The sequence below is a fragment of the Engystomops pustulosus genome, chromosome 2 (genome assembly GCF_040894005.1).
Source record: "Engystomops pustulosus chromosome 2, aEngPut4.maternal, whole genome shotgun sequence".
In the NCBI taxonomy this organism is placed as follows: Eukaryota; Metazoa; Chordata; class Amphibia; order Anura; family Leptodactylidae; genus Engystomops; species Engystomops pustulosus.
In genome coordinates, this window is record NC_092412.1 from 107,030,848 (window position 1) to 107,102,936 (window position 72,089).

The window sequence follows — 72,089 nt, forward strand, 5'->3', positions numbered from 1 at the left end:
AGCATGGAGAAATTCCATTCAGTTTTTCATGATATACAAGCAGTCTGAACAGTACCAGGACTATCACAAAGGGCAAAGAGCGTTGTCAGAAGTCACTATGTGGATGGTCGCGGATATTGGGGGTGAATAGCAATTTAGTGGGGCGAGTTTACTCAGAACTTTGCACGTTCTTTTAGGTGTAAACGGCTTGCACAGGTATTTAAGAAGTGTCTGCGCCGCTATTGTGTCACGCAAGACCATTTTGTGGCGCAGCTGCACTAGCCACCATGCAACATAGATAAGGGGGCATTCTGGTGTGCAGTCGGACCGTGCGCCGGATTTAACATGCAAAGTATGTCGCCAGGCCTATGTTAAAGGAGCACCACAAAAAAAGTTGGTGAACTCTGTCGGGCCAGCGCAGGGAAGCGACAGATTCATGATTCTTAATGAGTCTGGCGCACCGAGCAATATTCACAGGCAGAGCACTTTTAGTGGTTTTCCACATTCTTAGTAAATGAGGCCAATGTCACACTGAGGAACATGTACCATGTTTGACCCTCAGTTTTTTGGCACCAAGGCATGTAAAAAGACAACCTTCCATCCCTCTCCCCGGGTCTATTTTCTATAGCCTCCTCTGGAGTCTATACCTGGAATCTCCACCGGGTCTGACTTGAAGATTGCTTTCCAGCGCTCGTACTCCGTGCAAGAAATACTGAGAGGCCCCCATGTGCAGTGTATATGAATATATTCTACCCCCCTTGCTCCCCAATTTTTTTTTTTTTTTTTAAAGTAAACCTAAAACACAGGTTTCATGGATGAAAGGATCTAAAGTAACAAACGCAACACAGAAACTCTACTACTCAGCACGCCGCACCCTAGATTCTGAAAGGTTGTGATATTGATGATTGCCAGTTGTGAGTGACCTTTTAACCCCTTAATGACATTCGCATCAGCTTTTAATAGTGGTTGTTAAAAGTACTTCATTTGATGAAGTATCGCAAAAAGATTGCCGGAACTGACGTCCTGCCGCAGCGGCTGGGCTGTGTTGTCACCTTGAATCGAAAAAGCTCAAATCCCAGGGGTTTAACCCCATAGAGTGAGCTCCCTTAGCCACCCATCAGCACCCTGTGGCTGCAATCACTGGATGCTGATGGTGTCGCAAGGCAGCAGTAAACGCCCACATTTTGTTGTGCCACACCTGTACCAACCCAACAAAACTGTAATAGTAATTATCCCTTATAGCAAAAACCAACACCCTAACTGACTTTTTTATTCACTCATCACACAAGAAATTGTATTAACCCCTTAAGGACCTCGCTCTTTTTTGTTTTTTCACTCCCCACAAATGAAAAATCTATTACTTTTTTTTTGCATGTAAAAAGCTCTGTAACGGCTTGTTCTCTGCATAACAAATTGCACTTCATAGTGATGGTATTTAATATTCCATGGCGTGTACTGGGATGCTGGAAAAAAAAAATCCAAATGCAGTGAAATTGGTGAAAAAAAAAAAACCTATTTACTGCGTTTTCTTGTGGGGTTGGAATTTACAGCTTTCACTGTGCGCCACAAATGACATGTCTACTTTGGGTATTCTTTGGGTCGCTGCAATCATGCGGATACCAAATTTGTATAGGTTTTATATAGCTGTGGGTGGTATCTTTTTTTGCGACTTTTGATGAAGTTTTCAATGCTATCATTTTCAGGACTGTATGACCTTTTGATCACTTTATTTTTTTTATTTTTTCAAACTGAAAAAAGTGCCACTTTCGCCTTTGGGGGCTATTTTCCATTACAGGGTTAAAAACAGCGAAAAACGTTATTATAATTTGATAGATCATGTATTTTCAGATGTGGCGCTACCTACTGTGTTTGTGATTTTTACTGTTTATATTTATATCAGTTCTAGGGAAAGGCGGGTGATTTGAATTTTTTAGGGGGGGGGGGGGTGTTTATAATTTTTTTTTTAACTTTTTTTTAAACTTTTACTATTTTTTAGACTCCCTAGGGTACTTTAACCCTAGGTTGCCTGCTTGATCCTATCATGTATGGCAGTATATGGGGATTTACTGTTAGCACATAGCACAATTAGCACATAGTAATGAATGGGTGAAATTACCGCTCCCCGATGACGTCACGGGGAGAGACGCCGAAGACCCATTTGCGGGTGTTACCTGCAAGTCTTTGCTGCAATATGCAGCAGACTTACCAGCTATGGAGAGGCCGTGACGTGATATTACGTTACAGGTCAGGAAAGGGTTAATCAAAAAAAAAAAAAAAAAAAAAAAAAAAAAAAAAAAAAAAAAAAGAGACAGACAAACTTAAAGGAAATCTACCACCAGGATGAAAGATTGTAAACCAAGTACTCTTACATACTGGTGTTTGCCCTCTCTGGAAGGATTTTCTTCTTTTAACTTCTTAGGACCTTGTTTTTAAGAAAAAAAGGTTTTAACTATTATGCAAATTAACCTGACAGACTCCAGGCTCCATAGATGTCAATGCAGCCTGGAGCCCATCAGGTTGATTTGCATAATTTTAAAAGCCAGGGCATAAGAAGCTAAAAGAAGATCAGATCCTGTCAGAGGGGACACAGACCAGCATGTAAGTGTGCTTGGTTTATAATCCTTCAATCTGGTGTAAATGTCCTTTAAAGGGGATTTCCCAACAAACACAAGTTAGACAGAAATTGCTGAGCGCCTCGCTCACTGTCCCAGTAAATATTACATTTTGTCCCCGAAAAAAAGCAAGACCTCATAGAGCTGTAAAAGAACGCATTGATGAAATAAACTGGAAAAAGGCCACTAACGCAGAGGAAAGGTTTTAAGGGGTTAAAAGTAAATTTAAATTTTTCAATCATCAGCCGCCACACAAGCGCCAGCGTAGGATAGATTCCCCACAACTGACCTGACCTGTTATATTGGGGGCTCCCCAGATTAATCTCAATAAATCTCAGCGTTTTAGTAAACTGCATCCTGTATGGTAATTAAAAGGTTAAAACGATAAGAAATACGGTAGTTCACAACAACCTCTGACCACAAAGAAGTGACCCTGACTACATGTGACCTCACCATACAAATGACGTCATCACTTTCCTGCAGTACATTATAAGTTACGTCATATGACTCCTCAGCTGACCTCAGACACAGCACTGTACCTTGGTAATGGCGAATCTATCTCCGCACGGACAAGGGTAAAAATAGGTCTCCGTGTCCTCATCGTACTCAAAGTCCTCGATTTCCACCTCGTCATGATACACTGCCATGGCTCCGCTCACTGCCTGTCACCCGTCCACCAGCAGCGTGCTCTCCAGAGCGTACGTCACTGCCCGGCACCAGTGCGCTGCGTCACTTCCGATTAGCGTTCGGCCATGTTTGTTTCTGGCAACAGCTGCTTATACACTGAATACACCGGGGCGGAGGAGCTCAGCCTTCTCACTGCCATAGGTCAGGCTCGTCATCTACTCTAATTTATTGTCACTGCCCTGGGAGATGAGGGGTATGGAATTGTGGAAAGTTGTGAAATGTGCATGAGGGCCTCTGTGACACCCTGCGATTTCAATAGGGGTAGTGATAGGTGCACTTAAACTCCTTTTTATTTTTGTTTTTATATTTTTGCTCCCATCCTTCCAAAAGTCATACATTTTTTGATTTTCCTCTATACGGAGCTGTATGAGGGCATAACAAATTGTACTTCCTATTAGCGACATTTAATATTCCACGCCATGTACTGCGAAACGGAAAAAAATCCAAATGCGATGATATGACACAACCGCCCCCCCCCTCATTTAAGCCATTTTTTTTCTGCGGGTTTTGCTTTTACGCACTTTGAGCACCACATGACCCTTCTTTATTCTTTTAGTTGGTACGATCACAGGGATACCACAAAAAAAAAAAAGTTTTCTTTTTTTTTTAAAATGTTTTTGTTTTTCCATTATCCTGTGGCAAAACAATGGCATGGGGGCAAGTTGTGGCACTCGGAGCCCTTTCAATTTGCCAGATGGGTTTTATTCTGATGATTTTAACTTTTACATACTTACTGTACTGAGCTGCCTAAGGTGCCATTCTTTGCGGGGTGAGCTAACGTTTCACTTGCTACCATTTTGAAGCCTATACAACCTTTTGATCACTTTTTAGTAACATTTTTTTGGAAAATGGTGAAAATTTTTTAATGCAATGATAAATAAGTAGCGGCATTCTGGTGCTGTTTTCCGTAACAGGGTTCGCCGCTGTAAATAACCGCTCTTATATTTTGATAGGTATCTCCTCATCACAAAATACCCCATATCTAACACGTTTATGATTTAGATTTTTTTTTTACTAGATTTGAAGACCCTCTAGGGTTAGAGTACCCTGGGGGGTCTTCAAGTACATTAAAAAATAAAAACACCTAAAAATACAAATCACCACCATTTCCCTAGAACAGACCTAAAAATTAACATGAAAAAATCCTAAACATGTTAGGCATCACCTTGTCCCAAAATTCCTGGTCTATTAAAATGATCATTCCTACCATATACAGGCGGTCCCCTACTTAAGGACACCCGACTTACAGACGACCCTTAGTTACAGACTGACCTCTCTGGCCACTGTCACCTCTGGTGAAGCTCTCTGGATGTTACTATAGGCCCAGGCTGCAATGATCAGCTGTAATGTGTCTGTAATGAAGCTTTATTGATAATCATTGGTCCCATTACAGCAAAAAATGTTTAAACTTCAATTGTCACTGGGGCCAAAAATTTTTTTGCCTGGATCTACAATTATAAAATATACAGTTTTGATTTACATACAAATTCAACTTAAGAACAAACCTATGGAATCTATCTTGTATGCAACCCAGGGACTACAATACAATACCATAGTGCAGTACAGCATAATGCACTACATCTGTTGCCGGCACACTGAAAGATTTACAGCAGAAACCTTAGCTAAACCTATGATTATAGTTATGTATGGCTCAGCAGGTCCAATCCATATATCCAAGAAAATGTGATTTTTGTTTTGTGTTCACATCATGCATCACGTTCTATTATTCCCTCATAGTTTGATTTATCTACTTAGGCTAAGTTGACATGAGCTTTCAACCCCCCCCCCCCCCAAAAAAAAAAAATTGCTACATTGGGCGTCACTTTTCACAGTTATAAATAATAGAATCTTATATACATGGAAGCCTATGGAGAACAGAAGGTGAACATAAGACCTTCCATTATCTTTGTTATGTAATTTCCCTTATGCTCTTGTATACCAGTAGCCGAAAGCATATAGTGCAAATGTGAACTGAGGCTTAGTTTCCAAAATAATAATACAATGGGAAACTATTTAAAAAAGGCACACAGCATCAATAATTTTACTTTAAAGTTGTTAAAATAAAATGTAACAACATTTATTTTTCTAAAAAAAACAATAAAAATGAGAAAACAAACTTTTAGGATTTTCTTTTGTGTAACTGTTATTATGAAGGTTACCAAGGAGACAAGAAATAATGTGTTCATACATACCTCATAAAAACCCCTTAATGATACGTTCGAATGTTTTACATTTCTGAGTGAAATTGTTAAATTCATATACAAAGATCCAAATATGACCTAAAACAAGAAAACCTGTAGGGACACTAGAGATGTATGGAAGACAGAGGATTTGTCTTTACATATGTCTATCTTCGCAACTTCAGTTTGGACCATGTGTGAATAACACTTTTATTTTTGCAGTTTTAGGCTAAGGACACATTGTGGAATTTTGTGTGTTTTTGGCAGCCGCTCACAGTTTTTCAGCAGTCCTTTCCTGCAGCAACTATGAAATCTATGAGCACGACCAGCATCCATAATTTACCTGCTATAAAGCCTAGGGTGCAACTCAGAATGCACTGCACTTTTTTTAAACACACTGGGGCACATATACTAAAGCCCCAGCGCCAGTTTTCTGTGATACTTTGCAGGTTCCTTTATATGCAAACTGTTTGCACATGTATTTAAGAAGTGTCTGCGCTCTATTCTTCATGCGACAAAAATTCTGTCGTTTAAATGGGAGCATAGTCAGATCGTGCCCCACATTTATTGTGCAAAGGGCTACAGAATTGTGCCACAAGGTAAATGTTAAAAGGTGCGGAGGATGCCAGACATATGAAGAATATGCGCCACAATTCAAAAATCTGGCGCACCCTGCACACTTCAGAGGCAAACTGCAGTTTGCACTGTTTTTAGTAAATGTGCCCCAATATGTGGATGGACTCATTCTAATACAATCCACTTTGTCTCAACTGTAAATAATCACAGGCTTCCCTTTTGTCCAGAACAGTAATACCAATGATCTGTCCTTAGGATCTGATGGTTTTGGTCCACCATCACCCTCAACTCTTTGCCAGAGATGCAGTGTACACTGTGTAGGCACCACCCAAGCAACTGTAAGCTTAGTCCAATTCACTTTAAAGGGGTTTTCCCACGAACTAAAGTTAGGCCTATACATGACAGGGCCTAACTTTAGTTTGTGGGAAAACCCCTTTAATGTTACTGAGCTTAAGGTATCTTTCCTATACAAAGTATCCATTAGTATGTGGATTAGCACAAAAAACTTCAACCCAAAATATTTACCATATTTTACGGACTATAAGGTGCACTAAAAATCCTTTGATTTTCTCAGAAATCAAAGGTGTGCCTTATAGTCCAGTGCGCCTTATATATGAACCGTACTCACAGACAGCAGCTGCTTTGAACTGGGCACAGGTCTGCCACCTGCTGGTCATTCATCCTTATAATCAGGTGCGCCTTATAATCCGGTGTGCCTTATATATGAACCTAGATGTTTTAGCAGGCATTTATTGATGGTACGCCTTATAGTCCAAAAAATACTGTACACTCTCAACAGAATAGCCCAGAGGCTTTGTAGCTTGCACATCCTAACCTTGCATATTATCAAGCACATACCCTTTTATTAAATACAATTGTGCTCTCTAAACACATTCAAAGTACAAACAGTCTTGTATCAGAGCTGAAAGCCAACAGTCTTTTATTTTCCTTTGGTACAAATGAGCTGCAGAAGTCCAAAGAATCTGTTTTTCATGGCAGGATCACCAGAGATTGTCCCTTTCTTGCTAGCAGTATTTATTATTTATTGCTTCCCGTTTTTTTCTTAGTCTGGATATCAGAAACACATTTTGTTTTGTAAAAAAAAAATTGGAAAAATAAAAAGCACTCCTACTTCTGTAGTATCATAGCGGTGCTGGCCGATCACATGAAACTGAAAAACAAAGAAACCAGAAAGAGAATGTGAACAGGTATGTAATATTACTGTACAGTATATACTATATGATAGTAATTTATTAATCCCCTGGGGGGAATATAGTGGATCCAAACTGCTATACTTCTTTATTCTGTCATTTTGCTGCTTCAGAAGAGTTGTTTGGGCTACTAGCCATTCTGAAAACATGCGTGTCAGGCCCAACATTCAGATAAATGAAGATGAGCTGCAGTAAAGTCTTTCATCCAGTCTCAGTGGTTTCTCTTTGTCTTTTTTCCCTCCGTTGTAAGGATATGGTGGGAGGATTCCAGATGTATCCTGGCAACAGGGGGCAGCAGCATATCCCACTGTATGCTCATACAGCAGGATATGTCCTCCAGTTTGGCTCCACCCACCAGAAACCAGGAGGAGGAGCCAGTGTCTCCTTATTTAGACATGAGAGGGGAAACACCGACAGCATAATGCACTGTGTGTACCGGTCTTTCCAGCAGGAAGCAGTATGAAAGAGCACAGCCTTTTTTAATCATTGTTTCCTGCTGGGCATGACATATAATCATAGTTTATACGGTTGAAAAAAGACACCTGTCCATCAAGTTCAACCAAAGAAGGGAAGGGATTCGATGAGGAAGGGATTTAGGGGAAACAATTCTATATAACATAACCATCAATGTTATAAAGAGCAGAAGGAGGTGAAACTTATGCCTCTGTCTGCGCAGTATAAGTCTATGGACACATTCCACATTTACAATGGAATCTTTTATGGCATATATGCTAAATGTTTCCAAAAACGAGGTGCAAATGTAGTCTCACCAACATGTCCAACTTAAGATTCACCATTCTCTGGCTTGGTAACACAATTTCCTGGTGGAGATAAAAACCCACCAGGAAAGCCCAGGCAGCTGTATCTCATGTAACCATCAGTATGAAGACGGTATCTCCAGAGGAGACTTATCGGCTGTCCAACAAAGGTGTTGCTAATGTTAGGTTGGTCTGTCTAACAAATAGTCATATTTTTCTCTCAGTTGTACAGACAAGTTACAGAAGATGGAACCTACGTTTTGCGGTCCTTTTTCAAACTGGTATTGGCCACGCTTCCAAATGCTTGTCCTTGTAGAAGGTCTGCTGCTGCCTTCCGTTTGTTAAATTCATTAATTTCGTCCTGTAACTGTTTCCTTTTCTCCTCTAGGTTTGTCCTTTCATCGTGATGAAGCCTCTTCATCTGTTCGAATCTGTTCTGAAGCTGAATAAAACAAATGGGTTACCAATGAGGATAGAATATTTTATATAATAAAGATCTATATTAGAAACATAAAAGTATTACTGATATTGATGGTATACTTTGCCATTATTGGTTTTAACTCATTTCTGAAGTAACTATGCATCCCCATACCGCAGTATATTTGGTTTGCACAGCACTCACTGCTACCTGGCCTCCTGCACCAATTAAAGCTTCCATTCCAGTTATGTTACTTCAGTTATGGAAGTGCCCATTGGACTCTGACTGGACTCTGTCAGCAGGGTGCCCATTGGACTCTGTCAGCAGGGTGCGGACCACAACTCACGGCTGCATGTGGCCTGTCTGTGTGGCTTGTGCACCCCTGATGCCCCTTTTAGTTGAGATGAATGTGTGCTGCACTTTATGTACATGCTCAGGAGCAAAAGCTCCTCTGCTAATAAGGCACTGGGAAAGTAATGCCCACATTTATCTCAGAATGACCAGGACCCTAGGGACCGCTGATCCATTTTGGTGGAGCTGGAGTCTGAACGAAGTGGGAGTCAGATTTGGCTTACCAATATAGCAGCCATGTTTCTAGCAAAAAGTAAGTAATTTTTTTTTTGGAACAAATGAAAATGAATAGAAATAGATAAAGTACCTCTCTCTCTGCTTCTTTCAACACAGTCTCCTTTTCTCTTACTCTCTGCACAAATGTTTGTCTCATCTCTTCCTCCTTTCTCTGCAGTTCCTCAAAGAACTCTTGCCGCTTTGCTTCATATGTTTCTTGTAAACTGTATAAGACACAAATCAATGTGATACTATTAGGACAATTATTATAAATCACCAAATAATTCATACTAAGCAATATTTCTTTGTGTTAACACAGTTCTGCTGGTGTGAATTACTAAATATCATCATTCAAAAGACCTAATAAATACAAATGTTAACTGCTTAACCCATTTCCACCGTTTCCATTTTTCCCATTCTATGTTTCCATTTTTCACTCCCAAACTTCAATCCCAAATCCATAACTTTTCTTCGGGTCCCTACGTGATAGTGGCAGAGCACAAACAATAAGGTGTGTGTCAGCCCCGCCCCGGGTGGACCTGTAGAGGAGCAGGAGGACCCGAAGATGGAGCTGTAGCACCCAAAGCAAAAAGAGAACCTTATTATTTTTCATTATATTTCTTCCTTACATATGAAAAAGATAGCTAATAGAGTAAAAACAACATGACTTTTTCATTTATCTTTGTCTACAACTATTAAGCAGTAAAGCATTCATGTTTTCTAGCACTAGATGGCAGCAAACATGCAGAGGTAAAATTATAGCTTCCTTACATGCTCTACAACTTTTGTCCAAAATTTCCCTTTCAAAAAATAAGCTTTTTGAGTGCTATCAATTCTATCTCTGATACAATATGCAACTTTGCTTAGTTTTCAATACTAAATAACAAATGAAGGCAATTACAAACGAAAGTCATTTAGCATTCTCAACTGCCACATTAGCTGTTCCCTACTAAAACAAGTATGTGACACATTATTGTACTGCTATTATACAGCTAAAAAGCCATAGTGAATCTGGGTTTTTTAAGGTAAGCCAATAGCTGGAGCCTGCATCTGTTGTCGAACTAGTATCTAACTACTGCTAAGTCACATTCAGGTAACTGTTGTTCGCTAATAATGGTGTGGTGCTCAGTGTTCTCTGTTCATATTTTCTGTGTGCTATATATCTCCATATCCTCTAAAAGGTAATATTCACCATTTTTCATCCCCTACATTGTATTTATGGAGTACAATTTCTTTACAAGTGAATTACATTCTTAAGAAGAAGTTTTAGACTATAGACAGCAAATTAGTTTGCCTCAAGATATTTGGCATCAGGGCACTTCAAATTATAGATGCTTACAGTATACTGCTTTAGGTAGGAATTAGGGAAGTTGTTCCCCTGGGTGCTTTCTGTTAATTTAAAGCATAACACACAGACACATTAAGCTTTATTATTATTGATTTTATATATTTAAAATAAAAACTATTTTATTGGATCGGAGAGGCACCGTGAACATAGTCCTTTCATCTACCACCGTGAGGACGGAATTGAACCCCTGCCTTTCGGATACTTTATGCTTTCAACCCGGTGTTTCCCAACCGGCAAGGACTAGGCTGCATCCGATGTGTGATTCTACAGTGTTGTGCCTGTTTGCACAACGCGCAAAGGTGAGCGCGATAAAACACAATTTTTAACAGTGATCTGTTTTAGAATTTATTACACCAGGGAATGCTTCTTTATCTTTCTTTTTAGCACACAGACACAATCACATCTTTGAACTCATACACATGGCTGTGGTTTAATGGTCCATTGTGTCAGCTGTCATTCTCATCCATAAAACTCAGAGCAGGTCCTATTCCTATGGCTTAGACAGTCTTTATTACTGCAGAATCAGACTTCTTCCACTGATGACACACAAATGGTCAGGTTTGTGTTTATGTAGCCAAAGAGGCATCTACCAGTCTCTTGCTCCCTTTAGTTTTTAATATTCTTTCTTCTTGAGCGTCAGCATGGACACCTCTAATGCTCAAAGGGTACGGCTACAGCTTCTCCTAGAATTTTAATTTCAGCGCTGTTCACCAATACATGTGAAGGCAGTGGATATGACAGGGTTTTATTAATACACAATAGACAATCCCCTGCTAATGAACTCTTCTGCACAGTGATGCTATACAATAAACAGGATGCCAGGATAGCCTCAAAATAAAATACATATATAAACAATATTTCCAAATCAGAGGGGACCATTTGTCATGATGCATAATTAGAATGTCTGTTATACAGAAATACTGCTTAAAATGGTCTAAATCCCCTTGTAACTGTAAATGTTGTTACAACCAAGCCAGAATTAACTCATTAATTAACTCATGTGCCGTGTTCTGCAAACTATTCCTGAACAATTGCCACTGTTTGGCAGGTTACAATACTGTGCCGAGAGGCCACTACCATTAGGAAAGAATGCTTCCATAAAGTTGTGCACTTGTCTGTAAAATTACAGTAGATAACATTTACATGCATGTGAGGATCCAAGTTTATCTGGCAGAACATTGCTCAGAACATCACAGTGCCTCTGCCATAATATATCCTGGTGCCATCTCTTTCCCAGGCGATACCATGTATGCTCACCCAGCTGACTACATAATGTTCAAGATAAGGCCTGGCCATTAGGGTCTCTGCAATGGAAAGGGTTTTGCAACTAATCTGCAGCAAAATGCATGTATGTCCAAATCTGTAGTGAATTGACATACACTTTGTCCTCACTATTTTTGGTGCAGTTTTAGTGGAGTTCTTCCAATCCAGTCCAATCCAGAAGTGGATTTAAAATAATGGGAATTCTAAAGTGAAGGAAATATACTTTTTACTCTTGGCCAATGCAATTATGACTTACAAAACTGCATCAAATACAGTGAAACTGAAAATCTCTGGTTTTACCCTGATTAAGTACAAAGCCTATTCAGTAACAATATGAAAGCAGACCACACTAAATAACCATCAGCTGGATCCTTTTTTTCAGAGATGGCTACAGTATAAGAGTATTATTAAATGAAATAGCACCTAATCGTTTTTCTATAAGGACCTGAATAGGGGCACATCCATCCACTGTGTTATGTCCAGATAAATCTCAGGTTGGATTCCATAAAGGATACTGGCATAGACAATTATCATAATTTTATACAGAGTTAAAAACTAAACAGCAGCGTAGAGTGCAGCTGTTAGCTGGATAGCTATGTCAGGAATGCTGAGAGAGTCCAGTGGGATCGTAGGTCACAACCATAAATCACTTTAGTCAATGGATAATGCTATCAGGACTATGGCAGATATTGAGTATATCCCAGTTATGATCAATTTCAATTTCATTACAGGTTGTGTTTTGCTCAATTTCAACTTTAAAATAAAGTTATTTTTTTCTTAGTTGTTTTATTCGTGATTAGTAAAATTTCAAACTGATTTATTGAACTCTCCCACGTGTCATTATTGCTGTCTAGACAAGTGAATTATATCCAGGGTAGAAAGTTTTTTCATGAATGATGGATTGATGAGTTATAAATATTACAAAGTAGCCTGAGGTCCGAAGTTTGTGTAACGGTAACCAGCTGTTCCCTCTTGTTAAAAAGATGTTAAAATGGAAGTAGGAAACTATCTGAGAGATACACATCAAAGAACAATAAACAACCCTAAGCATAAAGCTAATAATGGGAGAAAAACTACAAGAAACTCTGGTTAATGCTGACAGCATGTACCACAGGACCTTGCCCGGGCACAGTACAATGCTCGGCACTGTATGAGACTGCAGTGTTAATTCAGGCAAGCACAGAGTAAACAGGATATAGGACCCATAAACTCATCCTGTGAATTTCATTTCACTGCCCTGTGAAAATGCTTGGGAAGCAGATCACTTGCAAAATAAACTAAAACCTACTTCCGAAAGCCCTGCACTGCAGATTAAATCATTTCCTGCAAGAAAAAAAAATTACTGTAATTTTCTTAACTCCATCAACACACAGCAACAAATATAGAGGAAATATATATGATACGAAGAAAATGGCAGCACTCTGAATGTTGTGAAATATGGTACTTGTTTGTTCCAACATGTGTCAAACAGCTACGTTTCGGCTCCTATGGCCTGGAGCTTTCCTCAAGCAAGGTGTAAACACAAATGTGAAACATTCAAAATTCATAAAATTCTGTTCCATTAATAATTCATATTGTGATATCATACATATAACATCGATATAAGATAATCAAGTGCTTTTATATACATAACTCGATCAATATAAAGTGCTGAAGTGCATAAACACTAGACATATGGATCAAATGCTCACCATAGGATCAGCTGAAACCGGATATGTGTACCAAGGCGTACTGCATAGTCTACTGCGCATGTACCAAATCCCTTGACTGTACTCCGGTCTGGGTATAAGGGAGAATTGGGTGTCTCGGAGTCGGCGACAAGCCTTACCTGTGACCACCTTTCATGGGAGGCCACTTCATATGTACCTGTGGTCCTGCGAGAACTATGCACTTTTATTACTATGATAGTCCCGTGTTTAAAATACTTTGTATAGCAACATAGAATCCGCTAGTCTTCCCTTACTCAATATGGCACCATTGGCATCAATGTCCTGTGTGCGCAGGCGCAACTATTGCCACAATCATGTGATCTCCCTTATACCCAGACCGGAGTACAGTCAGGTGATTTGGTACAGTAACCTATGCAGTACGCCGAGGTACACATATCCGGTTTCAGCTTTGGTGAGCGTTTGATCCATATGTCTAGTGTTTATGTACTTCAGCACTTTATATTGATTTAGTTATGAATAAAGGCTGGAAGGCTCCAGGCCATAAGAGCCGAAACGTAGCTGTTTGGCACATGTTGGAATAAAAAAGTACCTTATTTCACAACTTTTGGATTGCTGCCATTTCTTTCGTATCCTGTAATTTGGAGGGACCTATTGTCTGTGTTCTGGGAAGTGCACCCGATGACCATCATAAATGGTTGTATGAGTGCCGCCACTATTTTTTGCTATATATATATAAAATATTTAATCGGAAGTGCTGCCTCATTTTTTGGAATATACAGGAAGTCCCCGGGAACATACAAGATGTGTCAGGATGCGTTTTTTATCGGCTTGGTGCGGGCAGACGCCCGAAGCAGGGACTGACGAGTCTGTTCCCAAATAGCTTTAAGGTCTGTTACCAACTCTTCCACAGCAGGGACATCAGCAGACACGGAGAGAGGTAGGGGTGGACGTGGATGTCTTCCATATAGAACAAAGAAAGGTGAGGCACCAGCAGACTCCGAATCCAGGGAGTTATATGAGAACTCTGCCCAAGGTAGCAAAGTGGACCAGTTATCCTGACGGGCAGAGACAAAGTGACGCAGGTAACAGCCCAAAGTCTGGTTAACTCTTTCAACCTGTCCATTAGACTGAGGATGGTACGCAGAAGAGAAGTCCAGTTTTATCTGCAGTTGATTACACAGGGCTCGCCAGAAGTGGGAGACAAACTGGACCCCTCGGTCCGAGACAATGTGCAACGGAAGTCCATGTAGGTGAAAGATGTGGGTGAAGAACTGGCTGGCAAGGTGTGGAGCAGACGGCAGGACTGGCAGAGGAACAAAATGAGACATTTTCGAAAAACGGTCGGTTACCACCCAGATAACGGTATTGCCAGATGATGGTGGCAGATCTGTAATAAAGTACATAGCCACGTGAGAACAAGGGCAGGTAGGCACGGGTAACGGCAACAGAAGACCAGCTGGTTTTTGTTGTGAGGGCTTATTACGAGCACAAGAGGTACCGCACAAAATCCCGAACGTCCTTGACCAAATCAGGCCACCAATAGAATCGGGAAATTAGGGCCACAGAGTGTTGCACCCCAGGGTGCCCAGCCACACGAGAAGAATGTCCCCAGGTTAGGATCCTCTTTCGAAGTCCAGGTCGCACATAAGTCTTGCCAGGAGGTAATTGCCGGAGGTCCACCGGCGCTGCCAGCACAAGTCTCTCAGGAGGAACAATGTGTCTCGGGACATAGTCCTCCCCCATAACATCCGAAGCACGGGACAAGGCGTAAGCCTTGATGTTTTTCTCGGCACGACGACTGTCGAGCCGACTGTAGGTACTGGAGGTTCTTGTGGTCTGTGTAAATGCTGACTGGAAATCTGGCTCCCTCCAACAGATGACGCCATTCCTCCAAGGCAACCTTGATGGCCAGAAGCTCACGATCTCCAATAGAATAATTCCTCTCTGCGGGAGAGAAAGTTTTGGAGAAGAAGCAGGATAGGGTTCAGCCCCTAGGCCCCTTCTGAGTAAGGACCGCTCCAGCTCCTACGGAGGAGGCATCAACCTCCACATAAAATGGCTTCTCGGTATCAGGCCTGGTAAGGACAGATGCAGACTTTAGTCTCGTGAAGGCCTCCTCAGCCGCTGGGGGCCAGACACGAGAATTGACACCTTTCTTCGTTAGCGCCACCGTAGGAGCTACCAGAGTCGAGAAGTGAGGAATTTATTGTCTATAATAATTTTCGAAGCCCAGGAATCTTTGAATAGCCCGCAGTCCCACTGGGCGTGGCCACTGAAGAACCGCAGATAACTTGTCAGGATCCATCTGCAAGCCTTTATCGGAAATAATGTAGCCGAGTAATGGAAGGCTTTTTTGATGAAACAGGCACTTCTCGAGTTTGGCGTAGAGATGGTTGGCCCTGAGGAGGCTGAGCACTTGCCGTACATGGGAATGGTGGGACTCGAGGTCAGCAGAATACACGAGGATGTCATCCAGGTAAACCACAACACAGCTGTACAATAAGTCCCTGAAGATATCGTTGACAAACTCTTGGAAAACGGCTGGCGCATTACAGAGTCCGAAAGGCATAACTAAATATTCAAAATGCCCATCACGGATGTTAAAGGCAGTCTTCCACTAGTCGCCCTTCCTGATGCGGATAAGATTGTAGGCCCCACGAAGATCCAACTTGGTAAAGACTCTCGCACCCCATAGACGATCAAACAGCTCCGTGATCAGTGGCAGAGGATATCGATTCTTAACGGTGACTTTGTTAAAGAGAACCCGTCATGCAAAATAACCCCCCTAAACTAAATATATTTTCATAAACTGCCATTAGAGAGCATTGCCTCTATCCCTTCATTGTCCCTCTACATGCCTGTAAGCCTAAGCAATGAGGTCCTAAAGCTGTATGCAAATGACCTGTGAAGTGTCCAATGAAGCATTAGCATATTCAAGCTGTCCACTCTATTCATGAGTGGGAGGCACAGCCACGCCCCCAGTGCATGACTGACAGCCTGTATAATGGTGTGAGGCTGTATAATGATGTGCTTCCTGATGCTGGTGGCCACGCCCCCTGCAGCCTGTGTGTGCATGTGTGTGTATAGGAGAGATACAGCAGCTCCAGGCAGCCATGTTACAGCAGAACATGTCAGAATCATGTGTAGCTGATGTCTGTGTCTCTCACCTGTATATTAGGAGGATGCAGCATGTCAGCAGATGACATACACACACTAGCCATGCTTTACTATACATTACACACAGACATGAGCAGGGGGAGGAGAGGGGAGGGGGAACAGGGGTGACATCACTGCCTCTGACCATGTGACCAGCCTCATTTATGTGATAAAAAATAGATGATTTTACAATGATTAATGCATGAAATAACTAGATAAAGGCTGGGATGGGATCCTTGTGAGCAGCTCCAACAGGTAGTAGTGACAGGACAAGTGACACAGACCTGATGACAGGTGTCCTTTAAGACCACGATAGTCAATACGGGGGCGGAGAGAGCCATCTTTCTTGGTGACAAAAAAGAAGCCTGCGCCTGCCGGAGAGGAGGATTTGCGAATGAAGCCTCTTTGCAGATTTTCCTGGATATACTCAGACATGGCTGCTGTTTCAGGTACTGAGAGTGGGTACACCCGACCCCAAGGAGGAGAAGATCCAGGCAGCAGGTCGATGGGGCAATCGTAGGGACGATTTGGAGGAAGAGTCTAAGCTTGTTTCTTGGAGAACACATCTGCGAAGTCCTGGTACGGAGCGGGAAGCCCCCCCAAAGGCTTAGGAGACAAGGTAAAAGTCCCGACAGGGAGCGAATGTAGAACCTTCATACAGTGTGATGAACAATCCGGACCCCAACGGAGAATCTCCCCAGAAGACCAGTCCAGAACAGGGGCATGATGTTGCAACCAGGGGAGGCCCAGCAGGAGATCGGAAGAGCACTGGGGCAGCACAAAAAAGTACAGTCTTTCTCTATGTAATGCTTCAACTTGCAGGAGCAGGGGTTCCGTGCGGAACCGGATGGGCACGGAGAGAATCTGGCCACTGACCGAGGCAATGGACACCTAGGGACGCTTCTCCCGAGAAGCCTAGGTGCTGACGTACAGGACAAGTCCTGACGAAGTGCTCTGGGCTGGCACAATACATGCACAGGTTCTCCTGACATCACCTGGAACGCTCTTGTAGAGAAAGCCGGACTCGGTCCACCTGCATAGGTTCTTCAGCAGAAGATTCAGCCGGGGGCTGAAGCGGCTTTTGGAATACAGGTGCCAGGCGAAGAAGACGCCTAACACGGCCTTGGGGGTACTCGGAGCGTAGTTCCTCAGCACGCTCCTTAAACCGCACGTCAATTCGAGTCGCCAGGGTGATAAGACCACTCAGAGTTGACGGCAGGTCCCGCGCTGCCAGCGCGTCCTTGACATGCGCAGAGAGTCCTTTCTTGAAGGTAGCGATGAGGGCCTCATCGTTCCAGGCAAGTTAGGAAGCCAGGGTGCGGAACTGAACTGCGTACTCTCCCACAGATGAGTTGCCCTGGCGCAGGTTCAATAATGCAGACTCCGCAGAGGAAGCTCGTGCCGGTTCCTCGAAGACTGACCGGAACTCTGCCAGAAATTCCGAGAGGGTAGCGATAACCGTGTCATCCCTGTCCCAAAGAGGAGTAGCCCAGGCCAGGGCCTTCCCGGAAAGGAGGCTGAGGACAAATGCCACCTTGGACTGCTCTGTGGAAAATTGCGACGGCATCAGTTCTATGTGCAGGGAGCACTGGGTGATGAAGCCCCTGCACATCTTGGCATCCCCATCATACTTGCCGGGCAAAGAGAGACATAGCCTGGGTTCAGCAGCAGGAAGATAAGCCGGGGTAGTAGGAGTCGCAGCGGCCACCTCAGGAGACTATTGCTGGGTAGCTAGAAGCTGTTGCAGCATGGAGGTGACTTGCTCTAGTTGATTCCGCTGTGCGGCAATCTGCCGGGACTGGTGGATCACTATGGTAGCGAGGTCTGGCCGAGTGGGAGGCGGAACCTCGGCGGGATCCATGGCCGGATCTTACTGTCAGGATCAGTGGATCCTCTGGACCACTGCGGGAGATGGAACTAGCCGACACCTGGGACCGGAGCCCAAGCGGCACCTGGTTTTCACCAGAGCCCACCGCAAAGCAGGTTGGACTTGCTGCGGCAGGATACCACCAGGTCGTTCCACAGGTGCGACCAGCCCGCGGTGGCAGCCGAGGTACCTTAGCGGATGACAATCTTGTAGTCAGGTCCAGGCAAAGGGTCAGGGCAGGCGGCAGAGATGCAATGTCAAGTCCAAGTCCGGGGTCAGCAACGGGAGGTCCAGGCAGGTGGGAACGGGAGCACAGGCACACGGAACACAGCAACACAGAGGAACTAGGGTAACACGGCAATACAGGACTCAGGAGCGGGAACACACAGGAATACACGGGAACGCAGGAACACACATGAACGCAGGAATAATCGCTTGGAAGCTTTCTTTTAGGCTTTGAGGCACAAAGATCCGGCAAGGCTTACAGGAAGAGACAGGCTTATGTAGAATTGGGCCATATGGCCAGCACCAGTTAATGGTGCGCTGGCCCTTTAAATTTGGAGAAGGTGCTGCGCACGCCCTAACAGTCGGGGACGTGCGCGCACAGCAGAGGGGAGCGAGCCAGGAGCCGGGACAGGTGAGATGCGCTGGCGCCGCGCTGGAGGGGGCAGGGCAGCACGGGTGAGCCTGCGACCCGCGATGTGGGTCGCGGGACCACCCGTGACAAGATGGTTCTGTAGGTTTGTTCTTAAATTGAATTTGTATGTAAGCCGGAACTGTATATTTTATAATTGTAACTCCAGACAATTTTTTTTTGGTCTCTGTGACAATTGGATTTTAAAAATGTTGGGTTGTCATCAGAACCAGGATTAACAATAAAGCTTCATTGCAGACACCTGTGATAACTGTTATAGCTGTTACGTGTAGCCACAGACTCATTTCAATGTCATCATGCAGAGCAAGTACAGTAAATGAGGTAAGATCTTTGGTTTGGGGGACAGATGTGCCTTACAGGTTTCCTTTAATATGATTTTAATAAACCCAGGCACATTTCATAGATCAAAAGATATACAAGGCTGAATATGATAGTATATGGGGCACATTTTCTATTTTTGGCTTTTCTATTTTTGGTCAAGTGCATCTTTGTGGTTTTCCTTTATTAATTTATCTGTTATTTGAGGTGTTAAAGTCTTTCGGGAATTATCAAGCATTTAAAAAAAATAAAGTGCAGTACGACTAGAGCTTGACAGTATCACTTCGGTTTTCTTTCTTGTTTCTTATACACGTATGTGTATAAAAAAAAAGAAAGAAAACTGAAGAAATACTGTCAAGCTCTAGTCGTACTGCACTTTATTTTGAATAATTTTGTGTGGTTGTTGGATCCATCCAGGACCGTACGTATAGCTCGTACATCGGGAATGTGCTACATTTTTATCATTTTTCTGCTATTTTTAAAATAAAAAGTTGCACATGGGAATGGGTACCAGTCACCAGGAGACCCATTTTTAGCACCACCCAGTTCCCACACAGCATAGTAAATACACTGGTATAAAAATAGGTTTTACAGAAAAAAATCTATGTTATATAGTACCTTTCAATGCCATTTGCTCTGTGACTAGGCACTTGTCCCCCAGGAGTGGCTACAGAGGAGCAGTCCCGATCCCCCCCCCCCCCCAACCTTGGGAAACGCACCTCCGTGTGTCCTTTTCAAATATATGAAAATGCCCATCACTCAGCTTGGCGACACCCACTGCTGCTCTACCAGGGTTCAGGTGCGCCCCGCATCGGTCATGATTCCGTGTTGTGTGGGACATACCCGGACCTGAACTTAAAAAGAGATCCCGCTCACCCTTGCTCTTAGCCATTTCCTACAACAAGTAAGGGGGCAGGTGTGGATTTGTCCCAAATTGTGTGACTTTTTAAATGAAACTTTCAACTTTTACATTTGGAATTTGGCAAAAATACTGGACCATAGCACTGTGATGAAGTGCACAAGCGCAATGAATAGTCAGAAAATAAAAAATAATTAGCTAAGCTACTGTATGCTTCGGGGACCTACACAACATGATGACCTACTCAGCAAGAGGTTTTTATGTCTACTTAGCGCTTGGCACTGGAAATATATGTATACACAAGTTTACAAAATCTACATCCTTTACATGCTTTGTAAGTGAATCTGTCATCTAAACAATGTCAACAAAGAATTAAACCAGTTTTGAATGTTACAATGCTTCTCTGTTCTCACCAAAACTGTATAGCAGGGAGGTCCCTGCTGACAAAAGTGCCTGGCAGGGTGAAGGAAGTTGTGTCCTCATACCAGAATACCTAACCAGCTACGCTTCCAAAGACAATAAATAGGGCACGTGTAAGCTGGCCATACAACCTACCCATTTTAGAATGCCTGTTTATTTTAAGAGGGTTAATGAGAGAAATATATATTTTATATATATATATATATATATATATATATATATATATATATATATATATACATATATATATTAGTGACTTCACAATTACTCCAGGTACTAGAAAGAAGGGAGGATAAAATCCAACATGTCCCATCCATGTGTCTCATCTGGTAACCTGCTACATTATGATATGTTAAAGGTGTCTTGCTGGTCTCTTCTAAGAACCGCTTCTCAATTTATGATCAGTGGGGGTCTGACAATCGACTAGAAGAAAACACTGTAGGCACAGCATAGCCATCATAGTTACTGAAAAATTAACATAATGGGGGACATTTATCATCAAGTTTCCGATGTAAAACTGTTCTAGTTGCCCATGGAAACCTATCAGAGTTCAGCTTTAATTTTATAAACATCTGTGGGGAAATGAAAGCTGAGCTCTAATTGGTTGCCATGGGCATCTAGAACAATTCTGCTCTAAGAGACCTATGATAAATCTCCCAGAATGAGCTTGTCATAAAAAGGGTAAACTTTATACTACGGTACAGTGTAAAGGAAGTATTTTGTTGATTCATAAAGGAGGTAATGCATGTAACAGACTGATTGTACTATGTGAGAGCAAGATAGACAGGTTTATAGTCCGAAAATGATTGCAACAGGATTTATTGCCCCTCCCAGAATAGGAGTGATGAGTGGTCCTCTCAGGGTATTTTGCATGATATGTGTGTTTCTTCCTTAGCAGGCACCAAGATTTAATTCATCAAACCATTCTATTTTAAGCTTCTAGGTTTGGAAAGAAAATAAGAGAGACTTGTAAAGCTCCTGCAAATGGTTCAGCATTACTGATCATCTCAACACAAAGCACATCCCATAAACACAAGCTACTTCATACATAAGATATACCAGGAATGAGTGATGGAAATACAGGATTTCAAAGATTCAAAATACTATTGGAATTGTGATCCTTCTGAAAAAAAAAGACATTCAACTACAAATTTTATAGATAATAAAACATGACATTGCTGTAATCTTGTCCAAAAATGCCTTCTGAACAAATGAATATGAAAAATTGCCTGCAAGTTAACAGGAGATGGATCCCATTTTTGTTAAACCGATTTCTGGACGCGAGTGCCATTGCCACAGACTGATCACAGATCAATGTGAAACTTTGAGTAATATTTTGTATAAGCGGGTCTAAATTAGGAAAAAATTAAGACACCCAAATTCGTATCATATTCAAGTTTAAAGAAAAAGATGGATGTTCACCATATTTTCAAAAGTGAAAATTACATCTTTATTTGATCACAAAAGTTGTTTAAAAACATTTAAAAAGCACAACTGAGTGCTCGACAGGCAGGGCCGGTGCTATGGGTAGGCAAAGTGGGCAAATGAATCTTGAATTGTGTTTCTAGGTGCGATGGATCCAGAGATATTCAGGTTTAAAGTGAGAATATCAGGTGCCATTTTTATATATAAACATCACTTCCGATGGCAGTTTAACAGTTAATACCTCAGTTTCTTGACACTTAGAAACATAAATTTAGATTCTTATAAAAGAGGAGACTCTTTTCTTTCATATAAAAGAAGAAGTGAGGTTCTATGTGTCACAGAGCCAGATATCAACTAATATTCATGTTATTAACCCTTTTCTATCCAGAACTATCTAAGACCACACTTTCTCTGTTATTGCTTTTTATTACGTGAAAGTTTTTTTTTTTGGCAAAAAAAAACCATGAACATGCAATCCTCTTCACTATTATATATTAACTCGCGACCCAGAACATGTCCATAAAGCTATATGTAACACCAAAAACACACACATGTTCTGGAATAAAGTTTTTATTTCCCACCATTCTCTATTAGTTACACCTATGTTATAATGTTCTCACTCAAATCCTTATGAAGCGCGGAGGGTTCTGTTATTGTGCGGATAATACAATGGCGCACATCTAAAAGTGACTTTTATTATCTCATTAGCTTGGTTTATGGCTATACAGTTATTTATTTGGGTGACCATTGTGTAAGGGAGCGCACAATGATACTGTAGATCTGGGTGACGCTCAGTGCAATTTTCTGCAAAAATAGTTTAGTGTACCCTGTGGATTTAATGTTCCCTTTGCTATATATTTAGGGGAATACACACATGTAGGGTCTGTATGATCTCCTCACATCTTACTGTTTTATGAAAGTATATTTTCTTTATATAAGTATCTGGATTTGTACATATTTAAGAGGAAATTTTAATGTTAATTGGCAAATGCATCACCTGGTTGTTGCTTTCCAAATTCTATAGGTTTTATGGCACCTTTACTTTTTATTCTGTTTTATTGCTATATTTTGCAGGTTGTGACTGTTTTAAAATTTCTAGCTGAAAAACAGATATCTAGTTATTACAGTTTTAGTGATATTATGTGGATTTATTCATGTGAACATATCTATATTGGACATTTGTGAACTCTACACATGTCCATCTATTACATTTAGGAGATGTGAAAGTAAATATTTTCTGTTTGGAACATATTTTTTGCCATCAAAGTCAAATGTTAAGTATTTTTTTATAACATGTTTCAGTTGGAATCAAAATTGCATGAAAGCACCTATGTCTATAAACTCTTTAACACAATTTTGAAAATGGGGCAAGTGTCTGCTTTCAGAAAATCTGAGGTTTGTTGAGTTTACTTTTTTTTGCTGTAATTTTATTTTTAAACGTCAAAATTGTAAAAATTGCTCTGGTCAATAACGCGACAAAACATCCAGAAATGGCCGGCGATGAAATGGTTGAATTCCCTGGTGAAGATGCTTATCATCTATCTCTCTAGTTATCTACCTCATATAATCTGACCATTTCTATATCTCACTTTTTCTCTTTCTATTTATTAATCAATCTTCTATTTCTCTTCTACTGTATTTATCTCTCATATCCATTTCCTGTATATATCATCTACTTTATAGTTCTGCATCTAGAAGTCTCTAACATCTTTCATATTTTTCTTCGATCATAATAATTATAATTAACAATTCTTTTTTTATATAGCGCACACAGATTACACAGCAATGCACAGAGCTTGCCAAATCAGTCTCTGTCCCCATGGGGCTCACAATCTATTCAACCTACCAGTAATTTTTTTGAGTGTGGGAGGAAACCGGAGGACCCGGAGGGTCATACAAACTCTTTGCAGATGTTGACTAACGCTGCAAGGCTGTAGTGCAAACCACTGAGCCACCATGCTGCCCATCAATCTCCCTATCATCTATCTCCTAAAAAATTCTCCCATATTACAGTTTGTTTTACCATACTAAAGGGAGGCTCTTGCTGACTGCGACTGGTAATAAAATAGTTTTATTTTGGGGCCCCACAGTTAGTTTTGCCCAGGGCCCCACTTTGTCTAGAACCGGCCCTATCGACAGGCCCCACTATCCAGATAATGAGTAAATCCACTAGAGGTATAATAGAAACATAGCAACAGAAATCACTTAGACTATAACAGGCATAATCACAAAGAACCATAAGGACTACTAGAAAAGGTAATTAGTGTATAGTCTTGAAGATAGTCATAAATACCTCGGTATCTAAAATATCCAACTTGGGGATAGAAGGGGCAGGAAGCAATCCCCACGCGTCTGTGCAGGCTTCCTCAGGGCTAATGTGCAAATGGGGGAATAGGAAATATATAGGGTGCTTACCCTCAGAGTCCGGCACTTAGCAGCTGTATCTAATAGGTGTATCAATTCGGCGTGCGTGTCATATGGCCGAATGTGACGCTATTCGTTCACCTCCGGAAGTGCGATCCACAGTAATAGCGCGCATGCGCGAGTTGTTAGGCGCTGGCAGGCTAGAAAATCAACACATTCATACCAATACAAAGCGCATGCGCCAAAGGTAAGTAGAAAGGATCAATGTGAAACTGGTACATGTTCATGATGTACATGATTATCTGTTTGTGCCCACAGAGGTATTTTCTATTCCTATTCCTAAGACATACATGCAGCGCTGTTACTGGTTTGGGAGGAATTTTGGACCCTTTACACTTCTTTCTCAAAGGGCTTTTACAGGGTCCTACTCTCCACCGATCAGACACTGAGGGCCTTTGGTCAGCAATGTTTTATCCCCAGAAATTCCCTACCATGTACTTGATTTAGTTATTTAATCTTGGTGTTTTTTTAAATTTTGGATTACCGTAATTGTTTCATAATTTTTTGCAGCTGATGCATTTTAGTTTTTTTATAACTTTACTCAAAGATTCGGTTCCTAGAGTGATTTGGTCAGTAATTTGTTTGCATTTGTGCCACGCTATAGTCAGACATCAGCAGTTTGCTTGAGTTTCCTGCCAGCATTCCTACCAGGGCTGATACAACCGAACACTGTAAGAAACAGCTGTGCAAGCAACAGGTGCAGGGCGAGGGCTTAAAATATTCCTACCATAAGAAACGCTACATACAGATGGGCTCCATGACAAACTAATCTTCCCGTTTTCCATCACATGGTATTCAATTCTTAAAATAGATTAATCTACTAATATCTGCACTAAATGTGTGAAAAATTGAATATGTGTAAAGTACTTAAAATGTATCTCAGGACTGCATGGGGTTTCCTAACAAAAGCTCTAGTGTTAAGTGCAATTAGACATGACATCAGTATGTGGTCAGTCGGGGTCTGAGCAATGGGAACTCCAGTGACACCAAAAATACAAAGGCAATGGCTAATTTGACTTTTTTTCTGAATTGTTGCACCCTAAGTGCCCTAATATAGTGCTGGCATTTGTACTTTGGGTGACTGTAAACCTCTGTATTCAGTATCTTTGTGCATAGTTATATTGTTTGGTCAACTGAGTAATAATAATAATTCCTTTATTTATATAGCACCTACAGATAAGCAGCGCTACACAGAGCTTGCCAAATCAATCCCTGACCCAATGGGGTTCACAATCTAATTAACCTATCAGTATGTTTTGGAGTGTGGGAGGAAACCGGAGGACCCGGGGGGAACCCACACAAATACGGAACCCACACAAATAACATACAAAGTCTTTGCAGATGTTGACTTGGGTGGGACTTGAACCCAGGATGCTATTTCCTAAAGTACAGGCACCATTCAACAATAGAAAATCTAAAGCAAACAATACACATGTCATAATGGCTGAATAATAGGGCTCCATATTATAAAGCTAATGATGTGCCACCATGCAGCTATACTCATAAAGATATGAAATATGGTACATGGTACATGAATATCAGTAAAAAGTTAGAAAGACAGAAAACCTGTAACAGCATTCCAATAGTAGATGCAGCAGGGTTACCCCTGATAGAGCATTAGGAAATCCAGGCACACTTTAAGTGAATTATACGAAAATGTTATTGTTTATGCAGCAAAATAAATTTCTGTGCAACAGTTCGGCAACACCTCTAACTTGGCAAGCACAAACGCCGCTACACAAGGAGGATCGGAGATAGTGGATGTAAGAGTAATTGGATTCAGCGCTCTGCAATGTGCATGTCGGTGCTAGTTGAATAGCGTTCCAAGTGCATAAACAATAACATTTTTGTATAATTCATTTAAAGTGTTCCTGGATTTCCTAATGCTCTTGAGGTTCTTGCAGCCTCATGCTGCCTTGGCTTGGCTGACATCCCATAGGCCAGAATTGCAAACCAGCTCTGGCGGCATCTGGCACATGTGCAGATTGAGAACATAACATTTGGCTCTACTGCATATGCACCAGATGTCAGTGAAGGTGGTTTGCAATCAAGTATCCTTGAAGAACATTAATCATGACCCCCAGGAGACCAGGACCACCTATATATTAAAATGTGCACTGCATTATAACTTATTTTATACTTCATGCTGCAAGGGACAATTTTCACGGCACTTGTCCCCTGGGAGTGGCTATAGAGGAGCAGACAGCAGCGCTGAGCCAGGTGATGGCCGTTTTCATATATTTCAAAAGGACACATGGAGGTACATTTCCCAAAGGTGGGGGGGGGGTAAGGGGAGCTGCTCCTCTATAGCCACTCCCGGGGGACAAATGCCTAGTCACAGAGCACATGGCAGTGAAAGGTACTTTATAACATAGCTTTTTTCTGTAAAACCTCTTTTATATACAAAAACTATTTGGCAGTGTATGTACTATGCTCTGTGGGGACTGGGGGAGTGCTAAAAATGGGTCTCCTGGTGAAAGGTTCCCTTTAAGGTGTCCTATAACATGTTCTCTTTAGCAGCTAGTTATCTGGGGTCAAATATAGTGAAATATCTTCACAAATAGGCCAGATCTCTAGATTTGTTGAATAAAGTCCAATTTCTTAGTAATGAGCATACTTGGTCAGTAACAAATGAATAAAACTTTCATTCCCCATGTTTTGATTTTCTTATGTGGATATCTTAGAAGAAGATGATGATTGCTGTTTTAATACAAATTAATAGGATACAGAGAAAAATCAGCATTTACTTATTTATCATGCCATAAACTATTTATACTAGAGATTTAAAGTCCAAAATGTTAAACAATATGCCTACCTTACTGGTTTATCTCCGGGACCTATATCTTGGAATCCCATTTCCTCCAACTTGCAGCGGCGATATAGTTCATAATGCTTGCTGTGAGTCTGTTCCCTCAAATCTTCCATATTGGTGCAAATCAACATTTCACGCAACTTTACAAAATCACAGTGGTTCTCGTTTTCCACTAATAGAAAAATGGCAGATAAGCATTGCATGGTAACGAATAGTAATACACAAAAAATAAGCAGTACACGTGCCATAAATATTGTGTAAATTAATATGCTTAAAAAGTGCATATTAAGCTCAGGTAGAGACAGATCTATGCACTCCACCTGTGCACACACTATGATGTCATCAGGCGGCGACACTGTGTTATGATATTCTTCAGCGCCTGAGGTTTATATTATGTCGTTACGCAGCTCCTGCAGTGTGTTTTATGATGTTTTACAACAACTAAGGTGAACATTATGAGCCTCTGCAGCAGTAGATTATGGGGGGGGGCACAGGGGATTTTTTGCCTAGGGCCGCTCACCAACTTTCATCTGACCCTGCAGGGTCGTCAGTAATGTTATATCGGGTTCAAAAGTTCATTTGTTGTAGCAATTAATCTTTTCTTTAGCATATGAAGGAGACTGTAGGAGGCATTCTGGGAAAGTTTTCACTAAACAAACAGTGTTGAAACTTTGTAATATGCACGTTGTCTTAAAACAGTCAGTACTGTACTGTATGGTTGTCTCTTTTTGTCAACACATTGTCAGCCGTGTAACACAAACGAGCCAAACGCTTTCAGTATGCAGGTTTACAAGTTAACTCATATCCTAAGACAGCAGACCTAGAAAGCATAAATGGCTGAAACAAGCCACATTTTTTGGTAATGCAATCCTACATAGAGCTGTGAGCATCATGTGGTTAACTTACAAAATATCATCAAAACTGACTTTCTACATTTGAGAACTCTGACACATATAAGGCTGGGACCACAGCAGCTGATGCAGAGGATAACCTAACCTGTACATAGAGATGACCAAATGTGAAGAAGGTGGATCATTTACCTTGTACAATGCCCCATGGATACTGGCGAGCCTTGACCATTTTATTTCCAATCTTCACTTCCTCCATACTCCCCACTACTGCAAAGGGAAGCTGTGTCTGAAGCAAGAGAAAGGAAATTAACATGCATGTAAAGTGGTCTTGACTTCTTCTATATCTAGGCTACAATCTAGTCCATGTGAAAGTGTATATACTACAATAAGCTTAATTTAACATCTTTATATAACATCTTTTTAACACCATTATAGAGAAGAATAAATAAAATCAAATGTTGATGGTGAGTAAAAGCCTTCCACTTATCATCAGTTACAAAAAAACTTGTGTGCACTGAAGGCACTCTTCTGCTCAGAGTTACTGAAAATGGAGATACTGCCATTTACCATCAGTATGTGATTTCTCTTATTCTCCTCCATATTGGAAGAGAATAAAGAAAAGCGCAATCAAAACTGTAAATGTGGTCTTGCAGAATTACATGTGAACTAAATGTTTAGCTTGGCCGCAGTAATCTAAATTTAACACATAAAACATAACTATAGATAATAGATACTCATAATTTATTATGTACAGCTAGAAACTAAAAAGCATCATCATGCAAAGAAACACTGTGACAGTCTTACATTCATTGAAGCATTCAGCTTGCTAATAGTCTCGTCATCAGTTGGAAACTGGTAAATCTGCACCCCGTTGCTGACCAACTCACTCATCAGCTTGGTCTTGAACTTCTGTAATTCAGACTTTGAGATCACATCTGCTTTAGCAATGACAGGGATGATGTTCACCTGAAAAGTAGCACATTCCACATGTGAGATGAAAGACAACTCATGTAGACACCTGGTTAGCGAGTTCATTGTAAAAAATGCAGCACCATAATTAACATTACATTGTATTGTCATCCATACCCTCCTCCTTCTCCTTCCTAGTTCTAAAGTTTAACGTAGACAAAACAGAACTCACCTAATGCATCCCTCCCACCAGACCTATCCTTCTGTATTAATGGCTCCACACTGGTTCCTGGTCTCAAAAGTCCACTGCGTTGGAGTAATCTTTGACTCTCCTTTTAAGGGGTTGTGTCCTTAACTATATTTAGGCACTATTCACAGGATGCCAAATGGATATCAGATCATATGGGTCTGGCTGTTGGACCCTCTGCAATTAGCAGAATAGGAGACTGCAAATTCCCCATCTCTGCTTTAGACTTTTGGGTTTGGTCCGTCCTGCTAACCGACAAGATGTCCCATAGAAATCAAAGGAGCACTGACTTCTATGGGACTCCTGGATCGGCATACAGCGAATATGAAACCTGGAAGTCCCTGTGTAATGGAGTAGATAACGGCAACAGCCGGGAATCATGTGGAGAAGGGATAAATATGGTTAATAACAACCCCTTTAAGCACCACATCCATGCCCTCACTACATCCTGCCGCCTCCCCCTCCAGAACATCTCTCCTATCTTGCTGGTCAATCTTTAACTCTGCTGCCCAGTTATTTCTGCTCTCTGAAAATTTATCATCTGATTACAAATTCAGTTTAATCATGATAAAACCATCTACAACTCATCCCCCACTTATTTCTCTGACCTAATCAGCCAGTACCGTGTCACACATATCCTAAGGCTGTTTGCTTTACTCTAGTATCTACTCTTCTCACAGCCGTCCCAAAGACTTCTCCTGTGCATCCTTCATACTCGGGAACTCTCAGTTCCTCAGTCTCAATGTACCACACCACATGAAATTTAAAGAGGACCTGTCATCCCCCCAAAAGACCCCAACCAAATATGCCCGCCATAATCCTCCCCCAAGCAGCTTTCTATTTATGCCATTTATTAAAAAATTTATGTTGTGAAAGCGTGTTTTAATCGATCCGACCTCTTACCATATAAGAGGTCAGATCCTTGTATCTTATGAGCTGTAGTCAGCCTTATGCATGAGGGAGCCAGCCAAGCCAAGCCAAAACCAGCCAAGCCAAACACAAACCAGGAGAGTGGTCAGGACAAAATCACACACCAGAGAATAATCAAAGCACAAACCAGAGTCACACCAAGATGGCAGAGCAATACAAAATCACAAGTGCAGGTGATACACAGTCAGAGAACCAAAAAGATGTCAGGTAACCAAAATCCAAATAATAGAGTTCACACACAAAATGGTTTACCATAAAACTGCCTGTATATGCCAGTATACACCGAGGAGGCTTTTGAGAACCATCTTCACAAAACCACTCAAATCTCGCCCTCAGACCAGCATTGAAACAGAAGATGTTTTAAAACAGACCAAAAGAACATCAAGATTGTAAGGTAGAATTGGCAAGGGAAAGGTTTCTGTGATTGCTCCAATTGAAAAGCAAATAAGCCACATTTTGTCTCTTTATATGTCTTCCCTAGCTTCCTTTCCCATGCCAAACACGGAGTGGAGATTGCCAGAGAGATAATTGATATGTAAACTGTGAAGTAGAAAAATGGAGTGTGGAGGGAGGGAAGTCATTAGACACAGCTTTCAAGTTAGAAAGGTCTCTGTGAAGTTGCATAATTTTTGGTCATGGAGTAAAAGGGAGTTGTATACAGTCAAAGTTAATTGTATTTCTACAGTCTGGGAGAATGAGGCCTCCTGTTTCCATAGCCTGGGGCATATCTCCTTGGATGTTATTGTTATTTTCTGACCATATGGGATGTATGGATTTACAGAATTTATATAGTATTTGGACACAAATAGTTTGGAGAAGCTGATGTCATATAGGAAGGATATAAAGTTTTAATATTTTGAAAAGCTATTCCAGTTCCTAAGGAAAGTTAAAAATAGACTACAATTAAAAAAATAATTTTGGACTTGTCTGTTTGTAACGTTGGGGATCCAGTGCTATCCCTTCTGCTGATCTCCGTTAGCATGCATTCATATAAAACCACTACCGCCAATTGGTGGGCACAATGGTTGTATGTCATGTTACTGGCATCATCGTTCCCATCAAAAAGCTTCAATGCCAATACAGCATGTGACTACTATGATCACAATAAGCTGCAGCAGTCATGTAACATATGCATGTAAACTGAGACGGAGAACGAAAACAGCTGGACAACCTCTTTAAAACAACCAAGGAATGAGAAAAAGAAATAGTCTATGGGTAGTAGTTTGAAATATTGATTTAGATCAACATTCAATAGGAAACCTGTCAATACCATGCACACAAATTTGGGTCCCAATCCAGTTGCTAGAGGATCGTGACAAGCACCTCATCAACTGCAAAGGAAATTGATGATCCTGCTCCCGCCGCAGAGCTCCTTGTTACGATGGACTATGGGATAACAGTAGTGAAAGTAGGGAGCTGGAGATAGGTAAGGCCTGTTTATTTTTTTTTATTATAGTACCTTGCTGTCCAGCTTCTTCATAGTTATGAGATCAAGTGATTTGAGGGAATGTCCAGTGGGAGCAATGAAGTAAAGGCACACATGGATACGGGTGTCGTGGTATTTGTACAATAGTCTTTTTATCTTTAACTCTTCTTGTAAATAAGCTTCAAACTGTGTGTCAATATAATCAACAATAGGCATGTAGCTGTAAAAGACAAAAGTATTGAAGGTAGCATTAGTAAATATTCCCTCAGTCCATTGGGTTTTGCCACATTCATTTCATTTGAGAGCATTTAGATTTTTACCCATAGCAGGGTATACGTTTAGTCAAAGGTATTTTCGCAGACAAGCATATTGATGCCTACCCTTAGGACAGGCTATCAATATGAAATACATCTAACTTTCAGCAACAACACCAATTAACCCCGATTGTTTACCTTGGTTCCTCTACTTGAACATATAGTAGCATCTTGATATTTTAACCTGACAATGTGTTGCTCCTGGACTAAACAGACTTCCTGCTTTTGTGTAAAGCTGTTAGTGAAAGTTTGCTTTTACATAATAACTTCATTTTTTACACCCATAGATGATGCCCCCCCCCATGTATTTGACTGCATCAGGCTTTATTAGATCATAGAGGATTGTCTGGAGCAATACAATCATAAAGTTAAACAAATAAACATTACACAATGAGCCTTATTTACACAGGGTAGAACACTATCTGCTCTTCTGAAGGCGGCCATGTACCTTAGATCACTGAGTGCTTGCTTAGCTGGCTTACTAGAGATAATTTCTTGAAGAATGCAAGTATTTTCCAAACTAGTCACACTAGGGAAGAAAATCTTCTGCATCATCTCAATATAAACATACAATACAAGGTGAGTAATACAAAACAAACCTGTCTTCTTTGTTAATCTGGTCCCCAAAGCCTACTGTGTTCACAATAGTCAGCTTCAAGCGCACATTACTCTCCAGGAGGTCGTACGTTTGTGCTTTTAACTTTACAGATGGCTCATAATGACTGGATTCATTTTCTTCAAAATTAGTATTGAACAGAGTGTTAATCAGCGTTGACTTGCCAATTCCAGTCTCCCCTAAAATAAAAAAAGACAATATCAATTAGTAACCTAGTAATTATTTATAAATAGTCTACTTTGTATATGTTAATTATGTATGAGAACATCAGGAATTAGCAACTACAACACATTAGACATTTGGTGTGAGATGTTATATTGCCCAATGCAAGACATGACTTGATGCATTTTCTTTCTGACACACCTATGTGCCCCGGTGGAGACCAGACATGGTGTAATCAGGGCTACCAGTCTTAATGGGCTCTGAGAGGTCTGCATATACCATGTGGTATTTACAGTATTTCCAAAACACATATCTGCTTTCCCGCTGTAGTATCTTTAGATACCTACAACTCAGCCATGCTCAATTTCAGGGACCAGCTCCATCTATCTCTTCATACCCCCTTGGGTACTTCAGATGTAGGGACCCATTCGATGCAGACTGGCGAACAAGTCCCTACTGGTCATGAGAAGTGGGGATCTCCACATCACCAGAATATTGGAGCGATGCCACAAAAGCTCATGTTTCTCCAGCTGCAACTGCATATTATCCATGAATGCTATCTCTCCACAGCCTGACTCTATAGGATGTGCATGATCCATCCCTACCCCCAATGTCACAGATGCTCATAAGTAGAGGCAGATGTCTTTCACCGGTTGTAGCCATATGTGTAGGTATTCTGGAGAGGAGTAGACCTGCTCACTAATATTATAGGAGTTTCGGTGTTCTTTACACTTAGTGTCTACATAATAGGACTTATAAATGAGAAGCGGTGACGACACCAAACTTATATGTTCGCGCAGGAAATGTTTTTTCTTGTTTGTAAGACAATAGGAATGAGATTGATGACAATGTGGTGCAATGGCATAACTACTCCATTAGTACAAATAGTAAACAAAAATCTACCCTGCCCTGCTAGTGGGGTGATTGGGACTTTTTAGTAGTAATCATTCCATTTTCAAGCCCTTTCCTAATGCAGTCTGTCTACTTTCCATTAAAATGCAATTTATATTAATTGTTCTCCAATACAATCACTACGTATCCTACACAAATAGTACTTTACTACATAAAATCACTCTTAGTTGTTGCACAGCTACAGGAAGAAGGGCTGGGCACACAGATTTCATTACAGGATATGTGCCAAAAAGGATTGGATGAAATCCAGCGTAACCTCCAGCGATTATTAGTTGATGTCAGTAAAAATCACAAGCAGGAACAACAGCCTGGTCACAGTGTGTGTCCTACAGAGTAGATCAATTCCTATTCATTCTTAGTGGAAGTTGAAGGGACAGCGAAAATGTATGACAATTATAGACATGCAGAATATATCAAAGTAGGAATAATGGATCAAGCCATGAAGCCAAGGTAGCTTTACCGAACATGAATGTCATGAATTTTATAGAGCAAAATCTCATGTGAGATAATGTATAGACAACTTACCTATACATAGAATATTGAAGCAAAACCCTTGATGGACTGATCTATTAACTAGTTGATCGGGTAAACTGTCAAACCCTACATGACCAGAGAGCGGTAATGTACGGAGGTTTTCACTCTGCTCAAAAGAAGATTTAAAAAAAATAAATAAATGTAATTAATAAATTACTACTTTTATAATATAAAAGAGAAAATGCACACCGAAACATTAGGCACTCACAGACAAAAGCAATATGCCTTAATAATATCTACAATATTTCTTCTCTATAACTAAATTTACACTACTAGCTTGTACACATATAATGCATGTTTTATAACTTTTTTTTTACCAAATACCTTTTAAGAGAAACTTGCAGAAAAAAAAATATAAAAAAACAACACACAGAAAGCGGCGCCCAGAATAATAACGTAGAGCAAAGTGAGTAAAGAGAAGACAGTCCATAATGCGGTGCTCACTTGTAGCTCACTTACAAAAGGCCAGTTATTAATCCGCGAAGCACAGTCTTGGATGTATTGAAGAGTCTGGGCACGGCCTGCTGCTCCTTAAGCCAAAAAGAAAATCCTGATTCCCACAAAGTGGAACGGTGGAATATTTTTGAGAAGGGCTCTTCCAGCCCGATCAACTACCATTTCAACTACCATTATAACCACCATTTCATATCTTTGTATGGATAGTTTTATTGTTTTTATTTTAATAAATTTAAAACTTTATTTTTTGGAGTAGAGTCAGTAGTTTTCTTCTGGCGTTGACAATCCTATTGATCTGGTGGCCAGCTCCTCCTAATTTTAGCCAAGTTGCCTTTATATTTTTAAGAGAACCTGTCATGAGGATTTAGAGCCAACCTGTTTCAGAGGATCACAGTGATGTTCCTCTACTTGACTAAATACAAAAATTCTGCTTGACTAGAAACGTTTAAAAGACGATATAAATTTTATTAATTACTATTAAAGTACACACTGATACTTTTCAGGCATTGGCCAGCATTGACGGACTAGTGCAGTGGTCCTATCCCCAAGACAGCCCTGTTTAGGGAATTGTGTTGCACTGTCCCGGTTTTGCGAGCCACAAGTGGTCTATCATAAAGTGCTTATTTTGATAGCTTTGATAGGCCTGTGTGAAGGTGCTGGTGTTTACCAGTGACCTAATTCAAATAAACATTGTTAGTACACCTAACGCGTTTCTGCATCCCCTTATTTGTATTGGGATAAGTCCTCAGAGGTGCTTAAACTGTAAAAGGATGATGATTTTAGGTATTGAGTCACATCCCTAGCATTTCCCCCCACGGCATTGTAGACGGCCTGCTGGCCAATGCCTGAAAAGTATCAGTGTGTACTTGATAGGACTAGTCCCATCCGGTTTTAATAGTAATTAATAAAATTTATATCGTCTTTTAAACTTTTCTAGTCAGGCAGAATTTTTGTATTTAGTCATTTAGTTTAATGAAACGTAAATATATCAATATCACGAGTGTGTTGATGTTCCTCTACTTCCTGGGAGATTCAGCAAAAAGACCTTTGAATGCTGTATAGAAACAATGTAGGGAATTAAAAAGGTAGAGAAGAATCACATTGGCCTTGACTTCTCATGACATCCTCATAAGATACCTTAAGCAGTTGCCACCGATCAGCTACTGTTATGATGTACCTGGACTATGGGGAATTATTTAAGCCAGAAGGGGACATCCTAACATGACTCCTTATATCAGCGATGGTGAACCTTTTAGAGATCGAGTGCCCAAAATAAGATCCAAAACAAACTAGCTTTTTCCAAAGTGCCAACACGGCAATTTAGGCAGTAACAAACACATTGGTACCAGAAACTTTGAGCTCCAATCTGACCCTGTCGACACCTTCTCACACTTCAGACAGGACCAAGCAGCACAGGATGGGTCACTTTAAAATAGCAGGGCACTACCTCGACTTCCTGAGACTGCAGGAAGGTGCCATGTCCTGGGAGACTGCCCACGTGCCGACAGAAAGGTCTCTGAGTGCTAACTCTGGCACCAGTGCCATAGGTTCGCCACCACTGCCTTATATGATACAGCCTTTAAAAATCTATTTTTGTGTAATAGATGGACATCACTGTGATCCTGTCAATGTCCTGGATGACAGGTTTGTGATGGTTTGTTGGTCTTAAACCTCATGACAGGTACTGACACTTTTGATCTCATTTCACTCATTCTGCTGACATTGATCTTGATTCCACCACGATGAGCCTAAATGTGTAGTATTGGACAGGAGAAGAAGTGGTTTATCTCCATGCAACCAAAATAACAAGGCATGTTAGAAACCTGCAGTCTGCATATTCCTTCCCCTGACATCTTCCACTGGGAAACAGTCCCATTCACATTAGATGGTTTCACTACAATTGGCAGATGTTTAACTAGAAATAATTAAATCTATATGGCAACCAGAAAAAATGATGTAAACAATGGTAAAAAGAGAAGAAAAAAAACTATTTAAAGGGAACCTGTCACCAGGGACCTCATTTTCACTAAAGACAGGTTACAGAAGTCCATTACAGCTGCATTGCACATCTGCCTTTCTGCTTTCTCATTGCAATACATGAATTTGCATTGCAATATAATTGTGTGTTTTAACTTACTGGCAGAATCCTCTGTGTAGCCCAAGGAGTTGGGCTCTGGTTTGGATGCATTTAAAAACAAAACCTCAGCTCTTGGCCCCACCTTTGTGCTCATGTACAGCTCCTCCCTCCTGCTTCTTCACACAGGTCAAAGCCTGGTGAGCTGACATGAGTGGGAGAAGGAGGAGTTGTACGGGAGCACAAAGGTGGAAGCTAAGAGCTGAGCAGTCTGCAGCATAGGCAGGGCACATTTTTTTTTTTCAAATAAATCCAAACCAAAGCCCAACCCCTAGGACTAAGCAGAGGATTCTGTCAAGGTGTAAGGTAAGTTATAACACACAATTATATTGTAATGCAAATGCTAAGAGAAAGCAGAAAGGCAGATGTGCAATGTTGCTGTAATGGGCTTCTGTAACCTGTCTTTAGTGAAAATGAGGTCCCTGGTGACGGGTTCCCTTTAAAGAGTGAACAGTCAACTCACTTTTCTTCCTTCTTGAGAATAGTCATGTAAGGGGCTTTGGGGGGTCCTCATTCCAAAACTGGACTGGTGAACCTAAAATAAAAAATATTTTTCATTATTATATCTTTTTTAGATTCACATCTCACATACCAATCATGATTCACATAATATATGCATTTTATAATACTAAAAGTGTCAAAACAGCCAAAACATTAAACCTTTTTCAGCAAATAAGGAAAAAAGAACTACATTTGTAATTCAATAAGATTTTTGAAATAAATAATACATTAAATGAATTGTCCAGGGTTACTTCAATGAAGAGAACATAGTGCCATGTGAGTCTAGTGGTGTGCTTGGAATTACGGCTCAGCCCTATTAACTGTACACAGATTAGGGAGCATTGTCAGACCTTAGAAAAGCTGTTTGGCAGGGTGCAGAGTATTGGAGCCTTCATTTAGAATTAAATGCCTATCATATGGGTAAGTCATTAATTTTTCAAAACAGACAATATCAAAGGGGGTCCTAATCAGGAGAACAGACCCCTGCCAATCATAAGAACAGGGGTCCAGTTCTTATTTGAAGTGGCAGGTCGAGCAGGAGTCCTGCTACTCTATTCAAAACTATTAGTGTCAGAAATTGCCATGCACAGTGCTCACCTATCTTCAGCACTCCCATTAACAACCAATTAGAATATTATGATATTTGATTTTAGGGGCCCATTCATATATTACCCTGAATTCTGACCCTCATTGATCAGATTTTAATCCCCCCGCATCCTGTGGACAAGGAATAAAAAAACAACTTGGTACAATCCCTTTAAAGTTTTTTAATATTTAAAACATTAATCATAAAGTAAGTTTTAAGATTTGTGGCAGACCAACATGCACTGCCGCACACCAGATCAGTTGTTCTTAGAAACTGGCAAACTAGAATGAGACAGGAAACAGACTGCTCCATTCTCTATTGAGGGACTTAAAGGGAAGCTGGCTTCAGCAATTGGCCTAATAAACCACTACCAGTATATTATAAAACAGCATAGTACCTTCTAGTTTTTGTTTCTATCACAGTCCAGTGTGGTGGCATCATCTAGAAAATCTACTTTGAAGTAAGATGTAAATTCGTTGTATAAAGTCAAGGAGGCAGAAATTTTAAAACTGAAGTCAAGTCAAGGTGGAGAACTCCGAAAGCCTCCTCTTCTGTGATTGACATCATGCAGCAGACTTCAGGAGATCTTCAGTGTCTGAATGTAGGACCATTAATTACAGTGATGGGGGCTTTCTATGGAAGAGAGAGTTTACATCTCACTTCAAAGTTGATTTTCTGGATGAGACCACTACACTGGGTCAAGAAAGAAACATGATCTGGAAGGTGTTCAGCTGCTTGGTAACTGGTAGTGGTTTATTAGGTCAATTTCAGCTGACAGGTTCCCTTTAACCAAGTCACTGCAGCAAAGTAGTGATATGACTTAATTGGATATTATCTGCAATAGCCTGGTTTGACCACTGCACTGTGAATGGAGTTGTCTGCTTCTTGATTTCTGTGTTTATTAGCTGCTGAGACCAGCTGGTCTTTGGGGGTACTTGCTGTTGGACCCGCAACAATATGATATTGAGGACCCTTTCTATAGATATGTTATCAATATTATTATCATTGGAAACCCATTTAAAGGGAATTTATCAACACTTATTTAAATTCTTTCTAACACTAGATAGGGAAACATATTGGGGGTCATTTACTAAGGGCCCGATTCGCGTTTTCCCGACGCGTTACCCGAATATTTCCGATTTGCGCCGATTGTACCTGAATTGCGCGGGGATTTTGGCGCACGCGATCGGATTGTGGCGCATCGGCGCCGGCATGCGCGCGGCGGAAATCGGGGGGCGTGGCCGAACGAAAACCCGACGTATTCGGAAAAACCGCTGCATTTAAGAACGGAAAATGTGTCGCTCGGGACGCGCTTACCTTCACTCAGCCCGAGCCGGTGAACTCCGTTCAGATGCTTTTCAGCGCAGCACCTGGTGGACGGCGGAGGAACTACCTTATTAAATCCCGGCCGGAACTGAATCCAGCGCAGAGAACGCGCCGCTGGATTGCGAATGGACCGGGTAAGTAAATCTGCCCCATTATGTACCATTGTTCTTAAGTTACATTTGTATGTAAGTCGGAATAAAAATATATTTTATAATTGTTCCCCCAGCCAGAATTTTTTTGGTCTCTATGACAATTGGATTTTAAAAATGCTGTATTGTCATAAGAACCAGGATCAATTAAAAAAGCTTAATTACAGAGTCCTTTGATAACTATTATAGTCTTTTTTGTAGCCTAAGGGTAAAGTACAGTAATTTTATTTTATTTACAGTAAAATATCCAGAGGTCCATTTGTAACTTGGGGTCGTCTGCAAGTCGGGTGTTCTTAAGTAGGGGACCGCCTGTATATATATTTTTTATAATTTTTTTATGTACAATACAAGACAGTGGCTCCTAAAGAATGATCATACACACCTAGCAGCTTCCCAAGCACAAAGAGGCCTGTTTATTCTCCGTCAATAATGCTTCATTCCAGCAGTGAGAGAATACAGTACAGTCTTTAGCAAGGCTGACAGGAAATACATTCATGTCACTGACCTTCTTCTTAACTTATTCACAGCTCTGGGAAGAAATATGCATTCCACAGGATGCACACAATGACAACCTGAAATGGGACCTTTACATGTCCTTCTCCAGTAATTCACAAGTTCTGACACGACCGGCCATGGATTAGAAATTCTAAACCATCATGTAAATATAGATACTATGTCAATGATAATGCTAGATGACCTGACCTGTGTCAGGAAGATAAAGCGGGTCACCTCCCTACCCTCACTGCACTGCAACACAAAAATAATTACCTATCCCTCCACAAAATGAAGGAAGTGGAAGTACTTCAGTCTTAGATCATCACATTCACAGCATTTTTGTATTGCAGAAAGATACCATACTGTGAATAGATCCTGTGTGTTCTGCCCTTGGTACCATGGTCTGTTCAGTGCCACCAATTTATTGGTTTCCACGGGTAACAAAAACTGTTACATTTTAGGATGGAATTTCCTTTCAGAAAATTTCAGCAGCAGCAAAGGACACGGAATGTTAAAGGGAAAAATTATTGTAGTTAGGAAAAGTTTTCTGGCATATACTGTATATACTCAAGTATCAACCAACTCAACTATAAGCTGAGGTACCTAATTTTAACACCAAAAAAATGGGAAAACCTATTGACTCGAGTATAAGGCTAGGGTGGAAAATGCATTGGTAACAGCCTCCCTAGTATATAGCCAGCAAGCACATGCCCCCCAGTATATAGCCAGTAGTCCTACACTAATAGCCAGCCCCTGCCCCCTACTATATAGCCAGCGCCGGGCTGTCAGCAAGGGGTTGCCGTCATGGTGTGTGCATGCAGTGACCCAAAGACGGAGACGGAGACAGAGGAGGACATGCGGGTGTGTCAAAAAGGTGAATACAGAGGGTTTTTTTTCCATAGAGTAAAAGCCGAGTTAGGGGTTTTCAGCACATTTGTGCTGAAAAACTTGGTTTGAACTCGAGTATATACGGTAAATGTCAAAACAATTTTTTGACACTCCACTTTTGGCTTCAACCAGCTTGCCCCATGAATCCATATGTGCAAGGCAGGTTTATGACATGCAACTTTTTAAAAATGCACATTTTCGAGCAAATCCACTCCAGTCCCTCAGTGCTTTAGGAAATATTTGGGAACTAGTTGCGTAAAACTTAGAAACTTTTTTGTGACTTTTCACCAAAAAAAGTTGCAATTCCATAGCAGACATTAACAATCAATAGGAGACACTCTAGATACTGGCTCAAAATACCTGTCTAAACATAAATCCCCGCAAGGTCTCAAAATGTGGTCTACAGTATTACATACAGGCGGTCCCCTACTTAAGAACACCCGACAGACAACCCCTAGTTACAAACGGACTTCTGGATGTTGGTAATTTACTGTACTTTAGCATTAGACTAAAATAAAGAGCTATAATGGTTATTAGAGGTGTCTGCAATTAAGCTTTATTATTAATCCTGGTTCTTATGACAATACTACATTTTTTAAAAATTTGGCTGGGGCTATAATTATAAAATATACAGTTCCCACTTACATACAAATTCAACTTAAGAACAAACGTACAGAACCTATCCTGTACGTAACCCTGTCTGCCTGTATACATATATTACAAGTTTGAAAATGCCCTTGTGGAGAAGGTAAAACGTTGCCCCTTATACATTTGAAAAAAAAAGAAATCACTTTTCATCGGTGTGCAGCTTCTGTGGGTGTTTTTGTAGATATTGAATGCAATTTGGTCGACTGTTTGGAACGCTTGCAACCTCAGCGTTACATGTACGGCTCCTTTTCCTGATCACACATATATTATATTGGCTCAATGCTGTTATGTTACTATAAAATATTTTGTTCATTTTATAGAATTTTACATTACTTTTGAGCATTTCCTTTGATTTCGGATATTTCTTTGGATGTCACATGTTGTGTATAGCATTAAGATGCATCTATTGACATTGTAAGAGAAGACTCCAAAAGAAAACAATAGTAGTAATTCTTTCACCGTATCGTAACCAACATAAAATACAAGCTCCAATCTATTTCTGTTCTTTTTATAGGTTTTTACTTTGTGCTGGATAGTAACACCTCTCCTTATGGAAGGAATTGTTCTGCTGTGAACTGGGAAGGAAGCTGCTTGCACAGAACAGCCCACATTCTTATGTCACCAAGTTCAGGAGAGCAGGAGTGGGAATGGCACATATGGAAAGCATTACTGTAAGGAAGGAATTTCACATATAAGGAGTGGCTCTGGAACTAACAAGAGACAGCCTAAACTTCCCTGCTCTGAGCCGTTACAGATACTTCAATCACCCAAAGCTCTACAGGACAATGCTGCATCACCAGCAGCCATATTCCAAATCTTCAAACTTAGTGAATATTGTAGCCTGTAATTGGTCAGATGTAATATAATTCTTTATGAGAAAGAATGTTTTAGTGGCACTTATCAATTCCTATCTGTCCGGTCCTATGTGCTACCACAGCAAAACCTTTACACCAAAAGGGAAATTGTTATCACAAAGAATGTACGGTATATATAATTGTGGGCGCTGAATAGAATCGGTCTCAGACTTATTAAACAATCATATAATATATTTCTAATCTCACTAGATGTAAAAATAAAAAATGAATGCAAAATAAAAGTATGATTCCTCTTATGGGCACCCGGTGTTATACCAATATTGTTTAAAAATTGGGTTCTAAAGAATTGGGTTCTATAAAATCCCAACTGTTCAACGAACTATTTTTACAAAAAATTATGCTGCAGGTATAGGGCCCTGTATCCTGTAAGGAGAAGCCACCTGGATATCCATTAATCTTCTACATATATTACCGTATATTAATTTTTATGCTATTTTCACAATATTTCTTATATATTTTATATATATTTTTTTTTTTTTCATACGCATGAATTTTTGATGAAAAGATCCCATTATCAAAAAGAGGACATTGACATATAACGTTTTTGGGATATTTTACATGTATTTTGTATGTGACCTACATAGGGGGAATCATATTTTAATTATGCTTTTATTTTTTATTTTTGCGATATTTTACATTTAGTGAGATTAAAAATATTATATGATTGCTTAATAAGAGACTGAATCTGAGACAGATTCTATTAAGTGCCCCCAACTATATATACATTCTTTGTAATATAATTCTTAGTATGGGATATATTTTTCAGGATTGTAGATAACATTTGTGCCAGTCCTCAGCATATGAGCTATATGTTCCATTTTTACAGGCATTTTTTCAGGCATCCATAAATAACGAGGCTTTACAAAATTTCTAAAAATGTAAAATAAAATGCGGATTCCATAAATAAATATGCACCAAATCTACAGTCATCCAACCTTCCATGCAGATGAATAATGTTTTTGGAACCCCATTCATATGTAACTAAAAAAACGTATTGTCTGCACGGCCATTTTTAAAGGGGTTATCCGAGATTACTGACGCACTGCAGAGGGCTTTATTTTAAAAAAAAACAAACTTGTACTTGCCTCCTCCGTTGCTGCTGATGTCCCGTGCCCTTGGCTGTCTGATTTGTGCCCCTGTGCCAGGACATCGGCAGCGACAAAGGAGCTGAGTACACGTTTATTGCCCCATGGCAATCCATTCTACATTTGGGCAGAAATGTGAACCTCAGATTTCTTCTTCCAATATTCTCTTAAAGAGATTCTACCGTCTCCCAAAGCATTATATTCTATCGGCAGCATATTGTAGATAAATGCACTATGATTTCAAAAATACCTCCATTATTTCTGTCCATAAGGCTGTTTCTCAGAAATTCTCATTTTAATCCATATGCTAATGAAGCAGAACATGTTCTTAACAACCTGATCACCGCTATACCTGCCTGGACCACTACTTCTCCAGCAGGTAACAGGAATGTCTGACTTGTAAGAAGCATGGGACGACAATTGAAAAAGAGGGAAGGGATTTGGGAGGGATTAGCAGTGATCCACGTGCATTGACTGTCTCATTAGCATACAGATTCAACTAGGAATTTCACAAAAATGGAAACATTTGCAGAAATACTAAAAGTATGTTGAAAATTAGAGTAAATTTCTCTAGAACCTACTTCCAGCAGATGTAGGGGCTGCTACATACATACTCCTGTTAGATTTTCTTAAAAGAGGACCTGTCACCTCTAAAAACTGCAAGTATGCAGCTCCTAGCGCTACAACAGACGCCACAGTGTTACACTGCTAGTATTATCGGAAACCTCCGATAACACTAACAAACACTGCAGCGCTGTACACTAGAAAACGCCGGACCGCTTTGTAAGCGCGTATTCATAAGGAGGCGTATTCATGAGGGGGTGTTCTGAGGCGCTGCCTCTCCCCCAGACTGCCCTCCTACCCCATAGGCCGGCAGTGACTGCCGAGCTTCACGAGCGTCACTGCTCCTAATCCCGCCCCCTCATGAATACGCCCAACCGCTAACAGCGCGGTCCGGCGTTTTCTATTGTACAGCGCAGCAGTGTTTGTTAACGTTATCGGAGGTTCCCGATAACGCTAGTAGTGTAACATTGCTGCATCTGTTGTAGCACTAGGAGCTTACAGAGTAAGCACTTACTTTAGTGATCAGCTCCTAGTGCAGTTTTTAGAGGTGACAGATCCTCTTTAAAAGCACATAAAATTTTTCATAGTATAATTATGCCCCCAGATATATGATAGACATATGATCACTACCAGTCACTATAAGGGTCATATGCTGGTATTTCTCCTTATTACACAACCATGCTGTTTAAGTGGTGGTTGAGATTGTGAGCTGCCATTATGTTAAAAATCTGTTGGACTGATGTTGATAGCTGAACACTGGTGAAGCCATGGTACAGTATAGGTAAAAATCCAAAGAATACATAGATAATACCCCATGTGCACTAGCTATATACATGCAGGAATTAATCAATTCATGCCAGTTGCTCCAAATCTTTGCAGCAAAGATTTGTCCTGGTGCCCTTTTTCACACAGGGGGTCCTGTCTTTCAGTTTCACTTGATTTTCATTATGTAGATTGAATAGAACTAGATTGGTATATTCAGAAAAGATGTGTTGACAATCTGACAGCTTTGTATTGTTTCACTAAAAGTTTTCAAAAATGCATTTCTTTTCCATCCTGGAAATATAGGTAATGCAATATATACGGCAACCTGTAATCTGCCGCTGCAGTTCTCCAAAAAGAAAAGATGTTTGCCAACCACTTGGCATAAACAAATATATGGTCAGGCACCTTATGGTACAGACGTGTATAACAAATGGATGGAGTCTATGCATCCCCCTACTTCTCTACTGCTGTTCTTACAAATTCCAGCTGTTTTCCCCCACACTCCAGGAAATGTATGGATTGGTTAATTGGCTTCCTGTGTAAACAGCACCATCACATGTGTACCTGAGGAAGGGCTATGAGTTCCCGTTCTCCTGCATGTATAGATTTTTTTTTACTACACGATTCATCTTTATTAAACTTTATTTAAATTGCATCATCTCTTTTATTATAGTTTTATCTACTGACTCTACGACCAGCTATGTACTCCATATCCCTGCACCACTGCTGTACAGAATGTTAAAGGGGCTTTCCAGAATAGCATATTCAAAAAGATGACTCACTTCCTCTCTCCCTTCAACACATACTGACCCAAAGCCACTGTGTGTAAACATTGTAGCTATGTCCAGGTCTGTACATGTCCATGTTCACTGCATGTCCATGATATCCCTCTCCCTTGTTTTTTATTTTCCCTCTCTTGCATTTTGAAACATTGGGAAGGATATATCACATCCATTTCTCTTTTTTTGCGCTTCTATTTGGGGGTTTTTGGGCACATTGGTGGATTTGTGACTTTTGCACTCGCCCAGCCAAGTTTGCTGTGACCAGCTGTTGATATTTGAAAAGGTCACACATGCAAAAAAAAAAAAAAAACCTCCACTGTAGGTAAAGGGTTAGAAGAGGTTGTTCAGAAATGTGCAACTTTTGTGTGACCTTTTAAAAAATAAAGCTACAAAAAAACAACAGGCTCATATCCCAGATTTAACACCCTCTAAGATAATCAAACAAGCCCAACCCCACCTCAAAAAAAAAAAAGGCCCAAATTTCCAGAATGAATATAGATGACCCCTGTGGAGTACAAGTAAGAAAAACTACTTTATCCTATTAGAGTATGCACTTCAGACATTGGATTTTTTCCACTTTATATAGGCACTATAAATGGACTATTCTCAGTCCTGTTTAATTCACCCATAATGTTGAGATTTACACAGTGCTTATTTTTGGTTACATTTTCATCTTGTTTGATAAAGCAATTTTGAAAATGCAAATGTAATTTGAATTTAAAAAGAGAAAGTCATGAGGATTTAGGCCAATAAACCTAAAGAGATTCTACCATCTCCCAAAGCATCATTTTCCATCGGCAGCATATTGTAGATAAATGCACTATGATTTCAAAAATACCTCCATTATTTCTGTCCATAAGGCTGTTTCTCAGAAATTCTCATTTTAATCCATATGCTAATGAAGCAGAACATGTTCTTAACAACCTGATCACCGCTATACCTGCCTGGACCACTACTTCTCCAGCAGGTAACAGGAATGTCTGACTTGTAAGAAGCATGGGACGACAATTGAAAAAGAGGGAAGGGATTTGGGAGGGATTAGCAGTGATCCACGTGCATTGACTGTCTCATTAGCATACAGATTCAACTAGGAATTTCACAAAAATGGAAACATTTGCAGAAATGTTAGAAGAGGTTGTTCAGAAATGTGCAACTTTTGTGTGACCTTTTAAAAAATAAAGCTACAAAAAAACAACAGGCTCATATCCCAGATTTAACACCCTCTAAGATAATCAAACAAGCCCAACCCCACCTCAAAAAAAAAAAGGCACAAATTTCCAGAATGAATATAGATGACCCCTGTGGAGTACAAGTAAGAAAAACTACTTTATCCTATTAGAGTATGCACTTCAGACATTGGATTTTTTCCACTTTATATAGGCACTATAAATGGACTATTCTCAGTCCTGTTTAATTCACCCATAATGTTGAGATTTACACAGTGCTTATTTTTGGTTACATTTTCATCTTGTTTGATAAAGCAATTTTGAAAATGCAAATGTAATTTGAATTTAAAAAGAGAAAGTCATGAGGATTTAGGCCAATAAACCTAAAGAGATTCTACCATCTCCCAAAGCATCATTTTCTATCGGCAGCATATTGTAGATAAATGCACTATGATTTCAAAAATACCTCCATTATTTCTGTCCATAAGGCTGTTTCTCAGAAATTCTCATTTTAATCCATATGCTAATGAAGCAGAACATGTTCTTAACAACCTGATCACCGCTATACCTGCCTGGACCACTACTTCTCCAGCAGGTAACAGGAATGTCTGACTTGTAAGAAGCATGGGATGACAATTGAAAAAGAGGGAAGGGATTTGGGAGGGATTAGCAGTGATCCACGTGCATTGACTGTCTCATTAGCATACAGATTCAACTAGGAATTTCACAAAAATGGAAACATTTGCAGAAATGTTAGAAGAGGTTGTTCAGAAATGTGCAACTTTTGTGTGACCTTTTAAAAAATAAAGCTACAAAAAAACAACAGGCTCATATCCCAGATTTAACACCCTCTAAGATAATCAAACAAGCCCAACCCCACCTCAAAAAAAAAAAAGGCACAAATTTCCAGAATGAATATAGATGACCCCTGTGGAGTACAAGTAAGAAAAACTACTTTATCCTATTAGAGTATGCACTTCAGACATTGGATTTTTTCCACTTTATATAGGCACTATAAATGGACTATTCTCAGTCCTGTTTAATTCACCCATAATGTTGAGATTTACACAGTGCTTATTTTTGGTTACATTTTCATCTTGTTTGATAAAGCAATTTTGAAAATGCAAATGTAATTTGAATTTAAAAAGAGAAAGTCATGAGGATTTAGGCCAATAAACCTAAAGAGATTCTACCATCTCCCAAAGCATCATTTTCCATCGGCAGCATATTGTAGATAAATGCACTATGATTTCAAAAATACCTCCATTATTTCTGTCCATAAGGCTGTTTCTCAGAAATTCTCATTTTAATCCATATGCTAATGAAGCAGAACATGTTCTTAACAACCTGATCACCGCTATACCTGCCTGGACCACTACTTCTCCAGCAGGTAACAGGAATGTCTGACTTGTAAGAAGCATGGGACGACAATTGAAAAAGAGGGAAGGGATTTGGGAGGGATTAGCAGTGATCCACGTGCATTGACTGTCTCATTAGCATACAGATTCAACTAGGAATTTCACAAAAATGGAAACATTTGCAGAAATGTTAGAAGAGGTTGTTCAGAAATGTGCAACTTTTGTGTGACCTTTTAAAAAATAAAGCTACAAAAAAACAACAGGCTCATATCCCAGATTTAACACCCTCTAAGATAATCAAACAAGCCCAACCCCACCTCAAAAAAAAAAAAGGCACAAATTTCCAGAATGAATATAGATGACCCCTGTGGAGTACAAGTAAGAAAAACTACTTTATCCTATTAGAGTATGCACTTCAGACATTGGATTTTTTCCACTTTATATAGGCACTATAAATGGACTATTCTCAGTCCTGTTTAATTCACCCATAATGTTGAGATTTACACAGTGCTTATTTTTGGTTACATTTTCATCTTGTTTGATAAAGCAATTTTGAAAATGCAAATGTAATCTGAATTTAAAAAGAGAAAGTCATGAGGATTTAGGCCAATAAACCTATTATCCGAGATTATGACAGGATCAAAATATGTCCTTCTATATTCCAGGAGACAAAACATTATGCAGAAATACTGCATACAAATAAGAAGAAAGAAGTAAGGGTCATGGGCATGGAAAAGAGCAACATTGGGATAGCAGATGGTGAAGCTAACTTGTGATTATATACTTGACCTATAGGACGTTATTCAGGCTAGGAGGAGACATATACATCATGACTCCCTACAGGTGATTTGTATACAACATTCAAAGTTCATTTCTGTATAATGCTGTGTCTTATAGAATATAGGACATCACTGTGATCCTGTCACTGTTCTGATTAACAGACTTGTGGTGGTTCCTGAGCCTAAACCTTCTCTTTAAAATAATTCTATTTTAATAATAATAATTTAATAATAATACCTGACGAAGGCTCATGTACTGAGCCGAAACGCGTTGTTACCATTCTTTTAAGCTCATTTATTACCTTCTATGAAATAAAACCTTACGTTTTTGGAACTTAAACTACTGGTTCCTAGAGGTTCTGATTTGGAGCACTGGTTCTTCTCCTGTTACATATTGGGTATCCACATTTCTTTAAAATAAGGACATGTCCTATCTTTTCACGGCTATGGAACGGTACGGTGCCGCACGCCCATTGTCGACCTATGGGGGACGTATATGTGACGTATATACATCCCCTGAATGGCCATTTGAATTCAGCCTTAGTACTATATGGATGACCCTATTGGTATTTCTTTGTAATAGTGGCCAACCCCTTTAAGGCAATCTTCACACAACCTACCCATTTCTCAGCCATGAATTTCTCTGAGCTGCTCTCTGCATCCAGCCCCCACCCTTGCATTCCAAGACGAGCTCACACAAGCACACACACGCAAGCAACAGTGTGAGGAGAGTAAAGCTACAAGCTACAGACAAATAAGGTCTTTATCCAGGGGAGGGAGGCACAGCAGAGCTAACAGTGTATGTTTTGGCTGGGATATAGCGGAGCTGAGAATGTCATTGTGTGTTACATGCATCTCATGGATCTCTTCATCTCTCATCCCTGATCTCTTTTTCTATGTGGCAGATTGTTCAGAAGCTAAATGAAAGTGTATATAAATATGGACCCTGATAATTTTAGCACACAGCATCTCACAGTACAGGGGATTCATGAAGTTTCTGCTTAGAGAGTCCCCGTCCACACTAGCCTAGGTAGTGATAGGAGCTAAAACAGTAATAAAACTGAGTAAAAGTAAGGAGTAAAAATGATCTTTATTGTGTAAATTTCACTAGGGGATTGAGATTTGAGAATTGTCTTTCATGGGTAAACCCCTTTGACAGAATGGACAAAAGGATAATTTAAAAAAACTGAGTATGAACCGTACATACAATATATTAATACAGTGATCTCATCATTCTACATTACTCCTAAATCCTCTCACAAATAAATATGGCATTGTGTAAGGCCCTTATAAGCTTTCTAGAATCCTGGATCAGCTCATTACTTAATCATTGCCACCCTCATTAAAAGAGCATGTGTGCACAAAAACACAGCCCCACCCCAAGTGCACCAAGAAACTAATCTACATTAAAATAAGAACTTAAAGGGAACCTGTCACCACATTTGCACATATACAGCCAGTGACAGGTTCCTATAGAGGGCAATTCACTTACTGACTCCCTTCTTTTATCTTAAATGGTTGCCCTTACATCTACAGAAATCACCTTTTATCTTATATTACCTGGCATCAGTGGGGGCGTGTCCTGCTCGACTGGCCCCTCCCATCTACTCCTCCCCATGCCTTATGCTTCCTCACTGGTCACAGTTCATGTCATGTGACCAGAGTGACATCATCTCAGGTACTTCAGCATCTTAATAATAGCAAACTGTACCCCATGCATGTATCTAACCACATCAAGGCACAGCAGCCTCCATTGACTTCTACTCCTCTCCATCCTCCATGCAGGCTGCTGCGACTTCATCTAATCACATACATGGTGCACAGTTTGCTATTCTTAGAAGGCTGAGAGACCTGTGATAATATCACTGGTCACATGTCATGAACACAAAGCACCGTGTAAAAAGATTGACACAATATTTCCCATCTGTACATAGAGCTTTATATGTCTGTAGTTGAATATTAGCAGACGGTCCCCAAGTACAAGCAGGCAGGGCATTGATGTGAAGAGACACGTAGCTGGCTCACTGGTATCTCTGACTCTTCTTCTCTCTTAGGCTGCCAGAGATGAGTCAGAAAAACTAATTTTATTTCAGAAAAATGTCTGTAATTAGGGTACAGTGCCTCACTGGCAGCTAATTTTAGGTGATATAGGGAGGACTTGTAACCCTTTATCAGCAGGGGGGGTCAAAATCTGGTGATAGGTCCTCTTTAATTTTACTCTAAAATAACAATATAAATAAAGTTAATAAAAAATCCCAACACACTGGTGTTTTTACTTGTGGATGGATTTGGGGGGGCTTCAAAATATTCTCAAAATGACCAGACATAGGTTTGCTACCACTTTCTGATTTGGCTGGTGCTCTTTTCTATTCCCTCAATATGCCTGCCTCACACCCCCATTACTTTCACAACTTGGCTTGGCAGCTGACTTTCTGTAATGTCCATTCATTCAGTAAGTAATAAATAAAAACTGGTAGTGGAAACAGGAAAACTCATAATTTATTTGGAGATGTGACAAGGGTGCAGCCTTCTCAGCTATGTAAGCGCTCAGTTATGTACAAATTGGGCTGCAGCTCCTAATCCAAGACAATGAATGAAGAGGAAAGGCCTTGGGCTAGGGAACACAGAGAAGACTGTTTCTGTACAGAGACTGCGGGCTGGGTGTGACTTGTATCACTGCTGCCTGTGACATTTTCTATATCAGAGAAATGTACTGAGGGACTGATAACAAAGCGAAATACTGTGGCTGCTTTCCACAATACCACTCACACAAGTTCATAGTCTAGTTCTGTTTCAGTGCTTCTATACAGGAGAGTGTCATTTACTTATCCAGCATTGGAAAACATGGCAAACAAGATATTTTTGCTCCTTTATGTCATCCAGGTCTATGTCGGACACATAGTTGGACTGCTCTACATTAAAAATGGTAGCTAATACCTAATTCAGGCACTATTCCAAGCTTAGGTCATACTGAATGTGGCACTAAGGCAAATAATGATGGAACAAGAACCTACATACACTGTACATAATATGAAAGAGGGACAATAGTGAATACAACATGCCGTCACCTTACACAGAGAGACTGTGTATATGCTTATCATTAAGTATATTGTGCTAGGGAACAAAGACCTTAAAGGGATTTTCCAGCACTTTGTTACTAAACATCTATTGTTAGAATATATCAATATCATATTGGTGAAGATTTAACATAATGAACAGCTGCAATATGATCTTTAAAGATGAGCACTACAGTCTCTTCTATAGAGCTCACCAAGTACAGTCCCATACATTGTACAGTGGCCGTACTTGCTATTGCAATACAGCTCATTCGGCACATCACCAATGGATATTGAGTCCTGGGAAGTGGAGCTTATCATTAGGGATCTGGGTGCTGTACCCACACTGATATAATATTAATAACCCTTCATAATGAAAAGTAGTCAATATTTTATCTTCAACATCCCATCGATGTTACAAATTAAGTCTTTTACAATTGTAAACTGGAGACAGCAAGCGAATAGTTTCATGACAATAACCAAATATGTGACCTATATCGTGTAATATATACAAATACATAGTTATGGAGAAGAGGTGGATCTAGTTTAGTTATCTGGATGTCAAAGGGAGATTCACACATTTGATAATAGTTCACTATAACAGTCCCATGTAATAACCCATGACAGTCTCCGCACTGCTACATCTGTGATCACACGTAGAGCACATACAGTGGCGTCCCCTTCCCTGTGTACACTACCCCCCATGCCCATGTACTCTGGGTGTGTCACGCTGCCCCCTGGACGGGCACAGCAGCTGGGCGAGCCATGAGCGGCCACTGTATAAAGTATCCTTATTCCTTGTGTGCCGGGACCGGCTCTCGTCACTGCGGGCTCACACTTACCAGATGCCGGGAGAGATCAGGCGAAGCGTCCATAACTTGTAGAGCCAGGCGCACAGTCCCGCCCCGTACAACGCTCCCTCCCGGGCACTGTCCCCACTCATAGCCCCGCCCCGAGCCCAACTGTACAGCCCCGCCCGCCGCACTCTACCAGACTGCACAGTCGCGCAGCTGTGGTGAGGGACGGCTGCCGCTAGTGCTTTACTACATGCCCTAATATCGAAGTCTTTCACACATCCAGCGCCTGGGTGCCACCAGGAGAGGGAGGCATTGTGCCCCCATAACTGTGCCAACCTGAGAGCCCAAATAAGAAGTGCTATCCTGATCAGCACTAGTTCTGCCCTTATGTGCTCTATACATTCTGTTCTTTCACCTGTAAAAACTAGTGAATGGCACCTTCCAGCTATTTCACAATTAATAATAATAATCTTTATTTTTATAATTGCACTTTATAGGGGAGATTTATTATATGCTGGCACTCCTGCAGGTCCAACCTGGCTTAGTTTTGCGTAAAAAAACAGCAAAGTTTTCTGTTTTTTCAAAAAAACACAGGCACGGGGCATGAAATCCCCATACCAGACAAGCGCACTGACACTGTGGGAGTCATTTACTAAGGGCCCGAATCAGGTTTTTACGGCGGGTTACCCAAATTTTTCCGGTTTGCACCGATTTTCCCTGAATTGCCCGGGTTTTTGGCGCATGCAATCGGATTGTGGTGCATCGGGGCCGGCATGCACGCAACGGAAATCAGGGGGGGGGGTGGCTGAATGAAAACCCGACGGATTCGGAAAAACCGCCGCATTGAAAAAAAAAAAAAAACTCCGGCGGACCTCGGCGGACTTCAGCGCAGCTGCGACACCTGGTGGACGTCGGAGGAACTGCCTTAGTGAATCGCCGGAAGACTCAAATCCACCGCAGAGAACGTGCCGCTGGATCGCGAATGGACCGGGTAAGTAAATCTGCCCCTGTGTGACTGACTACAGGTTCTGACCTTATACATGACAATCTCTTCCATCAGGAGGAATTTATTCCGGGTTCTCCAAACAATAACGTATCACTGCTGAGTTCACGGCTATCTTCAGCTCATCTCCCTAAAAATAAAGTTACAGTATACAGTCATGGTCAAAAGTTTTGAGAATGATACAAATGTTAATTTTTACAAAGTCTACTGCATCAAGTTTTATAATGGCAATTTGCATATACTCCAGAATGTTATAAAGAGTGATCAGCTTAACAGCAATTAATTGTAAAGTCAATATTTGCCTAGAAAATGAACTTTTTCCCCCAAAACACATTTCAACTTCATTGCAGGCCTGCCCTAAAAGGAGCAGCTAACATCGTTTCAGTGATTGCTCCAGTAACACAGGTGTGGGTGTGTGATGAGGACAGAGCCGGAGATCAATCTGTCATGATTAAGTAAGAATCACACCACTCGACACTTTAAAAGGGGGCTGGAGCTTGGCATCATTGTTTCTCTTCTGTTAACCATGGTTATCTCTACTGAAACACGTGCAGTCATCATTGCATTGCACAAAACTGGCCTAACAGGGAAGAGTATCGCAGATAGAAAGATTGCACCTCAGTCAACAATCTATCGCATCATTAAGGAATTCAAGGAGAGAGGGTCCATTGTTGCCAAAAAGGCTCCAGGGCGCCCAAGAAGGACCAGCAAGCGCCAGAACCGTCTCTTAAAAGTGTTTCAGCTTTGGGATCCGGCAACCAGTAGTGCAGAGCTTGCTCAGGAATGGCAGCAGGCAGATGTGAGTGCATCTGCACGCACTGTGAGGTGGAGACTCTTGGAGCAAGGCCTGGTGTCAAGGAGGGCAGCAAAGAAGACACTTCTCTCCAGAAAAAACATCAGGGACAGACTGATATTCTGCAAAAGGTACAGGGAGTGGACTGCTGAGGACTGGGGAAAAGTCATTTTCTCTGACGAATCCCCTTTCCGATTGTTTGGAACATCTGGAAAACAGCTTGTTCGGAGTAGACAAGGTGAGCGATACCAACAGTCTTGTCTCATGCCAATTGTGAAGCATCCAGCAACCATTCATGCATGGGGCGGCTTCTCAGCCAAGGGAATCGGCTCTCTCACAGTCTTGCCTAAAGACACATCCATGAATAAAGAATGGTACCAGAATGTCCTCCAAGAGCAACTTCTCCCAACCGTCCAAGAGCAGTTTGGTGATCAACAATGCCTTTTCCAGCATAATGGAACACCTTGCCATAAAGCAAAGGTGATAACTAAATGGCTCAGGGAACAAAACATATCGAAATTTTGGGTCCATGGCCTGGAAACTCCCCAGATATTAATCCCATTGAGAACTTGTGGTCAATCATCAAGAGACTGGTGGACAAACAAAAACCAACAAGTTGTGACAAAATGCAAACATTGATTGTGCATGAATGGACTACTATCAGTCAGGATTTGGTCCAGAAGTTGATTGAGAGCTGCCAGGGAGAATTGCAGAGGACCTGAAGAAGAAGGGTCAACACTGCAAATATTGACTTGCTGCATTAACTCATTCTAACTGTCAATAAAAGCTTTTGTTACTCATAATATGATTGCAGTTGTATTTCTATATGTGATAAAAACATCTGACAAACACACATAAAAACCAGAGGGCAACAGATCATGTGAAAATATAATATTTGTGTCATTCTCAAAACTTTTGGCCATGACTGTAAAGTCTCCTGGATAACAACACTGTGCTCCTAAATAATATATACCCCTCACAACACAACTGACCTCACTCTCCCCACACATAAAACATCCATATATATTCTACTGGAATTATAGCATGCACAGCACACCAATCAATATACAACACCCCTAATTTATTAACCCCTAGGCGCACCACGACGTTATACTACGTCCCCGGGGCTAGATGCTTAGCGCACCGGGACGTAGTATAACGTCTAGCTTCTGGGACCGGCTCACGAACGGAGCCGGTACCAGAAGCAGCGGCTGTCAGCTGTCTATCACAGCTGACACCGCGCTGTAACACCCGCGATCGGAGCCGGCTCCGATCGCGGGTGTTAACCCCTTACACGCCGCGGTCAAGCATGACCGCGGCGTGTAAGGGTGTTCCTGCTGTGGATCGGATCCCCCGTGCCGCTTACCGGGGGATCCGATCCTCTTCCGGGCAGCTCCGAGGACTGGCATGTGCCCCGGAGCTGCCCGGTCTCCATGGCAGCCAGACCCCTTCCGGGTCTGGCTGTAAACTGTCTGAGCATGCGCAAGCTTGCTCAGACAGTTTACACTGCTCTACAATAAAATAGTATTGTAGAGCAGTGTATTGAACTTAAACCAGTGATCAGAGCATCACTGGTTTAAGTTCAAGTATGTATAAGTAAAAAAAAATGCAAAAACAGTTAACACTACACATTATAATAAATAAAAAATAAATACATAAAATATAAGCCCCTAAAATGTCACTTTCCCATAAAAAACTTAATAAAGTATAAAAAACATAAAAACACAAAAAAAACCTGCATATTTGGTATTGCCGCGTCCGTAACAATCTGCATAATAAAACAGAATTGTTACTGGACCCGCACGGTAAACGCCGGAGGAAAAAAACGCAAAAAACGTTCCGAAAAAAGATAATTTTTAATTAATACCCTATAAAAAATGCTCTAAAAAGTGATTTTAAAAATTTTATGCACTCTAAAATAAGACCACTAAAAAGAACAACTGTTCTCGCAAAAAATAAGCCCCTAACCAGATTTGTCAGCCAAAAAATAAAAAAGTTATGCATATGAAAAGATGGTGATGCTAAAATGAATAAGATTTTCTCCAAATTAGTTTTTATTCAGTACAATTGAATAAAATACACAAAACCCCCACATATTTGGTATCCCTGCGTCCGTAACAATCTGTATAATAAAACAGAATTGTTATTAGATCCGCAAAGTGAACCCCGTAAAAAACAACCTAAAAAAACTCTCTCTGAAAAAGATGATTTTTTATTAATGCCCTTTAAAAATGCTCTAAAAAAAGTGATTTTAAAAAGTTACGCAATCTAAAATAAGACCACTAAAAAGAGCTATCATTCTTGCAAAAAATAAGCCCTTAAACAGATTTGTGAGGTGAAAAATAAAAAAGTTATACATATGAAAGACGGTGATGCTAAAATTAACAACAATTTTGCCAAATTACTTTTTATTCAGTAAAAATGGTAAAAAATAAAAAATATATATAAATGAAGTATTTTCATAATCGTGGCGACCCATAGAATAAAAATAATATACTATTTTTATGGTATGGTTAACGGCCAAATAAAAAACACATAAAAATTTTCCTAAAAATTGATGATTTTCATTTCCTCCACCAACAAAGAGTTAATTAAATCTCACCAATTAGCTGTAGATGCCCCAAAATTACATACCAGAAAAGTGCATCTCATGTGGCAAAAGAAATAAGCCCCTATAGGTCCTCATTAAAAAAAAGAAAAAAATTATAGCCTGTACAATGTGACATAGCAAATCTGATTTGGATGGCGCCTCCTTCCCTTCTATGCCCGGCCGTGCGCCCATACAGAAGTTACCACCACATATAGAGTATCCGTGTACTCGGGAGAAATTGGGTATCAAACTTTGTGGAGCCTTTTTTAATTTAATCCATTTTAAATGTTTAATTTTCCACCCAAAATGGGTGTATTGTGAAAAAATATTACAATTTGCAGACTGCACCTCCATTTTGTTTTAACCCCTATAAAACACGTAAAGGGTTAACAAACTTCTTAAAAGTAGTTTTTCATACGTTGAGGGGTGTAGTTTCCACAATGGGGTAATTTACGAGTCTTGCTATTATTTAGGCCTCTCAGTGTCAATTAGAAGTTGATCAGGTCCATCTAAGTACGGGTTTTGGCGATTTTACATAAAATGTGAAAAATGGCACCCAAATTCTGAGCCTCATAACATTCTAGTAAAATATGTGGAATCTTAAAAAACCATGCCAACATAAAGCAGACATTTGGGAAATGTAAGTTATGAATTTATTTGGGTGCTATGACTGTCTGCATCAAAAGTAGAGAATTTAGAACGTTGAAAATAAAGAATTTTTCAAAATTTTTGCCAAATTTTGTTTTTTTTCATAACTAAACGCAAAAGATTTCATCCAAATTTTTAAACTAATTTGAAGTACAATGTGTCACGAGAAAACAATCTCAAAATCCCCTGGATATCTCATAGCGTTCCAAAGCTATAACCACTTATAGTGACACAGGTCAGATTTGAAAAATGGGACCGCGTCCTTAAGGCCAAAATAGGCTGTGTCCCCTAGGGGTTAAAACAGACCCCCCCCAACATTTGGTTTACATGATGCAAAGTAGTCTATTGTATCTTAAAACTAATTTATCCCACCCAGTTATTATGTAATATATGATTTTACATACAGTGCTCCCCTGACCAATGTAAATATATTGCACCCCTAATGAATATAATTTATTTTTATAAAACCCTGCTCTAATATATTTAAAGGCCTCGTTATTCACCCCCCAATTAAATTATACACAGCTCTCATGTACAGATCCCCTCTAGCTTAGTTATATACTGTACCCCATATACATTCCCCAGCTTAGTAATATACTGTACCCCATATACAGCCTCCCAGCTTAGCAATATACTATATCCCATATACAGCCCCCATCTTAGTAATATACTGTATCCCATATACAGCCCCCCAGCTTAGTAATATACTATATCCCATATACAGCCCTCCAGCTTAGTAATATATTGTACCCCATATACTGCCCCCCAGCTTAGTAATATACTGTATCCCATATACAGCCCCCCAGCTTAGCAATATACTGTAACCCATATACAGCACCCCCAGCTTAGTAATATACTGTATTCCAGTGATGGCTAACCTATGGCACTGGTGCCAGAGGTGGCACTTGGAGCCCTTTCTGTGGGCACTCAGGCCATCACCAGAGATGACTCCAGGTATCTTCCTGCAGTCCCAGACAGTTCAGGACTTGCTGTGCACAGAGATATTTTAAAGTGGCAGCTGTACCTGGGACTATTTTCTGCTTTATTGGTGTCTTCAGGGTGCTGGTATCAATGAAAACTGACAGAGAAGGGAGTATAAATCACAAATTAAATTTCTGTGTTGGCACTTTGCGATAAATAAGCGGGTCTTTGTTGTAGTTTGGACACTCGGTCTCTAAAAGGTTTGCCATCACTGCTGTATTCCATATACAGCCCTCCCAGCTTAGTAATATACTGTATCCCATATACAGCCCTCCCAGCTTAGCAATATACTGTATCCCATATACAGCCCCCCAGCTTAGCAATATACTGTAACCCATATACAGCACCCCCAGCTTAGTAATATACTGTATTCCAGTGATGGCTAACCTATGGCACTGGTGCCAGAGGTGGCACTTGGAGCCCTTTCTGTGGGCACTCAGGCCATCACCTGAGAGGACTCCAGGTATCTTCCTGCAGTCCCAGACAGTTCAGGACTTGCTGTGCACAGAGATATTTTAAAGTGACAGCTGTACCTGGGACTATTTTCTGCTTTATTGGTGTCTTCAGGGGGCTGATATCAATGAAAACTGTTACAGAGAAGGGAGTATAAATCACAAATTAAATTTCTGTGTTGGCACTTTGCGATAAATAAGTGGGTCTTTGTTGAAGTTTGGGCACTCGGTCTCTACAAGGTTCGCCATCACTGCTGTATTCCATATACAGCCCTCCCAGCTTAGTAATATACTGTATCCCATATACAGCCCCAGCTTAGTAATATACTGTATCCCATATACAGCCCCAGCTTAGTAATATACTGCATCCCATATACAGCCTCCCAGCTTAGTAATATACTGTTTCCCATATACAGTCCCCAGCTTAGTAATATACTGTACCCCATATACAGCCTCCCAGCTTAGTAATATACTATATCCCATATACAGCCCCCATCTTAGTAATATACTGTATCCCATATACAGCCCTCCCAGCTTAGTAATATACTGTACCCCATATACAGCCTCCCAGCTTAGTAATATACTGTACCCCATATACATCCCCCCAGCTTAGTAATATACTGTATCCCATATACATCCCCCAGCTTAGTAATATACTATATCCCATATACAGCCCCCATCTTAGTAATATACTGTATCCCATATACAGCCCCCCAGCTTAGTAATATACTATATCCCATATATAGCCCCCCAGCTTAGTAATATACTGTACCCCATATACTGCCCCCCAGCTTAGTAATATACTGTATCCCATATACAGCCCCCCAGCTTAGCAATATACTGTATCCAATATACAGCCCCCCAGCTTAGCAATATACTGTACCCCATATACTGCCCCCCAGCTTAGTAATATACTGTATCCCATATACAGCCCCCCAGCTTAGCAATATACTGTATCCCATATACAGCCCCCCAGCTTAGTAATATACTGTATCCCATATACAGCACCCCCAGCTTAGTAATATACTGTATTCCATATACAGCCCTCCCAGCTTAGTAATATACTGTACCCCATATACATCCCCCCAGCTTAGTAATATACTGTATCCCATATACATCCCCCAGCTTAGTAATATACTGTATCCCATATACAGCCCCCCAGCTTAGTAATATACTGTATCCCATATACAGCCCCAGCTTAGTAATATACTGTATCCCATATACAGCCCCCCAGCTTAGTAATATACTGTATCCCATATACAGCACCCACAGCCCTCCCAGCTTAGTAATATACTGCATCCCATATACAGCCTCCCAGCTTAGTAATATACTGTTTCCCATATACATTCCCCAGCTTAGTAATATACTGTACCCCATATACAGCCTCCCAGCTTAGTAATATACTGTATCCCATATACAGCCCCCCAGCTTAGTAATATACTATATCCCATATACATCCCCCATCTTAGTGATATACTGTATCCCATATACAGCCCTCCCAGCTTAGTAATATACTGTATCCCATATACAGCCCCCCAGCTTAGTAATATACTGTATTCCATATACAGCCCCCCAGTTTAGTAATATACTGTATTCCATATACAGCCCCCCAGCTTAGTAATATACTATATCCAATATACAGCCCCCATCTTTGTAATATACTGTACCCCATATATAGCCCTCCCAGCTTAGTAATATACTGTATCCCATATATAGCGCTCCCAGCTTAGTAATATACTGTATTCCATATACAGCCCCCCAGTTTAGTAATATACTGTATCCCATATACAGCCCCCCAGCTTAGTAATATACTATATCCCATATACAGCCCCCCAGCTTAGTAATATACTGTACCCCATATACTGCCCCCCAGATTAGTAATATACTGTATCCCATATACAGCCCCCTCCCAGCTTAGTAATATACTATATCCCATATATAGCCCCCATCTTAGTAATATACTGTATCCCATATACAGCCCCCCAGCTTAGTAATATACTATATCCCATATATAGCCCCCATCTTAGTAATATACTGTATCCCATATACTGCCCCCCAGCTTAGTAATATACTGTATCCCATATACAGCCCCCCAGCTTAGTAATATACTGCATCCCATATACAGCACCCCCAGCTTAGTAATATACTGTATTCCATATACAGCCCTCCCAGCTTAGTAATATACTGTATCCCACATACAGCCCTTCCAGCTTAGTAATATACTGTATCCCATATACAGCCCTCCCAGCTTAGTAATATACTGTATCCCACATACAGCCCTTCCAGCTTAGTAATATACTGTATCCCATATACAGCCTCCCAACTTAGTTATATACGGTATCCAATATACAGCCCTCTCGCTTACTAATATACTGTATCCGATATACAGTCCCCCCCCAGCTTAGTAATATACCTTTATCCCATATACAGCCCCCCAGCTTAGTAATATACTGTATCCCATATACAGCCCTCCCAGCTGGAATCTGGCCCCATATAAATATATACAGCTGCCCCCCACCCCTTCCCCATGAATCTGGCCCCTTATAATATATGCAGCCTCCCCCCCCCCCCCAGTATAAAATGATTCTGGCACCATATAATACATATAGCCCCTCCCCCCCAGTATAAAATGATTCTGCCTGCATATAAATATATACAGAAACCCCCAACTCTACCCTGTTATATCAGTATTGGCCCCTTACCCTTTTTAGCCACATTTAATTAATAAATGTACATTAAAAATAATAAAATTGATTCCAGGCAGGATGCTAACAGACAGCGTGACATCATCATCCTCCTCCTGTGTCCCTGCATAGAACAGAGCGACGGCAGCAGCCAGATAGGCTCTGCATCGCTCTGCATGTAAATCGCACCTGTGTTTTAAAGAGACAAGTGCAATGTATTTATCTGGTGGGCGATTCAGGCGTCAACGGGTGCCCGAATCGCCCCCATTAGAGCGGCAAATTTCGCCGCTCTTTAATGGGCTCCACATTCTGCTGCCTAAGGCTGCCGCCTCCTTGCTCTTTGTCTGCATTAACATGGCTGCAGATTTGTAGCAAAACTTGCATGGATTATTAGTAATCACATTCATCCTCAGAATTCGATGGCTGTAACCTGTTGTGTTTGGACTTTTTAGAGAAATTTTAAACATATTACATAGAGATGTATAAAACCACCAAAATTATAAATAACGTTATCATTGGCTAATGAGAAGAATTTGAGCCAGAGCCAAGGTATTACCTCTAGTATTCAGTTACCTGCCCTGATTTCCCCTGATATGTTATTTTATTTTACAGTTATCTTTATTTATAGCAAAACATTATCACCTAGAGACAAATAGCATGTTTTGTTAGTTCTGTTTGCCCATGAATACATTACATAGAACTGATCCAAGGCCCATACCATTTTACCGTACAAATAGGGGTTGACTGCAGTGATAAAAGAAATACTGTATATGAGAGTAAAAATAAGTCTGTATTACAAAAGTGTATAATTTTCCATCATATAAACAAATAATTAAAACCAGACTCAGAATAAGGTCTCATTTTAAGGCATATGCTAGCTAGGGTTGTAACAATTGTGCCACTAGTACCAGCTGTTGTGCACAGTGCCATGCAGGGGCGGTTTAATGGTACCTTGGCTTTATGAAAAGTGTTGGCCCCCTGCATCCCAGAATTTTAAAATGATTTGCTGCAGTGGTGGCTATATAAGTCTTAATGACAGAGGAAAAGGTGCAAAGTATTTATTTGAGTTTTTGGTTACTTCATTTGCACAAAAAGTTTTGCATAAATGAAGTTTTCTGTCACTCTCCCGATTTTCTTAACTCCTTAAGGACGCAGCCATTTTGTAGCTTAAGGCTCAGTCCAATTTTTTGGATTCTGACTTGCGGCGCTTTATATGGTTATAACTTTTGAATACTGTTACTTATCAAAACGATTCTGAGATAGTTTTTTCCTCACATGTTGTACTTCATTTTAGTGGTGAATGTCGGCTGATAAGTTTTGCGTTTATTTACAAAAAAAAAAGAAAAAATTATGATTTTTTAAAAAAGTTTGCCATTGTCGAAATTCGAAATCATTGCGTTTTCAGGCAGATAGATTTACCACTTAAATAAGTTACTGAATAACATTTCCCATTTGTCTACTTTACATTTTCATAATTTCTGAAATGTCTGGATAATTTTGATGTCACGCAGCTTACAAATCGAATAGCGATACCGTATTTTCAGAATTGACTATTTTGGGGGTAAATCCCGTTTTGAATGAAATTTTACATATTTAGCATCAAAAAACCCCTATATAACCAACCCATTTTAAAATCTCCACCCCTCAAGCTATCAGAAACAGCTTTTAGGAAGATTGTTAACCCCTTGAGATCTTCATAGTAATGAAATCAAAATGGAGGTGAAATTTAGAATGGTCAAATTGTGCCGGTTATACGTTCATTTAGCCCTAAAATGTACACATTTCCAAAAGATACAATCCACCATACAATTTGTACAATTTGCAATTTCTCCCGAGTGTAGAGACCCCCCACATGTGGCCGTTACTTGTTTTATGGGGGCACAGCAAGGCGCAGAAGGGAAGGAGCACCCTGCAGCTGCCAGGATTTTAGTTTCCTCATTGGCCCCTTTTATAGGCTATAAAACTTTTGCTTTTTTTTTTATGGGGATACCATAATATTTTTTCTTACGTTTTACTAAATTTGCCAAATAAAAACCCTAATGTGGGAAAAATCTATCATTTTTGCATTGCCGTCTTCCAAGTGGCATAACATTTTTAATTTTTTGGCTACGGAGCTGGTTGATGGCTTGTTTTTTGTGGGACATGTTGTACTTTGCACCAGTATCATTCTGGAGTACATATGTTTTTTGAACACTTTTTATTGAATTTTTATGGGATTCTGTAGGTAAAAATCTTAATTTTTGCGGGTTTTTAACAGGTTTTTTTAACGCCGTTCATCGTGCGGGTTCAATAATTACTTAGTTTTATTCTACGGATTGTTACGGACGCGGTGATACTATATGTGTGGGGTGTGTGTTATGATTTAGACTTTTTTTAGCGTTATATGTCTCTTTATATGTTATGGGGCTTATTGGCATTTTTAGTGATTTATTACTTTATTTTTTTATTGAAAAACATTCTATCTGGAGGATACATCAGCTTCTACCAGAAAGAACAGAAGATTTAAAAAATACAAAAAGTTAAGTTCCTCATTTTATCATCATCTCTGCCACTTTCTTATGAGAAATGTAATAGTGTTCTGTGGCAATAGTCCTGCCCCAAGTAGCCAGAGCTGCCCCGAAGTAGTCACAAGTTACGTACCTCCCAACCGTCCCATATTCATCGGGACAGTCCCAGTTTTTTGGTTCCCCCCTCTCCCCTGGTTTGTCCCACTTCCTCCTCATCCCATACATAAGAGCTGCAGAGCAGCCAAAGCATTGGAACAAGGAGGAGTCAGGATCAGCCCCTGCTACCTGCTCACATAATGTCTGCACGAGTAATGTGAGTAGGTAGCTCCTTCCCTGGCTGGACCCTCCCCTTCTGCGAGTCAGTCAGAGCCTGGGAGAAGAAATGACTGCAGCCGGGGAAGCTGGAGGACTGGAGCAGGCTTGGGGACGGGAGGAGGAGGCTGGGGGACAGAAGGAGGAGGCTGAGGGACAGGAGGAGGAGGCTGGGGGACAGGAGGAGGAGGCTGGAGGATAGGAGGAGGTGGCTAGAATACAGGAGTAGGCTGGAGGGCAGAAGGAGGAGGCTGGAGGACAGGAGGATGCTGGATAAGGCTGGGGGAAAGGAGGAGGAGACTGAGGACAGGGAGAAGAAATGACTGCAGCAGGCGAATGAGGTAAGCGTTTTTTTGTTCGTTTAACATGATATCCTCTGCAGCTATTATGAGGTAAGTGTGTGCTGCATGCCAGTGGGCACCAGATGCAGGGGCGGACTGGGAATTTAAAGTGGCCCTGGAAAAAGATTAAAAGTGGCCCCATGATATAGGCGGGGCCAATTTACTTTAGGCATGGCCATCACAAGTAGGCGGAGTCAACTAACCATAAGTGACAATAAGGGTGATGCCACACGTTAGTGTTTTGATTCCGTTTTGTAACTGAATCAGGATGCAGTGGGGTGGATCGCAAATGTGTTTGTACGTAAATAGATGCATCACAATGAGCGCCCGGTGTCCTGCATTTACACAATACGCGCTGATTGCCAATCACATATGTTTGCATAGAAACACATATGCGATTGGCTGTGGCCCGCCACGATGCATTTTGATTCAGTTACAAAACGGAATCAAAACGCTAAGCGCGCGTTTATATGTTGCGTGTTAGCCTGGGTTTTCTTTGTGTTTGAAACGCATTACAACAGCTGAGGAGAGGTGACTTGCCTAATTACATTACTGTTAACAGTAACGTAATTAGGCAAATCACCTCTCCTCAGCTGTTGTAATGCGTTTCAAACACAATAAAAACCCAGCCCAACATGCAACGTGTGACCACTCCCCCCCCCCCCACACACACACAGCAGGCACCAGCCCCATCTCCCCACACACACACAGCATGCACCAGCTCCATCTCCCATACACACACACAGCATGCACCAGCCCCATCTCCCATGCACACACACAGCAGGCACCAGCCCCATCTCTCCTCACATACACACACAGCAGGCACCAGACCCATCTCCCATACACACACACAGCAGGCACCAGCCCCATTTCCCATACAAACACACAGCAGGCACCAGCCCCATCTCCCATACACAGAATGCACCACCCCCATCTCCCCACACACACACAGCAGGCACCAGCCCCATCTCCCATACACACAGCAGGCACCAGCCCCATCTCCCATACACAGAATGCACCACCCCCATCTCCCCACACACACACAGCAGGCACCAGCCCCATCTCCCATACACACAGCAGGCACCAGCCCCATCTCCCATACACATACACAGCATGCACCAGCCCCATCTCCCATACACGCAGCAGCAGGCTCCAGCCCCATCTTCAAACACACACAGCAGGCACCAGCCCCATCTCCACACACACGCAGCAGGCACCAGCCCCATCTCCCATACACACACACAGCAGGCACCAGCCCCATCTCCCATACACACACACAGCAGGCACCAGCCCCATCTCCCATGCACACACACAGCAGGCACCAGCCCCATCTCCCATACACACACACAGCAGGCACCAGCACCATCTCCCATACACACACAGCAGGCACCAGCCCCATCTCTCATACACACACAGCAGTCTCCTGGTAAAGTCTATGGCCAGTCCGCCCCTGACCAGATGCACCCAGCACCTGCTCCACCTGCACTAGCGGCCATCCTGCTGATGTTCACTCGACCTCTTGCTTTCAGACTACCTATTCCACTTATGAGCATACAGTGGGATATGTTCTAGTTCTCCGTTGTAAGGAGAGATCGGTAATCTGCCTGACATATGCTTAAAATGGAGGGCTACAATGTGGTTTGAATCATGCTGTACTAAAACATAATAACATGCCTGTGTGTCTTTGTGTGCATCTTTTTGGAAGCATCTTTGCAGTTATTTCAAAATGTGGCCCGTCCTAGGTATGACATATGTGTGCTGTTTACTCTATTGTTTTCTCTATATCACTTCAATAACTGCATGTACAAAATGTTGAAAAATATAGAATGCCCCCATAAAACACTGAAGAACAAAGTGTAAAACACATAGTACATAGACTTTAAAACCTGAACCAAATTGCCACCTGTAATCCTGTAACTGCTGACCTCTTGATGGCTTTCACAGACAAAGAATGCCACCATCTGCTGTGTCCATGCCCAAGATACTTGGCATAGGCGCAGAAACCACAACTGTTCCTGTGCTACATGAAAGAGGGCTCCATGTTTATATACGTTACTGGGAACTTCCTAGACTGACCCCTGAATTTTTTGCACACTTTATGAATGTGTGAAAGAAGATCCTGAGTTTTTAGTAAAGCAAACTTGGGTCTTGACTGTAGCATGTGTTTTTTAAGTGAGAAGTTTTCTGCTAATTACTGTAACAATAACCACTAGAACACATGTATCTTATTGCAACCTTCTAGACTACATGGTAGTTTGATAGATCATTGGTCAGAACTTTTTTCTGAACTAAGCCTCACATGTAAAATTGCTGTCCCCTCCTCACCATTACGATTTACAGTGCTGGCATATTAGCTGTATTTCAAGCCTGTACCAGTATAGGATTTTAATATAGGTGGTTAAGGAAGTAGGCCAGGGCCCAAGGCTTCTGGGAGCCCATGTCCACCCAAGCCACCTACCAAATTTTATACTGTGAATTTACCTAAGAAATCCTCATACATCTGTTCCTACTCTTTTTTTTTTTGGTCAAAACATTTTTATTGTAATATTTGTTTTTTTACAACACTTTACAAACACACTGTTGCACAAAGGACCAAAACAATAAAAACAACCCCCTCCCCCACCCACATTCCCTACAGCAGACAGATGGAGACCAAATTTATTAACTATGCCTAAGGACCAGATGATCACTCCACACAGGTCATACCTAGAGAGCAGGGATCCCTTCAACCCGCAGACAAGTAACTACGACAGTAATTTTTCCCTAAGAAGTAGACATCTTCATACAGTCACAGTCGTCAACTGGTAGTGAGAGCTATTTCGTAAATCTATCAGAGCCCTATTCGGAAGTCCAGTCGTGTTCAACCATCTTCCCCATAGTTTCTCAAATTTTTTGCGCATTTTCTTTTCAAGTATACCCCCCCATTCCAATCTAATTATATTGTTAACCTTATTTATGAATTCCTATATTGTGAGTGCCAAAGTCTGGATCCATCGAGCCGCTATGGACTTGCGTGCCATATATAGTAACTTTTGTATACACAGTATAGTGATCCCTTCTATATTATAATTTTCAATCCAACCCAACAAGCAGGGTTCCGGCTCTAGCACCTTCCGAATTAAATGCAAAACTTGTTTCCAAAATTCCTCCAGCTCCTTACATTCCCATAACATATGCAATAGTTTGGCATCTGGGGACGAACATCTGGGACAGCAAGAATCAGGTCGTACTCCTATCCTATGAAGTAGGCTTGGTGTCTTATACACCCTATGCAGGAGATAAATTTGAGATAATCTTTGGGCCTCTGATGGAGATAATAATGGTGTCCGCTCTAAAATTTATTCCCATTAGGAATCTGAGATTTCCCCTACCTCTGATTCCCACTTCTCTTTTATCGTGAGGGGATGTCCTTTCAGGTATTCTCCCAGGAGACTAGAATAGATATTGGATATAATTCCCCTATTCGGGCCCCTTCCCACTATCAACTTCAGTGTACTGTGACTCGATAATTGAAGCATGCCATCGTTGACCGTTTTCTCATATGCATGCCTCAATTGCAGAAATTTATAAAATTGTGTGTGTGGCAGATTAAAGGTTTCCCTCAGTTGATCAAAGGATTTGAGATTATCCCCATCTATTAACTGCTGTATAAACCATATTCCTTTACCCTCCCATGGCGAGAAACCCTCTAGTTTGAACATCAGGGAGCCAGGGATTATGCCATATAGGGAGGTACTCACTATGACCCTGAACCCCCACCATATCCTTGATCTTGGACCATGTCTTTGACATTGGAACCAGAGTCGGGCATCTCAGTCCTCCATTTGTTCCTGTACTTCCTACTTCTACTGCCGCTATTGGCGGTGTCATGCCAGTTATAGATGCCACTAATCTCCCGCTGGGTCCCGAATCATCCCCTCCCGTTCCCAACCTCTTAAATGTTGTGCCTGTGCTGCTAAAAAATAAACCCATGGGTTTGGACTAGTCAGAACTCCACTATCCTTGGCTCTCTGCAGGGTTTCAATTTTAATCCTAGGATGCCCCTTTTTCCAAAGCAATTCGCGGAACATACTCTGTATGTTATAAAATACCCTAAATGGTATCCATATGGGTGTATTATGAAGGATATAAAGCAGATGGGGCATAAGCACCATTTTTATTAAATTGCCCCTACCTATCATGGATAAAGGGAGCTTACACCACGTGTTGACCTTATCCCTACACCTATTCATTAAGGGCAATATAATCCCTGGGGTTCGGGGATACCATAACACCAAGGTATTTGAATTTTTGAACTACCCGAAGGGGCAGTGCGTGGAGAATCCGGCGAAAGTGCCGCCAGTGGGAGGATGGAGGATTTATCCCAATTAATTCTCAAGCCCGACCTATCCCCAAACTGTTTGATCACCTCCATAGCTGGGCAGATAGAATTGTCCACATCTCCCAAATATAACAGGGCATATAACAGGTGTATAGTGAGATACGCTCCTCTCTAGAGCCTATAGGAAAGCCCTGTATATTAGGCGTATTCCTTATTAGACTAGCCAGGCGCTCTATAGCTATCGATCTGTTCCTACTCTTAATACACATGTACACAAGAGCCATTGAACCTTTGAAGGTCATCCAAAGGACCTGAAACCACAGATTGAAAACAGACACAAGGAACGCATCCTCTATTCCCCAAAAAGCTTGATTCTAGTACCATATGTAGGAAGTGATTCCAGGCTTGTAGGGGAAAAAATATTCATACAGCCCAGGCGGGCCCATGGAAGTCTTAGGGTGATGCCACACATGGCGTTTTGAAACCGTTTTTGGTCTGTTTTTAAGCGGTCCATTAAAAACCGCATGCGTTAAAAACCGCATGCGTTTTTTGAAAACACATCCGTTTTTGTTCGTTTTTATTGCACAAATTTGGAAAACCTGTCAAAAACTGATGCTTTTTTAAACACATTGCTTAAAAACGGACCAAAAACGGTTTTAAAACGCCATGTGTGGCATCACCCTTAATCTGTCCCTACCCTGTCCAGACGCTGCATAAAAAACACAGCATAAAATGAATTTAATATCCACAGCTGGTCAATTACTGCTGCATATTCTAGATAGGGAATTCAACATTTGCAATCATTAAATTAGGAGTTCAGAATTTGGTATTCAACAGCAATTGCATATTGAACCAAGAGAGTAGACTCTTCAGAAGAACTAGAGAAGTATATAGCACCCTAATCCCCATTTGTGGGATTTTCACAGTTTTTACACCTGTCCATTTAAAAAATTACTAAAATAGTCATCAAATTTTGGACTAGGCCTGTGAAATCAACAATTCTTGAAAGGTTATTTATTGCCACCTGCTGGTAGTATGGCTTAATACAGTGCTGCTGTATTTATAATGCTTGAACTTTTTCTGCAATGTTTATACATTTTAGGAAGCAATTTAAAATAATATATGATACTAAAAATAATGACACCATACTGCCCTGCCACTGATGAGTGTGTCTCTGAGGCCGGGAGGGGTAATGTGAAAGTAAAGGAGGGTATAATACTGGCTAAGATGTCACAGGGCATTATTAAAAGATGGTGCCATCAAAGGGGGGAGCATTATAAATTGTGAGAAAGTGAGGCTGCAGACAAGGTGGGCATTATAAGTGAAAACTAAAGTAAGGACCATTGGTGTAACTAACTCTGTAGCAGCCATAGCAGCTGCTACAAGGTCAGCAGTGTCAAGGGGCCCGACTACCCGACTGACAATGAATGGAGGATGTGTTGCAGTTTGTGTTACCACTTTAGCCTGAGCCGTCAACCCAAGAAATGTTGGGGGAGTCTCTAAAGCAGTGCTTCTGCTTCCTCCATGTGGTTAGCTAGCTTCTTACCTATGACCATCTAATGAGGCTGGAGCCTCCTAATATATCCAACAGGTGGCTGCGCAGGCGCGGCATTTCTGAATGGGAGCAGGCAGGGGCAGCAACACCCCATTGCATCCCATTCCACTGCCGGCAATGCACCCTTAACGCATAAGTGGGGAAATAGGCGTAATTCCTGGCCATGCAGCATCCTGGCCTATTACTTAGTGACCGCCATGTTTTAATTGACTTACCTTTAATTGGTTACTTCTAACACCAATAAGTTACCTTAACTTATTAGATGCCTAATCATACATCTACTTCACTTACCTTTATTTAGTAAATGTCTCTTTTAATAACCATGGGACGAAAAGTAATTAGTTAACCAGCAACACATAGATCTAATGGAGGACATTATTCATACTGGGGCTCATTTACTAAGGGTCCGAATCGCATATTTTCGTTGGGTTTCCCACATATTTCCGATTTGCGGCGCAATTCCCCGGGATTTTGGCGTACGCGATCGGATTGTGGCGCATCGGCGCCGGCTTGCATGTGACAGAAATCGGGGGGCGTGGCCGTCAAAAAAAAACGCAGCAAAAACGCAGAATTTAAAAAAAAAATTTGTGTCGCAAAATAGCACTCACATACAACGGGACGAAGAAGGTGAACTCCGGCGGACCTCGGGCCAGCAGCGACACCTGGTGGATATCGGGCGCACGGACCTTAGTGAATCCCGGCAGAACCCGAATGCTCATCGGAGAATGCCGCTGGATCGCGACTGGACCGTGTAAGTAAATGTGCCCCATGGTGTCTCAGGTTCATCTATTTTTGTGCCTGGGTTATTCCTTTTTCTTGCCTTGTAATTTATGTTAAGGTAAATATATGTTTTTAAAAAACTTTCTTGCTCAAATGAGTCTGCTTTTTTTATTATAATGTACAGGAAATGAGTCTGATAACATTTTTAGATCTGCACATTAAGATTGAAGTGGCAGGTTTCCGATGGCAATACCGAGCACCAGCTCAGGGTGAGCTGGTGCCGGAGCTTATTTTAGTTAGTGTTTTAAACCGCGGTATCGCGGTTTAAAACACTTTTAAACTTTATAGCCGGCGCAGGCAGGTACGCGCTCGGCGCTTACCGTGCGCGTGGCTACATAGGAAGTGAATGAGAGCCGCACGCATGGTAAGCGCCGAGCGCGTACCTGCCTGCGCCGGCTATAAAGCGCCGGCTATAAAGCGCCTGCGCGGTTAAAACACTAACTAAAATAAGCTCCGGCACCAGCTCACCCTGAGCTGGTGCTCGGTATTGCCATCGGAAACCTGCCACTTCAAGTGGTAGGTTTCCTTTAAGGTGATGAAGTTTTACATTTTAAAATGCGCTGAAGTATTTTTTCATGTTGCATTTGGTTAATTTTTCATTTGGGA

General features: G+C 41.0%; 2 protein-coding genes across 2 annotated transcripts in view; both read right to left on the bottom strand.

Annotated features, from left to right (window-relative positions):
- DPH3 (diphthamide biosynthesis 3) overlaps positions 1–3,437 on the bottom strand; it is a 4,147-nt gene extending 710 nt beyond the window's left edge. The window contains exon 1 of the mRNA XM_072135897.1: positions 3,131–3,437. Within this exon, the coding sequence (XP_071991998.1) occupies positions 3,131–3,238 (108 nt within the window). The 5' untranslated portion in view covers positions 3,239–3,437. The remainder of the gene's footprint in view (positions 1–3,130) is intronic.
- Positions 3,438–6,957: 3,520 nt separating this feature from the next.
- LOC140118252 (septin-10-like) lies at positions 6,958–52,670 on the bottom strand. Its single transcript, XM_072135898.1, has 11 exons — positions 52,562–52,670; positions 37,160–37,231; positions 34,098–34,212; positions 32,482–32,677; positions 31,602–31,788; positions 28,861–29,022; positions 28,246–28,342; positions 27,209–27,377; positions 9,080–9,212; positions 8,261–8,445; positions 6,958–7,205 (listed from the first exon to the last, which is right to left on the bottom strand). Exons 1-11 carry the CDS (start codon positions 52,592–52,594, stop codon positions 7,196–7,198), a joined length of 1,359 nt encoding a protein of 452 aa, XP_071991999.1. The 5' UTR covers positions 52,595–52,670; the 3' UTR covers positions 6,958–7,195.
- Positions 52,671–72,089: the final 19,419 nt, after the last annotated feature.

Bases quoted from the DNA above. Each gene is read 5' to 3' on its own strand.
- LOC140118252 (XM_072135898.1), bottom strand. From the start codon at position 52,594: ATGGACGCTTCGCCTGATCTCTCCCGGCATCTG. The intron at 28,343-28,860 runs GTAAGACTGTCA...CTCTTGCTTCAG, and splicing joins AGCTGAATGCTTCAATGAAT to ACACAGCTTCCCTTTGCAGT. The intron at 27,378-28,245 runs GTAAATGATCCA...TTTTTCTATTAG, and splicing joins TCCATGGGGCATTGTACAAG to TGGAAAACGAGAACCACTGT.